Below are 72,089 nucleotides of genomic sequence, written 5' to 3' on the forward strand. Positions count from 1 at the left end.
AATAATAAACATCATTAGACAAAAAGTGCGTTTCTAACTTAATTTTGAATTTCGTAGCGTCCGGCAATCCCTGGTGTCACTAGATAAAGAATTACAAAGACGAGGTAATGAGGAGGATGAATATAATAATGTTCTGTGATGAGGGATAGAAACAAATGCTTGATTCTGATTCCGTACTGTTGTGAGAAACTGAAAACGCGCTGCTAAGTAAGTAGAAGTAGAGGTATGCAAGATTTTAAATACCAATGTCAGTGAATGTATGATTCTTCGTTCCTTCAGGCGAACCCATGATAGAAGCTCGAGGGATGGTACTACATGATGAAATTTACGCGTATTGCAGATGAATCTTACATGAGGACGCTGCAATCTCTCAGCTACTTTATGGATTACATTTGTCAGTAAGGAATCGCAAGGACTAATGGTCGTTCACAAAATTCTTACATATTTTTAGCGCTAGGAAACAGATGGCGAGGAACACTTCATCTGCATAGTCCCTGGCATTAAGCTGTGATGACGTACACAAATGTAGAAACCGATAAATAATTAAAGAAGTCGAAACGCACAGTTTCCCTAAAGCCAAATAAATTCTATCGTTTGCGAGCAAAATGATTATTACCGCAATTATATTTTTGAAATAAGTGACAGGTGCTATAAGTTGATTTCTTAAGGAGCCGGTCTCTAAAACACTGAGTAGAGGAATAGAAAGAAAAGACGTAGTCTGTTAACTTATGGTATCCTATTTTTGCATGATGACGCACATCCTCACATCGCACAACTTCCTTGTATAGTGGTGCATTTTCGATAACCCACCGTACAGTATCGATGTGACATCCAACCTAGATATTTGTATAAATGCTCTTCAAACAGTTTCTATGAACATATTCGCAGAGATTCTGAAAGAGACAACTTGAAAGCAGTGTTGAAGAATTGGTATATTAATTTATGGCGAGTTTGTTTGATGAAAAATTCAGATTATACCATGCTACGACAATAATTTTAATGATTTTTACATATAGTATTGTAAGTAAAATTTAAATGTATAATAAACCATTGATAGTACTTCTTGTTTTTATTGCTGTATCCTATGTCACTGTTTCAATTATTTGCTAATATCGATGGTGTTTAGGTAAAAGGGCTTAACCCTCATTTAAAAAAATTGACTTTTTTGTTGTAATTAGTGTAAATTACTTAAAATTTAGTTACAAAATGTAACGATATGTTTTTGACAATTATGTTTACATTTCTTCATATAAGATAACTAATGATAATATGTTAAAATTTAATTTTTGTTGTTTCTGAATTTCTATTTTTGTCGGATAAGCCCTTTTACCTAAACATCATATAATATGGCTGGCCTTGTTATGTTTGCCCGGGCCACAGCGAAATATCTATAAAAATGAAATCAATACCGGTGCCTGTTTTTAAATTTCGGACATGTGACACTCTTAACTCAGTTCCGTTCTTTCGAGCAAATTAAACAACCTTGTAGAGAACTTGTGGAACTATTAAATAAATATATTTTATTAACTTCTGGTTCTAGAGCATAGACTGCTGAAATTTCACGAAGTCTTCAGGGTCGTGTATGAGAATTAGAAAACGATCAATAATTTTTTCTGGGTTTAAATATTAAAATTGGGGAAAAAATAAAGTTCTCCAAATATAATATGAGTTTTAGTACAGCCGATCACGTCCGATTACAACAATTCTTTTACCATTTAATACAGCATCATTTAGATTGTTAGATCCTTGTTTTAAAGTTTGCGCGTTCTTGCACATTTATCAGTAGGCCTAATTGATTTTTTTGTCAGTGGTGGAGCATACGGTAACGCGGTGGAATATTTTTGGCTTAACATCAGAAAAGAATCGTAGAATAAGAAAGCTTTTAATGACTGTGAGTGTTTTACGCCTGCAAAATTATTCAAATGACATCGAACATCAGGTTAGAAATACATTGGACACATTTTTATCTAATCTTAATAGTCCACACCTGTGAAGTAACGGTCAGCGCGTCTGGCCGCGAAACCAGGTGGCCCGGGTTCGAATCCCGGTCGGGACAAGTTACCTGGTTGAGGTTTTTCCGGGGTTTTCCCTCAACCCAATACGAGCAAATGCTGGGTAACTTTCGGTGTTGGACCCCGGACTCATTTCACCGGCATTATCACCTTCATATCATTCAGACGCTAAATAACCTGAGATGTTGATACAGCGCCGTAAAATAATCATTACTCATATAACTCTAATCTTAATAAACGCACAGTGGAACATAATGTAAATCACTAGCTCTGGAGAAAATTAATAACTTCTTTGCATTGTAACCGATTGTTATGAAACTTTGTACATGCCTTACAAGTGGCACATATGTTTTGTGTACAAACTCTGATTACGTTTGCACAAGAAAAACTACCCCTTTGTAATGGGTGCATTTAAACAGAATTAATAACTTATCTAACAGATTTTTATGAAATATTGTACGGAAGTTACAAGTAGCATACATTTTTTGTGCACAAACTATATTTACGGTTCCATAAAACGAATTACCCCTTCATGGAGGGTGCATTTGAACAAAATTAATAACTTCTCCCCTATCTAACAGATTTTTATAAAGCTTCATTCCAGAAGTTTCAGGTAGAATATATTTCTTGTCTAAAAAGTCTGATTATGTTTCTATAAGAGGAACTGCCCCTTTATAGTGGTGCATTTAGACAAAATTAATAACTTCTCTTCTATATAATATATTTTTATGAAACTCTGTACAACAATTAGGCCTACAGGTAGCATACAGATGTAATCAGAGTTTGTACACAATAATTATATGCTATCTGTAACTCTTGTACGAAGTTTCATAAAAACCTGTTATGTAGGAGAGAAGTTGTTAATTTTGTGTAGGCTAAATGCACCCCTTATAAAGGAGTACTTCCTTTTATGGAACCGTAAATATAGTTTGTATACAAAAAATATATGCTACCTGTAACTTCCGTACAATATTTCATAAAACCTGAAAAATATATTAGAAAAGAGAGAATTTATTTTTGTCTAAAACCACCCTTAAAAAGGGGTAGTTCCTCTTACATAAACGTAATCAGAGTTTGTACATTCAAAATATGTATTACCTTTAAGGACCGTACAAAGTTTCATAACAATCGTTAGAATGCAGAGAAGTTATTAATTTTGTCCAGCTAGATTTGCGTCATTGCACACTGTGCGTCGCAGGGACAGCGCAGTAAACTGTCTTTGTTTCACCCCCTCCCTTCCATCCAACTCTCCTACAACTCCGTTACACAAGCTGTATCAGTTATCTGCTTAGATTTAGATTGCTTCTTTCTCTGACTATACGTTAAACGACTGTTCCGAAACGTGTGTTTAAGAAAGAATGGGAGGAATAGTATTTGTTGTGTACATGGTGACAACGTAGACGCCTCTTGTGTTCTAAAATTCTAATAATAATAATAATAATAATAATAATAATAATAATAATAATAATAATAATAATAATAATAATAATAATAATAATGATTTATTTTAGCTTAGACATTTATACATAAATCAAACATCGAGAGACATTACGACACATGCCGTAATGATTATCACGAAATCATAGGTAAGCATGAACATATCCAATGCAATTGTAAACGGAAATATATACAGTAGAAAATAAGGGTAAAAATAATTTTCATTTCGTAGGGCTGGAGCGGCGAAGCAATTAAAACATAAAAAAAACTAAATTCAAACAATAGTTCCGGTACTAAAATATGATGAAACAAGATATAAGTCAAAGGGAACTACATGCAAGTTATGTTATTGCTCTGGAAATCGTAAAATCATTAGAGTACTAAAATGAAGGCAACTTCATTAGAACATGTCTGAATAAAGTTGCTAACATAATTTGTCCCGAATAATCTGATGGTTTTAATAGTATGAAATTATCCACACGGAGAATATAAAGAAGGATAAGGGATACTAAAACACTAGCTGAACGAGAAATAAAATAAAAGATGCATCAAACTGTGGTCTAATCTCTCACTTTAGATCAGGGCCGGGCATGAGAGCGGCTCAGTCTAGACGGCCAGAGCTGCTCTCGCTCCGCAAGGCACTTCAATTCCAAGCCAGACCAGAACGTTCACGCAGTGGCGGACTCACATTACAGCTACCTTCCCTGCATTAATGTAACAAGAGCCACGGTTGTTCTATTCATTCAGTCTGTCAGTACATAATAGTTTATAAGAATATTACATCAATTCATTGTACATTACAGAATTTATAACACTCTTATTAATTTAATGAAATAAACTTCGCTCTATGCACACACACAAATCATTAGGCTTATTTACATAACCCATACGCACATACTGCAATCTCCCCACCACGGTTCTACGAGACAGGCGTATGGCTTCCAATTCCCCTACTTACTGTGGACAAAGTTCATCTGCAAATATAATTAAACATCGCTTGATGAATTCACCTTCGTTGAATGTTTTCAATTCCTTTGCAATTTCGTGGCAAATTTTGTAGCTAATTCTCATAGCCGATTCACTAAGTGCATTATTGTCATCCTGTTAATACATAATATATAATATAATATAATGTATGGTATGATATGGTGTGATATATATGATATGATATGATATGATATGATATGATATGATATGATATGATATGATATGATATGATATGATATGATATATGATATGATGTGATGTGATATGATATGATATGATATGATATGATATGATATGATATGATATGATATGATATGATATGATATGATATGATATGATATGATATGACCATAAATTAATACAACTTAAAAAACAGGTTTCTCAGGTACATTATATTAGAGTATCTATTCGATATTTATATTACAATATAAGTTATTATAGTACATTTAGTACTATATAATTTTAAATTATACAAGTATTATGATATATCATAGTATAGTATATTACAGTTCATGATATATAATATGTTATAGGCTATGATATATCATGAACTGTAATGTACTATACTATGATATATCATAATACTTGTATAATTTAAAATTATATATTACTAAATGTATAATAACTTATAATAAGATGTAAATATCAAATGGATACTCTAATATAATGTACCTGAGAAACATTTTCTTTAAGTTGTATTAATTTATGGCGTTCATTACCAACATATTTGTCATATTCAGTAGCATGTTGTAAAGAATAATGTCGTTGGATATTGAACTTCTTAATCAGTTGGAGTGTTTTATGCCAAATTAAACACTTTGCTAATCCACTGCTCTCTACCAAAAAGAACTCCTCCTCCCATGATACATTAAAAGCATTGGGAGTAGCGGGCCGCTTTAGTGTATGAGCGGAAGCTCCGTCTTCAAAGTTCGTCTCATACTGCAGAGTCACCACAGCACCGACACTGAATGACGTACAGTATGCTTACGTCACAGCGCTCGCAAGATGCGCTCTTTAAAGCACACAGCGCTCATTTCTCAGAATCACGTAATGTGCCCAGCTCTGCTTTAGATGGAAACACAATACAGTACAGTTCATTAGTCCTATCTTAGGTTGCCTGCCGCTACCCTACATAGCTGCTATGTTTGGCTCTACAATCAATATATTTCCGAACAATTGTTTTCTGGATGAAAATTTGTAACATCTAAACAAAAATATCGTGACTAGGAGATGAAAATTTACGAGTTGTATTAATAGTGGCAAATTGTGAAGTATTTCAGTAGGTTATTGTGGCACAGTAAAAATTAAAGTGAAATAAAATATAATTTGTTCATCTATAAATCATTATGTTCCACGCCGTGACGTCGTGATCTAAGGCATCCTGCCTAGGACTCGCGTTACGGAATGCGCGCTGGTTCGAGTCCTCATGTAGCGCCACGGATTATTATAAATCATTATTGTGTAGTCTACGTCAGATGATTGTGTTGAGAGTCCGCCACTGGGATCCGAACAGAATGCTCTATACCTCTCTATTGAATATTACCTCATATGTGTTGCGGCTTGCGTCCAGTGATGTCATAGTGAGCACACATTTACCGATGACTGCTCTAGACCAACCGACCGAGGACAACAAGATGGAAACAAGAGGTAGTCCCGACTCGTTGGAGACATTTACATTTCAATACACGATTAAATCGATTAAAAATCAGTATCTTTCACTGACATTAACTCACATGCCACGAGTTCCTGAATGAAACACTTAATGTAGACTCAATATAAAGATAAACAAACAAATATCACGTGAAATCACTAAAGATTTTTCTATTTTCTTCCCACACTTGCATCACACACAATGATAAGCTCTGATATACAATTACGACAACTGTAGATAAATCTCTGCTGCAACTTATAGGCCTACTTGATAATTGGTACTTGACTGTTAAGTATAAGTAGGTCAATTTACGTCGTCATTTTCATGAATGTCGACATTAAGCACAATATAGAAAGCTCAGAAACAGGAACAGAAATCAGTTCACGAAATTAACAACGTTAAGATGATCCAGACTCTAGTACTAGCCGTTTTGGTCGCTTCAGCAGCACAAGGTAAATCTTCAAGCAAACAGAAATTACTCATATTGTTAGAAAACTACTAAGTAAAAATCATACCTCTTTCTGTATTGTTCGTTACTAAAATCATACACTGCACTTTGCACGTAGGCAGTACTGTACAGAATTCATCTAGCAGCATGCAGAGGAACACTTGTGTATCTCAAAGTCTTATTCTAGCTGTCTGTGATATAGACGATACTAATATTGTATTAGCCTTATCTCTTAGTCGCACAGTTTTGTAACACTAAAATATATTCACTGGGCTCTTTATAAATAGTTCTATCTTTCTTAAATACACCAGCGATACTAAACTATTAGACCTAACACCTCTTTCAATAGTCTAATCTCTGATTTATAATAATGTATTTAAATGCATATCTATACGCTGAAATAGTCGAAGTTAAAATAAATTTCTGGGCAGTTTAACTGACAACTCGTGTAACATTCTCACACACTAAAATCAAACTGAACCCCAACCTTGTCATGCATCTTAAACTTGATTAACTGTCACAAAAATACAGAGACTGTAATACATGCATACAATAAGATCTCAAACAAGTTTGATATTTTCTCTTGCCTCGTGCCAGAAATGAGCAATGAAGGAAAGAGAGAAACAAATAAATAATACTGATAGAAAAGTATAAATGGGAAATCGCGTTACGTTTCATGAGGGGAGATTCTACTGAAAATCATGAAAATTTTCCAAAATAATTTTATTGATTATTTCATTTCTTTAGAATGTATATTTTTTCACCCCAAATGGATTTAGATCAAATCTGATTACAAATAAGTTTAATTTTTTTTAAGTTAAGGATGGAGAGCTGTCGAAATTGTTTTTTCACTTAAGAATTCTTTTTTACAAATTTCTGATTAAAAATCTAGTAACTTTTGTTCTAAAGTTGGCTCCTTGAAGTTACTAAATAAATGTAGAATTTAGTAAGTATGTATTACATAATTATTCATTTCACTTTCAAATCCATTTTTCCGTAAGTTCATTTTTCTTGATTCAAAACCAAATTTTTACCTCAAATATTAATCAATCTAGATGAAATTTTTACTGAAAGTATTTATGAGGTAGTTGCACATTTCTATGCGTTTGCGTTTTAAGAAATGTTGCTAGTTTATTATATTAATTTTTTTAATGAATTATAGAAAAAATAATGTTTTGAAAAATTCATAAAAATTAAATTTATTTAACGACGTTCACAACTGCCAAGGTTATATCAGCTTCACCGGTTTGCCGGAATTTTGTGCCACAGGAGTTCTTTTACATGCCAGTAAATCTACTGACATGAGCCTGTCGCATTTAAGCACACTTAAATGCCATCGACCTGGGTCGGGATCGAACCTGCTATCTCGAGCACAGAAGGCCAGCGCTATATCGACTATACTACCTAGGCCGACTAAAAATTCATAATTTTTTTAACGAAGAAATGAGACATTTCATAAAATGAATACATAGAAATGTTTCTCTACGTCTTGTGAATGTAACCAGAAAAGGGAGCACAAAAATTGAGATCTACGAGTACTACTAAAAAGATAGGTTAGAAAATATTTCTAAACATAAACATAAAAAAGTGAAAAATAAAAAGCTAAAAAACATTTGGAAGTTCAAAATTTGGATTTTGTTAGTCCTTTACACAGTGATTTTGCTCTCAAATTTTGGTTGAGAAAAGATGATTAGGAAAAACGTTGTCATTTTTAGTGGAGAGTCCCCTTAATAATAATAATAATAATAATAATAATAATAATAATAATAATAATAATAATAATAATAATAATAATAATAATAAATGTACATTTGAGATAATGCGAAAAAAGATGTATTATACAATTCACAATAAATAATGTTGAACATGAAATAAATAACACTATTAAAGGAAGAAAAATCAGGTTATGTAATCATAGCATTGTTACGTTTATAGTTGAAGTGTGCAGCCGAACATCGGGACAAGCGCCAACTTGAGAAAAATTAGAATTTTCAGTGTAATATCAAGATTGAGGCCTGTTCTATCGTGACTCATGGTCCGTTTTGCCAAATAGCGTGAGAGGCTCGATTTAGTTGAAAGGTCCGTGTTGTTTTTGTAGTGGAAGAATGGGATACGTGTCAACAAAAACACTGTCGCGCCTCTTATTAGTCTCCTTTTTCTCCTGAGTCCGACAAGTTTGTTTATGCTTTCTTATTTTTTATTCGTCATTCCTGTTCCGTGTCTGTGCCTAGGTATATCGCGTACCGCGAAACGAAAGAGGCTTCATTCTGTAAATTGCCTCAACTGTGCACAGCATTCATAGGCCTACCTGTCTAAAAATAAAACTTAATGTTTTACTAATTTATTTATGGTTACTGAGTAGTGCAAGCAATGTAAAAAGCTCTTTTTCTTTAGTATCTGCTGATTTTTCTAAGGACTATTTTTTAAACGTCATACTACTTTTGACCAACAAAACGGTACGAAAGGAAGTGTTTTCACCAATCATAGCTGCTTATCGCTACAATTGTATCACTTCCCAAGCATTTGTTTTTTTTAATCACTTCCCTAGCATTTGTTTTTATCATTGCCCCACCATTTGTTGCTTTGCCAACATTTCAAACTACAAATTCTTTACGCTACTATAAAATATGGTTTGCGATCGTCATTTGTTTCCCGCATAGATACTCGACTGAAAATGGTTGTTCCATTCAAACGTTAATGAAATAGAATTTTAGTAAGTCAGTATCTATTTTACTGTATTAGAGTACTTTATTTCTTCTCATCTTCATATACATTCTTCTGTTTTTATCACCTTCCTACCATTTGTTTCTGTGTTTGCCAAAATTTCAAACTGAAAATTCTTTACGATACTATAAAACATTATTTGCGATCGTCATTTGTTTACAGCACAGATAGTAAATTGAAAATTACGCGTCTGTTCAAAGGTTTTGGTGAAGGTAACATTAGTGAAATAGAATTTCAGTGAGTCAATTAATATTTTATTGTATTAGAGTACTTCATTTTTTGTAATCGTGTAATACTTACTTACAAATGGCTTTTAAGGAACTCGCAGGTTCATTGCCGCCCTCACATAAGCCCGCCATCGGTCCCTATCCTGTGCAAGATTAATCCAATCTCTATCGTCATATCTCATCTCCCTCAAATCCATTTTAATATTATCCTCCCATCTACATCTCGGCCTCCCCAAAGGTCTTTTTCCCTCCGGCCTCCCAACTTATTGACGATCGTTGTGGTCGGAATGTTTTTCGATTTACTAGAAAATAGCAAATATTTGTGTTGCTTATGTACACATCATGAACTCTGTTCGAAGAAAATTAGCATTGAATTCTCCAGGTGCTAAAGTTCTTAATCTTCATACTTTGCATAACCTTGTTAGATAATTTAGAGATAATGGAAGTGTACAAGAAAAAAGCGATAACACTTCACTCATTCTAAAATATGTATTATCTTAAAATAATTATTGATAAACGAACTTCATATTTATTCTTCCACGTTACAAACAGGCCTATGCATTTCTCTCTGCAGGAGGTGCTGTGAAACGATTCCCAATTTCGAGAGAGCCTCGTATTATCAATGGCACACCCGCTAAACAAGGAGAATTTCCAAGTCAGGTGAGAATATAAATTTCAAAACGCAATATTTAATATAACAATTAACACAAATTATGTTGTGGTTAATGGTCAAATCCATCCTGACAGATGCGCTACCCGAGACATGTTGGCGGCATATTCAGACTTGGATTTAATTGCATGTTTCTCCACGTTTTCTTCACTGGTGAACTAATAAATTATTTGATGTGAATAAATGGTGAAACCATGGAAGAGGGAACGCAAATATTTCGAGAAAACCTGACTGAATTCTGTACTTGTTCATCTAAAATTTTATTCGTCCTCGAAGGCATTACAATCCTAGTTTTCATAGTATTAACAGCAATAGCAGTAGTGTTTGTATGTGTAGGGCTGGGCACATTACGTGTTTCTGAGAAATGAGCGCAGTGTGCTTTAAAGAGCTGTTCTTCCGAGCTCTGTGACGTATGCATACTGTACGTCATTCAATGTCGGTGCAGTGGTGACTCTGCAGTATAATGGCGAACTTTGAAGACGGAGCTTCCGCTCATACACTAAAGCGGCCCGATACTACCATTGCTTTTAATGTATCATGGGAGAAGAAGTTATTTTTGGTAGAGAGCAGTAGATTAGCAAAATGTTTAATTTGTCATAAAACACTCCAACTGATTAAGAAGAGTATCTATTTGATATTTATAGTGCATTATAAGTTATTATACATTTAGTAATATATAATTTTAAATTATACAAGTATTAAGTTACATCATAGTATAGTATATTACAGTTTATGATATATCATATCATATCATATCATATCATATCATATCATATCATATCATATCATATCATATCATATCATATCATATCATATCATATCATATCATATCATATCATATCATATCTAAAGCGCGGACCTCGTTGCCTTTTCATTGCCTGCTGCCGCGATACAAGTTGTCTGCACAGGGGCTATACCGAGAGTCTGACGTCACGTCACATCACTCGTGATGGGTACGGCGTCTCGACGCATTCTCAGTACGTACAGCAGTCGGTCGGGCACCTGTAGACCGTGCAGAGTTGTAAACAAGAGTGCCAGTAATGTCAGACGTAAAGAAACAGAAGTTGTTACAATATGTGGAGGAATTTGGCCGTGAGTATTTCACTATATAAGGAGTAAATATATTTTGCAAAGTACGCCATATACAGTTTAAAGGCCACAGAAAAATTTTCATTCAGAAGCACTGTAAGTCTAAACAACATAAAAAAGTATAACGCTGTTTGGCAGACATGATACACCATCGAGTTCAAATTTATATAAGCCTACTCAGAGAGAGTTTTGTAACGACCTCTGCAATATGATGGTAAGTTGCAATATTCCGTTACACAAGTTACAAAATGCTACTTTCAAATCATTTCTGTAGAAATATACTGGGCGAAACGTTCCATGCGAGTTAACTCTACGCAAAGGATATTTATCCCCGTGCTATGATCATGTCATCAACGGCATTAGGAAATCTGTCGCAAATAATAAAATATGGGTTTCTATAGACGAAACGGCAGATGTGGAAGGAAGGTCTATTGGCAATGTTATTGTTGGAATATTGTCTCCGGACAAACCTTCACAAAAATACTTGTTAACAACCGAGGTGCTTACTGCAGTAAACAGTTCCACAATTGATACTCTCTTTGAGACTGCTACGAATCTGTTGTGGCCTGCTGGAATACAAAGAGAAAATGTCCTTTTTGTGACCGATGCTGCAGCATACATGTTAAAAGCAGCACGCCAAATCCGGACTAGATATCCAAACCTGCTACATTTAACTTGCTTGGCCCATGGTCTGCATAGGGTAGCTGAAGAAATTAGGTCGTTATTCCCTGATATTGACAGCTTAATCTCCAACGGAAAGAAAATCTTTTTGAAGTCCCCGTCTCGAAAACAGAAATTCAAAGGTTTCATACCAGGAATTTCTTTGCCACCACAGCCCATTTTAACTCGGTGGGGAACTTGGTTGAAGGAGGCATTGCACTATTGTGAACACTACAAGGAAGTCCGTGGTGTAATACAAACATTTGATGATGAAGCGAGTACGTCAATAAAGGTTGCAAAGTCGTTGTTTTCGGAAGCACTCTATGAAGATCTGTTGTACATAAAAATGTTTACAAAGATGTTCCCACAACAATAAAACAACTAGAATCGTCAACCCTCGAAATGTCCAGTGGCCTCCAACTCGTAGAGCATTAGTACCAAAGTCTGTGTGAAGCAAAAAACACATCCAAGTTAGGAACCGGTTAAGACGAAATTTGGGACAGTGTTGAAAAAGAACTGTGGATTTTCAGCAATGTGTGAAATAAGAGATATTTTGTCGGTTAATGGCGAGCCCTCAGATGATACGTGTGACTGCTCATATTTTCGTTTCGCACCACTCACGTCTTGCGATGTGGAACACACATTTTCTCAGTTCAAAATGTTTCTAAGTGATAGGCGAAGAGGTTTTTCTTTCGACACTTTACGGAAATGTATTGTTCTTTATTGTAATGGAACTGTGGACGCATCAATAGGTGAATCATAAATGAAAACTGTTGTACAGTATTGAATTCTATTATTAATATAATGTTATTAAAGTTCTAGGGATGTGTTGCAATGCATTTATTTACAACAACGCTGTCATGTAAAGAAGGTGCAACTTTGTCCTTCACCACACTGAACCTGTACAACTGAGGGAACGTCCGTATCTTCCCCTCCCATCACACATCAAGCTAGGCATACACCACACTATCCAAGCGCAGGTAACTTATGAGCGCGGGCAACGAAGACCGTGCTTTAATCATATCATATCATATATCATATCATATCATATCATATATCATATCATATATCATTATATAGTTACATATTATATTATATTATATTATTTTGTTGTAATCTTTTATTACATATGTTTATATTATTAACACCCTACCATTATGTCTGATTGTAATCCTTTATGTTTATATTATTAATAGCCTACCATTATGTAATTGTTAAAGCACTGTGCGTATGGGTTATGTAAATAAGCCTAATGTTTTGTGTGTGTGCATAGAGCGAAGTTTATTTCATTAAATTAATAATAATGTTATAAAGTCTGTACTGTACAATTGATTGATGTAATATCCTTATAAACTATTATGTACAGAGAGACTGAATGAATAGAACAACTGTGGTTCTTGTTATATTAATTCAGGGAAGGTAGCTGCGTGAGCGTTCTGCTCCGGCTTGCCTTGCGGAGCGAGAACAGTTCTGGCCGACTAAATGGAGCCGCTCTCATGCCCGGCCCTGGGCTAATGCCTACCCACTTCACTTCCGTGATTCGGGTTCCGCATACTGCGGATAGATGGCAGAACTGTGATCCATTTTCTCTACCATTTTCAAGTTGCACTTCAGTTCCGTGGGCCACGTTATTCATGATGTGTATCTGTGAAGCGTTATGTCGTGTACTAGGCTGAGTATATGTGTAAGTGTTCGTGTAAGTGTAGTGTAGGGAATGGTGAGGATGATGGTGAGGCACGTAGCCTACTCCTGTCGAATAACACCAAGGGGATCGCCAGACTTAACGTCTCTGTCCGAATATCAACAGTGACATATGCTTTCTGTTCATATGCACTGAGAGAGAGATTTGGGGTTTAACCCAAGCATATTGGTGCACACTGCACAACTTAGTGACTACAAGTTATGCACCGCCATCTCTCCTAGTCTCGAGGTAGAAATTTTACATGAAAATTTCTTGCCCCGCTTGGAGGCAGTCTGGTTACCACAGAGCTAACAAGCCGGACGAAGTAGCAATGTTAATAACAGTAATACCACAGTCTAGTATATTACAGTCACGAAGCTTGAGTTGTGAGGGTACTAGGAACAACAGACTGTGCAGGTATTATTTCGCATTGTCTGTAATGAGGCGATAGTAGCGATCCTAGTGGTTAGCAACTATATATGGATGCATATTTACTACGTATTGAGCTTCGTGACTGTATATACTAGACTGTGGTTAATTACTAGTTATAGTGCATTTTGGACTACCTCTGTGGTGTAGGGGGCAGCATGCTGTTCTCTTACGCAGAGGGCCTGTGTTCGATTCCCGATCGGACTGAATTTCCAACTTGAGGTTTTTCAGGGTTTTTCGTTTGCCTTCAACCGTAAGCATTTTCCAAGAAATTCGGGCCACAACATCCCTGAATATCACCGGCTTCATTCATCACCAAAATCATGTTCATAACAAATCAGTAATATATCTACAGACGCCAATTAGATCACAACAATAGAACCAGTCTCAAAAAAAGATTTACTCGCGTTATGACCAGAGGTCTTAAAGCGAGTATATATAACAACAAAAATAGTGCATTTTATTTAAAAACAATTTTAACTACGGATGTTATTAGGCATCGAAATACACACCTCACAAAAAGTTTGAAATATTGTGAGATTAGGCAGTTCGTGTGGTAGAAGATAATATATCGTGCTTATGTGATCAATGGAGTGGAAACTATATTATGTAAGAAAGCAATAGCGTTTGTTTACAATACATAAGAAGGCAATGACTATGGCCTGAGGTAGAATCAAGAATGAACGACAATTGACGTGAAGATAGAGATGTGTACATAGTTACAGTAGTTAGAGCTTCAGAATACTCTGAAACACTTCGAAAAGGTACAGTGATGCCAATGATGTGGATAGATAGAGGACAAGCCGCCCTAAAGTGACAACGCCACGTCAGGACCATATATGATGACTTTTACTGCTCGAGATCAGAGAAATAACCTGTTGAAGGCATTTGATGTCAGTGTACCCATGCGAAATGCAAGAAATAGTCTTCATAGTGGCCAACTATGGTCATATAGGCCGATATGATGTGTTCCACTCAGTCATCAACATCGAGTGGCGAGGAAAGGATGGTCAGTTTAACATTTGAATTGAGAAATGGGGGAATGGCATAATGTGATGATTGCAGGCGAAATCAGGATATTACTTAGACCATATACACGACAGCAAACAGTGTGGAGACGTAAAGGACGAGGTGAGAAATACCACATTATTCAAGAAGTCCATACATTTTGATTTGTTGTTGTAATATTTTGATCTGGAATGATAAATGTACTTTGTACAATTTTAATGCCCATTGAGGGGTAGATAGTATTATGGGAACGATACTAGTAAGGAAAATGAAATTCTTAGGTCATATTATGGAGAAAGAGAATAGTGCCTTTGAAAAGAAGTGTTTGAAGTTTCTTCGGAACACGAATTTGAAATCCAATTGGCTAGAAGATTTAAAGAACAAGGTGAGTACATTAGGTCTAAGATGGTTATGGGAAGATATTTGGGTATTGAATTAAAATGTAATTTGTAAAATCGTAAAACAGAGGTGTAATGAAACTACGAGACAAGAATTATACCAAAATCTCAACGAATTAAGAACATTAAGTAACTATAAGAACATTAAAACGTCATGGGAACAACAATATGCCAGAATAAATAATAGGAAAGTGAGGATGGCCTTAGGTTGGTGGTGACTAGGAATATGGAAATTTAAAAACAGGAGGGGTATCATAGAGAAGGATATCTGCCCCCTTTGCGGCATGGGAGAAGACGCGTTTCATATATTACTAGAATGTTAAGAAAGAGACAATACAAGGAAAAAGTGGATAAATATTAATAGATATGTAGCATATAAGAAAATATTATGTAGTATAACTAGTATAAGTGCGTTAAATAAATTGGGAAAATGTTTAATGATAGTGAAGATGAAATGGGAAGACAAAGTTAAAAGTAATGATATATGATAGATGAATAAATGTATCATATCATATCATATCATATCATATCATATCATATCATATCATATCATATCAATCATATCATATCATATCATATCATATCATATCATATCATATCATATCATATCATATCATATCATATATCATATCATATCATATCATATCATATCATATCATATCATATCATATCATATCATATCATATCATATCATATCATAATGCCCATTGAAGGGAGACTGAATAGCCAAAGGTACATTTCTAAGAATATCCTGTCATTTAACAACCATTTGCATAACAATATGGCGCTGGATTTGTTTATGTCGACGACAATGCTCGGCCTTATCGTGGAGAATCTGTAAAGGACTTCGTATCCACACCTGTGGAGTAACGGTTAGTGCATCTGGCCGCGAAATCAGGTGGCAGGGTTCAATGATTCCCGGTCGGGACAAATTACCTGCTTGAGGTTGTTTCTGGGGTTTTTCCTCAATCCAATATGAGCAAATGCTGGGTAACTATCGGTACTGGACCCCGGACTCATTTCACCGGCATTATCACCTTCATCGCATTCAGAAGCTAAATAACCTAAGATGTTGATAAAGCGTCGCAAAATGGCCTACTAAAAAAAGACTTCGTGAGAGACGATGATATCAGCAATATGAATCGGTCAGTTAGGTCACCAGACATGGATTGCATTGTGCATGAATGCGACATTTTGAAAACGGAGGTTTTTAATCCTTCACAACAAATAGTTAGGGACTTCTTAAGACTTACCCACATGGAATAGAATCTTCTGTCCGATGATGATATCAAAGCACTGTTCACAAGCATGGCACAACGTGTTAGGAACCTGTGCAGTGCTAATGGACGTCATACGCGGTACTAACGTACAATTGAAAAGAAAAGCCTTCATCAATGAGACACATCAACAATTTAATATTGTTATTCTTTGTTGTTTATTAGTTTGTGATATTGAAAAAATAATTGGTTTGAAACATTAGGTACATTTTCATGTTATATAGCACTATGATAAACTCAAGTTGGTAGGTTACTCATAAATTCCATGCTTTATTTTATATATTCCAAATTTTTTGAAGTGTGTATAATGTCTGCGAGAAATTACCTACAAATTTTTCTTGGATATCTTTCTAGAAGATAGGTTTCTTCTATATTCAGTAAATCAACAACATGGGCCTCTCAGCTTACTTGTCTCCCGGAGAAAAACCTGCTAAGCCTGTTGCCCTCGTCCAAATTTTACCTGCGAATCGTGGATTCATCTGCTAGACCTTAGACCATCGGGGACGTCGGTCTTCATCGTGGAAAGCTTTTAGTCGCAAGAGATATAACAACTCCCACATCAAACGAAAAGTTCTGGAGCAAAATTAAATCTCATTCTCTTTAATGCCAATTATGTAGATTGTGTATTTATTTTCAGCTGTCTTTGCAAGTCTTCGACGAGCATTATTGTGGTGCGTCTGTCCTCAACGATCAGTGGGCTTTGACAGCAGCTCACTGCGTCGAAGGGTAAGTAAATGAACTTGGTGTACATTTATACAACTTCTAAGGAGACTGCGGCGCACAGTACCGAAACGCATTAAGTTACGAACGGACTGACCAATGTGTTGTGTAGATGGAGGGGAATGGGAGATTGAGAGTGCAGTTACTCCTTGCCTCAACATGTAAACATTCAGTCACAGTAGGACAAAAAATAAATATTCACGATTACAAATGTAATATATACAGTGCATTCTAGTACAAAAAATAATTGCCTAACATTACGTGTTTCAATTTACATTATACTGTACAAGTTTTAACAATATAAAATAATGATTTGTGTGTGAGCAGAAAAGAAAAAAATATACAATTCTTACATAAAATACATTTCTTCGCAATTTAATGCATTGAATTACAAGGTACATTCGCAACGTATCAAAAGAACAGTATCTCCTACTTACACTCGAAACAACTTTTTTCAAGAAACGCTTTGAAATATTACTGAAAGAGATGTTGGCATATACCAACAAGATACACAAATCTCCATGAAATTTTTGTTCATATTTTATGTCTGATTTTGATAATTATTGAAAGCCAATTTTGACTGTGTAACTAAACATTTTCCATGTACCTTTTGCTATTACACTGCATCTGAAAGAATCGAGTTCTACCTGTCCTTGAACTTTTTTAATGATTTCCAAAATTCAGTGCTTTTTTCCTCTAACAAAATATTCCTTTCCTAACTTCTCCATAAGTTCGTTTTGAAGGGAACGCTTGGTGCTCTTAATTTCCGACATGTTCCTCAGTAGTGTGAATTATAAAACAGCGAAAATAACACTAACAAAAATATGTATGTATAAATAATCAAATAAATAAATGAAAATAAATAAAATATACTTGTTTACTCGCAGAATCTCAAGTTTGTGTGGTGATTGCAAGAACTCGCGTCAAGCATAATTAGAAAGGGGGGTAATGCAATAGGCTAATTTGTCAGAAAATACGAAAAACTAGTGCAGTTAACTCAAAACGGTGATTTTACTACAAATGTCAAGGCAGATAAATTCCAGTTTGACTCCAAACGAGCAGTTTATCACATTTCCTGCAAAATTTTGCACTGAAACACACCTTAATCCCATACATCATAATTTAGAAAAACTGCAGTTTGATTCAAGGCAACTCAAGTATGCTAACTAAATACACACGAATTGATATGAATTGAATTCAGAAGTAATAAATAATAATAACAATAGCAATAATAGTAATAAAAGCATAAAAAACTGAATTCCAGAAGAAAAGAGATCAAAAAGGTACGATCGTAGTTTCAATGGCCCCAATAATGTGAAAACATATTATAAATCAATGATATTATAAATAAGCGACATTCCAAGGAAGGACCTCAATCTTGGCTGAAATGCGTGCGTGCGCTGAAGCTCATAGTAAGAACCTTATGGTGGGGGTTGGCTGGCTGGCTTTACGAGGGCTGCACCCGGGACGGATCTGTACAATTAGAAACGCTTTGGCTCATTGTGCACCCTATACAGAGTATTAAAAAAGTATCCAATATTTTAGGAGGTGCTAGTATGCATAAAAAGAAGAAAATAATGTCTAATAAACATGGGTCCTACAACACATACTTTCTGAGATCTGAACACTTGTTCATAGGAGTTGCTCTATGTGACGTCCATTCATGGCAATGCATTCCTCTGCCCTTCGGCATAAGGAATCACGCACTGTTTGAAATTGACCTGGTTGTTCTTCATAACCAAAAGTCTAGGGGTTTTAGGTTTGGGGAACGAGCAGGCCAAGGTGTGGGGCCTCCCCAGTCAATCCAGCTGTCCAGAAGTGTCAGCATCAAGTGTTCACGCTCACTGCGGAAAAAAATGTCCTGGTGTGTCATCATGCATGAACCACATCTGTAATATTTGCTGACATGGCACGTCATACTCCAGCAAGGTAGCCAATACGTTAATAAGAAAGTCCTGATAACGAGTCCCAGTTAATTTCTGTGCTAACACGTATGCCCCTTAATCTATCGCCAAGAACGCCTGCCCATACGCTGATTAAGACTCGGTACTGATGCCTTGTTTCTTCAACTGCATGGGAATTTTCATCAGCCCACACATACTGATTACGAAATTTCACAACACCATTTCTGCTGAACCCCGCTCATATCCGCAACCAAACTTTTGTTTTCTGTATTCCTTACGAAGTATCATTATTTCATGCCAACTACGGTATGATTATCTGGTAGCCTGCTGTATTGTAGACCAGAAAAATGCATTGCCATAAATGCACGTCACATTGAGCACCTCCTATGAACAAGTGTTCAGATCTCAGAAATTATGTGCTATAGGACCCATGTTTATTAGGCCTAGACATTTTTTTCTTATTGGATACTTTTTTTAACACTCTGTATATGCGATGATTGCCTAAGTCGGACAGGTGACCTGGGTTGTATTCGTGAATCTGACGCTGACATGTGGGCAATCATCCTCCGTTCCTGAAAGGTCTCGTTTCGTGGACGACTAGCCTCGTAAGTCCCAGGGGCCCGTAGTCCCAAGCCCTGTGTATAGCTTTGGAATTCCCTACCGAGTAATGTCAGGGACTGTCAGACATCAAACCAAATTAAGAATAAACTAACGAGATATTTTTCTAACAATTCTTGTTAACAATAATAGCTGTTTCAAGTTTCTCAATGTTTAATTGTTATATATATATATATATATATATATATATATATATATATATATCACAGATAAATATCTAAATTATCTCATTATTATTATTATTATTACTATTATTATTATTATTATTATTATTTTTACTATTATTATTATTATTATTATTATTATTATTATTATTATTATTATTATTATTATTATTATAACTATTTCTTACCCATGTTTATTATTGTCACACTAACATTAGTTATCCAATTTTCATTATTTACTTTCATGTTGTTTTATGATCTAGATACTAATGTAATAAGTAATAACTATGTAAGCAAATGTATTTAATTAGAATTAGAGTCTGGCTGGGCGGAAGAGAAGGCCTACTGGCCTTAGCTCTGCCACATTAAATAAATAAATTATTATTATTATTATTATTATTATTATTATTATTATTATTATTATTATTATTATTATTATCATCAGCATCGAAAACCCGTACCATCCCGAAGTCTTCGCTCCAGCTTATTTTTACTACTGTAGATGATAGATGAAATAAGAGGGAAGTGGAGAGTGTCGGTGGATGTTAGAGGAAAACAGAAGTACCTCGAAAGAAACCCTTTGCAACGTCTGCTTTGCTCGCCATAAATTCCATCATGACCTGGCTAGGGATTGAGGGAAAACCTAGCAACCTAGCACTTGAGCCAGAAACGCGGCATGGAGGGAGTTAGTTTGCTATCTAGCTACAAGTAGAAGGTAGAAAGGGAGGGGAAACTTCCCAGTACACTTTCTTCTTCGCCTCGCACTCAATTTGGTTTCACGAGATAACGAATTATGGTATTGTTGTAAATAAAAAAAAACTAATATAATTTATAAATTACACCATTTTATGGTTAAAGTGTACATCATACTGTATATGTAATAATTTTTTCACAAATTCGAAAGGAATAGATTTTCTTACGTGTTACTTCCTTCTGATTATATTTTCCTGTTTAAAAATTCGGCATACAAAAGTTGTAGGTAACTGAAACTTATTTGTAGGCCTAACTTATAATAAGATTTTAAATAAATTACTTAATTTATCTAGAGAATTTTGAATTCATTTTATGTGTATTCCAATAAGTCATATAACGATAATACGAAAATGTGAAGTCTTGAGTGTTCAGTCTTTGTCTTATTTATTGTAGCAAAATATCAAAAAGGTTATTTTTGCTAATACATACTAGTGAACGTTTTGGCCCTTATTATGGGCATCATCAGACTAATAAGTAGATATCTATGTAAAAGTAAGTATATTCATGTAAAACATATTGCAATAAACAAATTTGAAATTTAAAACAACCATCAGTAAAAATAAATGATTAAAAATAATTGAAGGTTACATACAAAATTTATTAGAAATTATGCATATTTAATAAAAAACGTTTTTTTATTCAATACGGTATGCATAATTTCTAATAAATTTTATATGGTTACATACAAAACTTTTTTTTATTAAGTATGTATAATTTCTAATAAATTTTATATGTAACCTTTAAGTATTTTTAATCATTTATTTTTATTACGCTTTTTTATTAAATATTCATAATTTCTAACAAATTTTGTATGTAACTTTTAATTATTTTTAATCATTTATTTTTATTGATGGTTGTTTTAAATTTCAAATTTGTTTATTGCATTATGTTTAACATGGATTTACTTACTTTTACATAGATATCTACTTATTAAAGTGATGATGCCCATAATAAGGGCCAAACGTTCACTAATGTATATTAGCGAAAATAACCTTTTTGATATTTTGCTACAATAAATAAGTCAAAGAGTTCACATTTTCGTATTTTCATCTAGAAAATCAAAACTCGAGTGGGATTTAATTGACTGTTACACGATTAGAAGATATAAATACTCTAATATAATAAAATATGAATTGCCTTCTTGAAATTCTATTTCATTGATGTTAGCTTCACCAAAACGTTTGAACGGAGCCGTCATTTTAAGTTGACTATCTATGCACAGTATAAAAAGAATCAGGAGGGACAACTCTTGTCGGCACCTTTGATGTTGTTGGTACTAAAATCAAGCTCAGTAAGGTCTAGTGCTCAATGAATCCAACTATGTCGCTAGTATTGGCAGAGCTAACAGCTGATTTTAGCGATCAGCTCTTCAGACCACATTCAGACATGTCAAACTTTCAGATGAAACTTTGTATTAACTGTTGTATACTCCTTTGTCCTGTAGTGATATTTGTCTCTTATAATGTACCTAGGCCTAATTATTTATTAGGTAAGTCTAATGAAAATTAGCTTTTTCTTTTCAAATTATATATAAAATACCAGTGCTCATGATTGAAATAAATATACTATTAGCGAAGTGCTTACCGTTTTATTCTGTATCTTCATATCTATTGCATTTCGTCTTGGATCACAATGTCTTGTAAAATACATACACCAGGGAAACATTTAATAAATAAACAAGAATTCGGGGTAACCTGTTACAATTAAAAATGTGTATTCACTGTGTATCTGATGCAGACTACTAAATATAGAACTAACTACCTAGGTGTACAAAGACGGCCTAATAATTATTTACCTCAACTTTCATCACATAACTACGTACGTACTCGTAATCCTTAAACCATTATGGAGTGCTGCACTTGGTGCCAATGCTTAACTAGCAACAATTAAATCCCGGTAACTTCTTTCACTTTTCCTTTGCTCTAATAGGCTACGTTTGAATAATTACAATATTCTTACCTCCTTCCATTTTCGTAAAAGATATATTGCAGTAACACACTTGAATTAACAAATTCTTACCTTCTTCCATTCTCGTAAAGGATTTTTTTGCAGTCAGTAATACAAATTCTTAACTCCTTCCTAGTTAGACACAAGAGTCCTACACCAAATTCTAATTACGTCTTATAACTCTATAAGAGTCGAACTCAGGAAATAATTCCCTTACAAAGTTGAAACAATGGGTTATTACTATAGGCAAGAATCATTATGTATGTAAATGTTGACATTTTTTAACTCTTTCGTACGCATACTAATTACTTATATTTATACAAGCCTCGAACCCAGGAAATAATACACTCACGGAGTTCAAACTACGGCATGTTACTATACGGGCAAAGGTCATTGCATATATCAATTTTTCTATCTTTTCAATCACTCTTTCATAGCTAGATCCAAGAGCTAGCTATACACCAACATAATCTGGTAATTATTATGTAGCCGAGGTTATGTTTTCTTTCACTTATTTAGAGACATTCTATTCAACCGATATAGTTACAAATTTTAATGTATATGTTAATTCCAATTTGGAAATCAAAATAAATATCAATATACAAAATATTACTGTCAATAATAGGAATAATCATGTAAGCCTAATTATAACGTTATTGGTATAAAATAATATTCATCACTAATATAATGTTATTAGCTACTCAATAAAATTTTATTATATCCATTGTCAATGTCGTAACTTCATCGAAACGAATATCATGATCTATGTAGCTAATGGTTCAATATTATGTTACCAAAATAGCATCTACCAGTGACTTTAAAATTAGCGTCAATTATTGAGCATTTTCATAATGTTTATATACGGAAGTTATTATTATTATTATTATTATTATTATTATTATTATTATTATTATTATGTTGCCATTCCTTTGCCTCATGTCTTTCAAATTGTTAAAAGGTGAGTAATAAATGTTTTCAGTTAATATTAAATTATGCCAGCCCTGTCGTAGATGGAGAACCATCTGGTGGAGGTTCCAGATATTAGACCCAGTTTCGTGATATGAGCATTCATAATTCGTTCCCACGAAATGGGCTGCTAATTGTCCCTACTGATTCTTCATATACTTTGGTCTATGCTGTAAATAAATGACGATCGCAAAGCATGTTTTACAGTACCGTAAAGAATTTTCAGTTTGAAATGTTGGCAAACAAAGAAAGAAATCGTAGGAAGGTGATAAAAACAGGAGAAAGTATATAAAGATTAGAAGAAATAAAGTACTCTAATACAATAAAATAGATATTAATTGACTAACTAAAATTCTATTTCACTAATGTTACCTTCACCAAAATGTTTAAACGGAGCCGCCATTTTCAGAAGACTATCTACTCGGGAAACAAATTACGATCGCAAAACATATTTTATAGTACCGTAAAAAATTTGCAGTTTGAAATGATGGCAAACAAAGAAACAAATGCTGGGGTAGTGATAAAAACAAACAAATGCTATGGAAGCGATAAAATTAAACAAATGCTAGGGAAACGATAAAATTGTACTATAAGCAGCCATGATTGGTTGAAAGACGTCCTTTCGTACCGTTTTATTGGTCAAAAGTAGTATGACGTAGTAAAAGAAGTGTAATAGTCACTGTAAATTTCCATGTCTTGTCCTCTGTTACTCTTGATTATTTCAAAGTCCATGTTTATAAAATCTTAACACGTTAAAATACACACTTAACTAGATCTTTAAAAGAAAATGTATGTAAAATAAATTCGCTAAATGCTTTTGGGCCTACATTGAAGCTACGTTAATTCAATAACCACTACACAGAAACCAAATACGCTATTATACACTACTACTAAAACAAAACAAAGGCACTCAGATAGGCTACAGGAGAGTATACCGTACAGCGTTGCCAAACAAGCATGTTGATTCCTGAACGTGCCTACATTAAAAAACGTAAGAAGTGCAAAGAAATTAAAGTTACGTCCTAAAGGTAAAATACGACAAAATGAACTGCAGCGAGAAAAATTTACGCATCAGCACATCAGCACATTTAGCGATACGTGGTGTGAAAGATTAACTCATTTTTTTACGGTAAAGGCATGTCGTGATAACTTATTGCGCATGTGCATAAATGCATTGTTGTCGAGAAAATAATATATTATCAGGGGCGGCTTTCGAAGGGGGGCTTCGGAGCTGCAGAACCTCCAGACATTTGTGGTTCTTGTCTCTTTTTATGTTGTGAAATACATTTATTATACAGTCTCTACTTAGCGGCTCGAATTTTGAAAAAAAAAAAAATCGCTTTCATTGACATGCACGCAATCGTTAGTGAAGTCACTTCCTCCCCTGGTGCTGCCAGAGCGAACCAGAGACAAGGACTATATGATGAAGCCACTTCCTCCCCTGGAGCTGCAAGTCTCGTCTCGGAAGCTTTGCGCGTTAGTTTTACCCCTCCCCTGCTAGCTCCTTGCCATGAATCCAGAATTTCCAGGCGCTGCAAAACTTGCAGCAGTTTATCAGTAGCGCGCTGTTTTACTGTGGCGGCTCGCAACCTCAAAAGTTGGTGAAGCTCTTTTATTAAGGGACATGATGTACGACTTACCTATTTTTTGTAGATTAAGTTGATTCGTCTGTCTCTACGGAAGGAGAATTGTCACCGATGTCGTCATGAAATGGCTACTTCTCAATCAGATCATGTAGCAACTCCTTGTGAATGGAGATGCAAGCCAATGATGTTAATCTCCCTTGTGCCATTGAATTGCGAAGATTTGTCTTTATGCGGTTGAGTGCACAAAAAAAAAAAACACAAAACCTTCGCTCCACTGCAACGCAAGAGCCTATAGGCTTCTTCAATACGTCTTTGTTTTCTCTTACAAGTTTTAGCTCTTGTACCAGGGGAAATGTTCTGGTACTCATGATCTGCATAGAGAAGCTCTAGTTCTGTTTTCAACGACTTACTTTGAACAAATTTGGGAAAGTCTTTTGTAGAGCGGCAAGAGCATTAGAAGGAAAAATATTAGAATACTGAATAAATTTTAAAGTATTGGCAAAAGAGCAAAACTGAAGCTGTTCAATATCTTGATATCTAGTGTTAACTTGCATAAATATGACGACAAGTAACTTATTTAAAAAATAATTGTTTATACTTCTGAAAAAGTTCACCTTCTGACAGCTTAACATATTTCTGCCCTGAAAATTCAGCCTTTTCTTTAGCCTTTTCAAAAAACTGACAAAAACTTAATCTATTTTCACAAAATCCATCCGAGTTCCATGCCGATTTTTTTATTCCAACTAACTAACAGGACCAACAAAACAATTTTTCCAAATAAGAACTACCGCACAGCCACTGATCTTCACTGTACCACGCACTTTTGAAATGTTTGGTGTAAGATATTGCACCTTTCCTTTTCAACTTCTTTGCCGATATACTAGTAACAAGTGTTGGTTTTCCCGCTAACAATTTTTTCATTCTAGTCGGTTATTTAACGACGCTGTATCAACTGCGAGGTTATTTAGCGTCGATGAGATTGGTGATAGCGAGATAGTATTTGGCGAGATGAGGCCGAGGATTTGCCACAGATTACCTGACTTTCACCTTAAAGTTGGGGAAAACCTCGAAAAAACGTAACCAGGTAATCAGATCAAGCGGGGATCGAGCCCGCGCCTGAGCGCAACTTCAGACCGGCAGGCAAGCGCCTCGACTGAGCCATGCCGGTGGTTTCCCCGCTCTTCCATCACTTTCAGTTCATCGCGAAAATGGTGTCTGTAACACGTTACACACTATATCGTTTATAGGATACATTCCCCGTTGTTAATAAAAAATATTTGAGTCACCACTTTTAAAAATAATTATGAAACTATCACTAAAAATATATAACTGCTTAGTTAACTTAATCTTCTAATATATCGTTTTAGCAACAACACGTAACACAGTCACTCTATGCACTCGTCTCACAAACTGAAATGAAGAGGTGCAAAGAAGTGTGAACACTCGTTGTATTCGCGTGCCGTTATTTTTCTTTCAAAAGAGTGAAGCCAGGAAGCGATAAGGGTGCTTGCAGCTACAAAGGAAATGTTTTGTCAGCTATTCACGTACCCTCGAAGACAGACTCTATAGAAATCTTGTAAGGGTTTGTTGCCATGGTTACCCGTAAACAAATCCGCAAATTGTGAAGCTCTACCTCGGAAAGAGGGAAATAGCTGCAATCTTCACCCTTCACCACTCTCCCTACGCCAACAGGTAGTGACAAGTTACTCTACAATAGGACTAGTGTTCCATAATGCAGAATACCTAAGTGCAGAACATATCACAAAGCAGAACGTAAAAGACAAAAATTAAGTGAAATTAAATAAAATATTAAAGTATTTGTAAATAAGTGAAGTTGCGCCGCTTCACGAGCTTCACCAGAAAAACCAACCCTGCTGTTTTAAATACATTTTCTTTAACGTTGTGAGTATAACAAGTGCAACAATGTTTAATTCTATACTATATTTACAGTCTATTAAGTTCAGTACCTTAACAATTCAGGAGAAATGTGAAATTGTGCCCATCAGTTGAATCTCATAATGGAAAGAGCCGCTAAACGAAATAGCCTACAAAGCTCGCATATATTTTTGCTAATGTATCCAATATCCCTGCTTTCTTCTCTCGATCTCCACACAGTCTATGTTAAATTAATGTGTTTGAAAGATAATTCTATCAGCTGGAGCAACAAGATGGAGTTTTAAATAAGAACAGTAAATGTCGTTCATGAGAAGAAGAAGTCATTGCTAGACTGTTTTTAAACCATAATGGAATCCGAAACATCTACCAACATCACAGTAAATGAGGCAAGCGCCCTGGTGCGTACTCTTGATGATCCTGAATTCAATTTCTGGCTCAGTTTTTTTTCCCCCATTTATTGATTTATCATGTAGATATATTATACAACCAACTACAACATCGCCAATTAGATATTTCTAAGGTTCAAATCTGCATATAAAAAATTAAATTATGGTTTATTTAACGACACTCGTAACTGCAGAGGTTATATCAGAGTCGCCGATGTGGCGGAATTTTGCCCGCAGGATTCTTTTAAATGCCAGTAAATCTACTGACATGAGCTTGTCTCATTTAAACACACTTAAATGCCATCGACCTGGGCCGGGATCGAACCTGCAACGGACTATGCTACGAAGGCCGACTCTGCATATCAAGTTTTGTTAATGCCATACAGACAATACGGAACAGTGCACAGTTGAGCAGCGAGATCTGTGAAAATGAAAACCCTAAAAAGTGTCGTAAGGTCGAAGGGATTCAGACAAGGGTTGCGGCAGCCAAGGAAGTGTGTGACCTCATTATCACACAAGCTAACACCCGATTCCACTTCATAGATCATCTGACATCTTCTCTTCTGTGTCAAGAAAAATTTGAGTGCAAAAAAGCTCATTTCCTGAAAATGACCTAAATGTATATGTGAAGCTTTTCTCAATGCTCGATAAAGACAAACTAAAAACGGAACTCACTGTGTTGTATCAGAAACAGGAATTCAGAAATATATCTGACGCAGTCAATCTCTTGCAGTTTCTTCAGTCTGAGAACTTGCAGGCCTCATTTTCAGAAGTTGTGAAACTTCTACGCATAGCTATCACCATAACAATGACAATTTCCGAACCAGAACGTTACTTTTCGTGTTTGAAAAGAGTGAAATCCTATCTTAGAAATACGATGAGAGAAGAGAGACTGACCGCATTAGCTTTGTTTTCCATTGTAAAGACTATGTTAAACGACATATCGGCTTTAATAAGATGATGATTCAAAAGTTTGCAACCAATAAGACAAGGCGCATGTAACTAATCTTTAAATAAAGTAAGTTGCTTGTTTTATTTTTGTATGCAGCCCCCCTTAATTCAATACCCACGAGCCGCCACTGTATATTATGCTGCATTTGTGTCCATGTGGATTTATCAGCAAATGGATCTGTATCATTCAAACTTTAATTTATAAAAGTAAAATTTTGTTAACGTATTTATTACAGTCAGTTTTTTTAATTAAAACCTCACTTGCAAAACCAAATTCTGGCTGTGCCATGTCTAATGGTTATTTATTTACCAATACGGAGTGTATCATGCGACTTAATAACATAGAAAAATTCATTCATAAATATATTTTAAGTGGTTAAAATTTTATGAAGGAAGATTATCTATCCTACAGTTTGACACCAGATGAAATACATAGCAGAGTCTACATAAATATTCGTGTATTATGATTTTGCGGTCAAATAAATTAGGAGTATTAGAACTAATTTCCTATTATTTCTTTATAGAAAGTAAGAACATTTCAAGTAATTGGCAGTCAAGCAACAGAAGCTACAGAAATAATCAATAAATAAATTCAAAAGATGTAGAAAGTGAACAGACATGTACAGTTTTCCTGGAAAAGAATGAGACGATTGAATATTCCTAAGTCTCAGATGTAAGACATTGCGCATGATCGGAGACCAGGGCACTGATACACAACATAACGAATATTGAGTTATTTCAATTCAGGCTATTTGGTTTGTTACAAGCATCGTTTCAAAATTCACTTCAAAAACTGCAAAAAAATGATAATATTACGTAAATAAAAGATATATATATATATATATATATATATATATACATGAATCATGTAGTTAAATCGACAATGGACTTTCATGACTAGATCGACACTCCGCACAGAAAGGAAAACTTTCGTGTCGTTTCAATATCTCAGATGCTAAGACTTCTGCTTGTTGTGTAGAAGAGAGCGAGTTCGATTCTTAGTTCAACATGAACGATTTTTTTTGTATAATTAACGTTGAAATAGCTAAGTAACGTTGAAATAGAGTTTTACGAAGTCCTCAGATTAAGTGTTAATGATCACAGACAATATAAAATTACAAGTTATAATATTATAAACGTTAATCTAATGAATGCATTTATCTACACACATATACAATGTAAATGCATATATATTAATAACTAACAATTAAAATGAAATTAAAAAATATTCCTAAGCAACACAGACAAACTTTTACAAAGGTTTAGAGTCCTTAGGCTATGTCATTTGCTGAGTAATTATTACAATACTTTATTAGTAGCTTTCCCATATGTGCAAGAAATGCACTCGCACAAAACAGTTTTTGTTAAAAGTGTGGCTTTGGATTATTTCATTCTCACCCCTTCAGTTTATTTTAACTATTTTATCTACGTGTTTGCAATAGTGTTTAATTTAATATGCATTCAATTTCATTCATGTTGTGATTGAATGAAAAAGCACTGTTGCATTTATTGACTAATTACATATATTAATAATTATTAAATGCATCTGTTAAGTAACCAATTACAGTATATTTTGCAAAATCTTGAATGTTTAAGTTGTCAATAATATTTCTGTACTATATACTATAAGACGTTGAAAGAATTTGTAATAGATTTGGGATCCTCTACTTTATAATCACTGATTTTAATGAAAAAAAAATATTTTCTTTCTTAGGATATCTACAAGTTTAACTTTAATAATATTCCGAATAGCTTTAATTGCATTATCTGAATTTTGTACTTTTGTATTCAAATGAATTCTATTTCCCTCTTTCATAATTTTTGACAAATTACACTGTACTTCTTGTAGTATTTAAGAACATGAGGATCATTACATTGCAACTCATTACATATTCATTCTTCTTTTTAATAAATGAGATTTTTAAGTCCCTGCGTTATCTACATTTTTTTACTTTTGAATTTTTCACAACATTGATTGGAGAACATCCACTGAAGTGATTCTGAAATTAAGTGAAAAATACAATACATTTACTCTTAATATCAGTAGGCCTAGTACCAGTTTCATATACGTTTTTCCAAGATTCATTTTGTAGACATAAATGTAATTAATAATCACTAGATACAGCATTTACGACTCTTTTTTAGTTTTTAAATTAATATTTTGAAATTGTTCAGTGATATTGGAAACACTTAGGATTTGTTTATTATGTTCAGACAAGCCATTGATTATAGATTCTGTCGAATAGAAATTCGGTCAAATTCTGTGTACAAAACATTTATCAATGGCTGTGTTACTTAAGCTTGTATGCTGGTGGGAAAATTACTCTAAGACTAAGGTTTCCAGTTTCAAAGAGTGAATTTAATTTACTTTTACGGAAAAGTTCCGAGAGATAATCTATGTTTATGTCACTACAGATCACAAATTCCAAATGTGATTTCTACAGTCTTTTCTTTACAAATTCAATGATGGCTATAAATATTAATAATTAATGTAATAAATATGAATGATTGTAGTTAGAAGTCTGAGTTACATTATAAAAAGGAAGAAGTTACATTCCTCGGCAAGATTCGAACTTTCGATGTTAAGTTTTGTCGTCCAACGCTTAAGTACGGACCTATTGAATGCTTGTGTTAATAACTCACAATTTAGCCGTAGCAATGTGGTGTCATAACTTGGGGTTTGTTTACTTAATGTAATTAGATTTAATTTGATTAGTTTCGAAACAATTGGACTTCCTGTTATATAATGTTATTTAAATATTTAAGTTAGAGTTGATTTATTAACTCTTACTCTGCAAGATGTCCCTTATTTCAATAATTCTATATCACGTTAAATAGTCATTGTCTACACTAAAATATTATCATCATCTCCCATTTCTCATCGTAATGGCGAACCGATGTGACATGAGACAGCGAGTTATAGCTCTAGTTGAGGCTGGATATGGGGCTAGATCTGCTAGCTGTTTGGTTGGTGTTCCTGGAAGTACAGCCGCGAAGTGGGTTCATCGTTACCAAAATTCAGGGGAGGTCGAAAATCGCCCTATTCCTGGGCGTCCGCGGATTTCTTCATTGGAAGAGGATGCTCTCTTATTCGAGACAGTTCGACAGGACCCCTTTCGGACTGCTAACGAAATCAGAGCAGCATCTAACTTTCCCGGTTCTTCACAGACTGTGATCAGCAGGTTGAGGATCCGCGGCATTAGGAGCCGGAGGGCTGCGCAAATGGAAATATTGGGGGAAGCACAAGCTGTCGACCGTCTTGCCTTCGCTACCAATCGAGTGGATTTCGATTGGAGAAATGTAATTTTCTCCGACGAAACAACCATCTCGAGTGATTACGAAGGTCCTGTCCGTGTGTATCGTGAGAATGGTCTCCGACATGATGAACGCTATGTGCACCGACGTGAAAGATCGGGGCACTTTAGCACATCGTGTTGGGGATGGATGTCTTACGATTGACCTGGCGTTATAGAACCCATCGATGAAAAAGGAAGGAATAGCCACCTATGCCCACCGACGCCCTCAAAATCGAGACGAATTGTGGAATCAAGTTGTTGACACCTGGGAAGATCTCGCCGGGGATCAGAACTTATTCCACAATCTCGTGACATCAATGCCGGATTGACTTAGGGCTATAATAGAACCTGATGAGATGTGGACAAGATTTTAAGTTAACAGGTTTTTTTTTTGTTTCTTATGATTTTTGTTTGAGGAAGAATACTTTTAACTTCCAAGTAAGATTTATTTATTTTTTTGATGAGGTTCAGCTCACTTGTAAGACCCAGAAATTGGGCGTAAATTATTCCATATTTTACGACAAATTAGACAGTCGAGGAACTCTGAAGAAATTACTTACACCTCAATAAAAAAAAATTTACCTCGGATCGAACACGAGACGTTTCGGTCATACAGTGGAACCGACACGCTACTATATGAGCTACCGAGACAAGACAGTTACAGCAGCAGTCCAGAATGTAGATCCCATAGCAGGCATTTGCCATTCGGTACAGAGAAGCAATGATATTTTGTGACTCGAGCTATATTGTGAAATCGTGGCCTTAAATGGTTATCTTCTTCGTGATCCTTATTCTGGTTCTTGTCCTTGTGGTCCTTGTAACAATTCTTGTTATATTTGTCATGATACTTATTGTTACATCGATATCGAGTGAACCGCGCTGTAGAACTTTAACTTCCGATGACCCAGAGTTATCTCATTCCTTTTAAGGGTAACTGTACATACGATGAAAGAGTAATGGTACGGAGAAAAATTCATCTTATGATGACGCAGACTATCTGCATGGAAATATCATATGTACTTCGGTACATTAAATAATATATACAGAGTGTTTAAAAAATACGGGGCATAATTTCAGGTATGTATTTCCCACATGTAGACAATCAAAATAGTTCATTACAACATATGTTCGGAAACGCTTTATTTCCGAGTTATGGCCTTCACAACATTGAAATTCACCGGAAAGTTTTTCTTTCCGCAGGTTGTTGCCGTCAAAGGAGACATTAAGAGGGCACTCTGACAGTTCATGCCGAGGCGAAGGTTACATTCAGTGTTGTGTAGGCGTTAGACTGTGCGACATGTATTCAAATCAAGAGCTGGCAGAGATACACTTCATGTACGGTAAGGCGGACGGCAATGCTGCGCTGGCTCGTCGTTTGTACCAGGAGAGGTACCCACAGCGACAATGTCCAGATCGGAAGACATTTGTACGTCTCCATTACCGTCTGTGCGAGTATGGAAAATTTAACTCTCCTGGTTTGGGAAGGGGACGACCAAGATCTACAACTCCAGAAGTACAGGAGGAGATTCTGGAGGCTGTGAACATGACTCCTTCTATCAGCACACGAAGGGTAGCGTTGCAAGTCAATGTTTCACATACGACTATCTGGAGACTGTTGAAAGAGTATCAATTGTATCCTTATCATTTGCATCGTGTACAGGTCCTGTCACCAGCAGATTATCCTGCACGAGTTAGGTTCTGTCAGTGGTTCTTGCAGCAGTGTGGTGTAAATCCGAACTTTCCTGCCTTAGTATTATTTACAGATGAAGCACAGTTCACACGAGATGGCATAACAAATTTCCACAATCAGCATGTATGGGCGTATGAAAACCCACGTGCAACTGTTCCATCTCATCACCAGGTGCGGTTCTCCCTCAACATGTGGGCCGGTATCATTTGTGATCGATTAGTTGGATCCCATGTACTTGTAAACAGACTTACGGGGCAGGCGTACACAAACTTCCTGGAAAACACCATACCTCATGTTTTAGAAGACACTCCACTGATCAATCGTCAACACATTCACTTCTTGCATGATGGCGCTCCTGCACACTTCAGTCGTACGGCTCGCCGGTACTTGGATCGAAGGTTTCCTGATCGATGGATAGGTAGAGGTGGCCCAATTGCTTGGCCTCCACGCTCACCTGATCTGAACCCTCTCGATTTGTACTTGTGGGGCCATTTAAGATCATTGGTTTATTCGTCTCCGGTGCCTGATTTGGAATCCCTTCGGAATCGAATTGTGGCATGTTCTGAGGACATACGCAATACTCCTGGAGTTTGGGATCGTGTTCGCAGGTCAATGAGACATCGATGTGAGTTCTGTATTCAAGCAGTAGGTGGACATTTTGAACGTCTTCTGTAATGACAACGACCTGCGGAAAGAAAAACATTCCGGTGAATTTCAATGTTATGAAGGCCATAATTCGGAAATGAAGCATTTCCGGACACATGTTGCAATGAACTATTTTGATTGTCTACATGTGGGAAATACATACCTGAAATTATGCCCCGTATTTTTTAAACATTCTGTATAACTGTACATAGTTGTAACATACCAAAAGATTATCGCATACACATCACTTCAAACTTCATAGTTCTGACACTAAAATAGAAATTTAAAAAATTTGACACTCTTCAAATATCCATCTTGCCACATTGTGATATAATCTACTTATAACTATATAGAGAGCTTCGGTACTTACGTCTGTATTGCATTAGGCGAGTGTCATTGTATAACAATAAAAATTAATACCAAGACTATTACGTTCTACATTGTTGTGCTGGTAACCAACTTCCAGAAAAAATGTATTCAGACAAAATGAAGAGATATAACAGTGTATAAACGAGCCAATGTATTTATCAAAAGCTTTGGAAACTAGGTATTAATTCCAAATTATACATCGAAAGAAAATGTAGAAAGATTCTCTACTATTAATATTAAGGTGAAGTAAAATTTCTTTGTAATAATGTGCATTGGGTGTTCATCGTTTGAAGTAAGAAAACGAAAAAATAACTGAAGTATATCTATATATTTTAAGTAGGCCTAGGTATGTATTTATTAAACTTGAAGAATCAGAATTTATACAAAAAATTAAGTCAGTAAGAAGAATAAGCCAAATAAGAATAGGAATAACTAATGATCATGAATAAATAAATCTAGTATTTATTTTGGACGTGATCAATTTTACAAACCCAGGTTAGTTCCCGAAGATCTAATCTTACTTGCTGGAACCGTTGACTTGAAGACAGGAGGAACAGCCCACCAGGTCGTGGAAATCATCATGCATGAAGGTTACACACCCGAGGACTCTTGGATGAATGACATAGCCGTTGTCAGAGTAAGTTACCAAACTTCATCTGCTTCCATATCATATATATATATATATATATATATATATATATATATATATATATATATATTTATTTATTTATTTACTCTGGTGGAGTTAAGGCCATCAGGCCTTCTCTTCCACACCACCAGAAATACAACTACAAGAATAATGATACATCACTGCAATTAATCTTCAGTAATAACGAGTGACAGTATGAATATGAGATAAAAAGAACTGACCATACAAATACAAATTGAAAATAATAAAAATTAGTCTAAACTTTACGTCGTTTGTAGCGTAGGAAAATGTCTAACAACTCGTTTAATTAAGTGGAATACCTCAAGTTTATTAGTTCTCCTGTTGTTCTTTATTGTGGTAAACATTCCCTGTTTGCTGAAGAATATAATATCATTTGTCAATTCCGAACGCAAATTAAAATTGTTATTAAAATTTTTTAACGTTTCATTAGAGAATTGCAAGCACCAGTGCTATTCTGTTACAGGTCTCGAACTCATTCCCCATCGATGGAGTGAATGTGGAGCCTATATCTCTGCCGGCACAAGGACAGAACCCTGCTGACGGCAGTACAGCTACTTTCATCGGTTGGGGCTATAATGAGGTAATTCGGGTATTCAAGCATTCAACTAAATTATTTGTGATAAAGACGAAAGATACGGTATCTGACGATATAAACAATGTAGCGCATGATTGGGACATTGGTAGCCTGTTATGAAGTTATTAACATAAATGATTCTGAAAATGTGGGCGTGGATGGACTCTATAAGATGAACGTTTCAATAAAGTCGAGACCATATGATTTGATAGTTTGTAAATGTAATAGACGTGGATAATTTCTACGATGAGCATTTGAGTAGGCCTAATGTAGAAATCACATATGATAGTTTCAAGATATTTAACCTGATACGACATTTCTTTGGCTTTTACACCGTGTCACAGGTGCATAAACATGAATGTTTTTGAAAACTATGTAACCTATCGGTTCTATCGTAAGGAAGGGAAAATCTATTTGTTGAATAATTCTCAAACAACAAAGATTAAAATATTACGAGCGTAAAATATGTGGAGTAATGTATAATTCTACAATTAACCGTTTTCTTTTCTAGTATATGAAAATATAATTTTCTCAGTAAATTATTCATGACTACTCTACGGTCCTATTTGACGACCCTTTTAATTCACGGAGATATTAAAAGACGATAAGATGATAGCGATAAAAGAACAACTGTGGAAATAGAATGAGAATTAAAACCAAAGTACTCGAAGAAAACCTGCTTCACAACCACCTACCACTAAAAGCCCTCATTAAGCAACTGAACTACTTACTGTTCCTGAAGTCTGTTAAGTAAACAATAACGATTGTGTATCTTATACACTTTGTAGGTTGAAAAAGATTCTTGTGACCAATAAACATACTCCTCTGTGTTTCAGAACAGCGTTCTTCCAACAATCCTAAGCAAGATAGACATCGCCATTGTAAACCAGGGAGCGTGTAGCAGTGCGTATGCGTCTCAGGGTCAAAATATCTACGATGGGAATATATGTGCTGAAGCTCCTCAAGGAAACAAAGGAGCTTGCACAGTAAGTGTGTCCAAAAATGTTACGACATAGTTAATATTGTAAGAATTAAGTATTCAAAGTATTGATGATACCCCGTTACACGTTCTTCATTTTGTATCTAACTGGCACTTAGCGCTGCAAGGGCATATTTTCCAATTTTTAGAGATATATTAACCTGTGTTATTTATTATTTTGCAATATAAACTTTCCTTACATTATTTATAAAAAGAAAAAGATTAATTTTGTATGTATTATATTATCCAACTACAACTACAGTGACATTTTAAGCTATCAAGAAAGACAGCAGGTGTGCGGCGTGCCGTTATTCTACTCGCGAAACATTCCACAGACTTTTTGGTAATAAAACACTACTAGATAATTTCTTTATTACATAATTATGTAAGTTATTATTTTGTTTTCCTTAAAAATTATTTTTAGTTTTATTGTCATAATTTGTTAGTATTTATTTCACCGAATTAATTGCTTTCTAACTAAATTTGTTATTTTTTTATCGTCTCAACAAAACACAGATTATCTTGTTTAGGAATTCAATGAAATCTTAAGTCAAGTTCATTTCAAGTTCAGATAAGCAATTATGTCACTCTGAACCGAGAAACAAGATTATCATATGCCAACAATCAGTCGAGTGTAGCCATGCCATGTACGATTCGCGTTAAAATAGCAATTCTGTACAATATTCTGTTGAAAACTGTTTCTTTGAGGATAAAAATATAATACATGAAATTTTCTGATACTGCCGTTCTCAACAGGACTACCATATATGCAAAAGTAAATAAAATAAAATCCAGAGAGTGTAGTTTAGATAAGAAAACCAAACGGCGACATCAAGCACCAAATTAGTTGAAGTTGGAAATCGTTGTTGCGAGCCACGTTTTGCGAATTTTACCATAGGAAAAATTAAGAACATAAATTTTTAAAGTACAATCCATATACTGTACCTAGAAGAAATTAAAGGCAATACTTAAAAAGTAATTAAGAAAACAAGTGCTTTGAGTTAAATCCACACACTTCAACATTAATTAAAGAAAATATTAGAAGAAAAAGTAAGAAAAAGGATATTTTTAAAAACAAGACTAAGAGAAACTAAGAGAATAAAGTGTTTTAAAATATATTTCACAAAGTGTGTAGGAACTTAAAGGAGGAAAAAGAGAACTAAGTGTTCTAAATATTTTCCTCAAACTGTGCAGGATCACAAATACTACAGGCTATTAGAAGAAAAATTAAGAGGACAAAGCGTTCTAAATATTTCACTCTCAAACTGTGCAGGATCTTAAAATTAATGGGAAAAAACTTAAGAGAAAAATGTATTTAAATACAACCCACACATTGTACAGGAACTTAGAGAATATATTAGAAGAAAAATTAAGAGAATAATTTGTTTTAAATATATTCGTCAAACTGTAAAGGAGCGAGAAAAAATGTATAAAATATTTTCCTCAAACTGCACAAATTTAAAGACATTTAGAATGTAGAGGCACTTAACAGACAATATTAGGAAGCAAACTAAGCGAAAAAAAATTTTGTACACGCTTTGCACACTTGAGAGAAACTTAAAAATAATATTGAAGCATATCTCTATTAAAGAACAAAGTTTTTAAATACACTGCCGAGCAAAAAAAAAAAAAAAAAAAAAAAAAAAAAAAAAAAAAAAAAAAAAAAAAAAAAAAAAAAAACCGCAACACTCGAATAAATTTGAAATATCAAATTATAATACAAATTATAACATTACTGTGTGCTTCTATGGACTTGTTTGTCTAAGGCAAGTATTAATTCATGTTTTTGGAATGAAAGTATACTCATTGGGTGGTTTGTGACACCTTCTTTGCCCCTTCCAGTCCCTTTCTGTATATTTATTGCTGTGCCATTAAAATTTACAACCATAAACACAAGCAGCCAAAACAAATTTACAACACTGTTGTTTTCCTCTTATGCTTATAATGGAAATCTGTGATATTGAACTCAGTTTTAAACAATATTTAAGAGAGTTAAGATGCCGTTAAGCCCCGAGAATGCCACTAGAGCAGTCGTGTTGGTAGAGGATGACCACAGGTTTCGTTACATGACTCAGGTGTTGCATACATGGCCCCGTAGCTCTTGAAGAGTATCTGGAGCATGGTGACGGACATTCCTTCCTAAAATTCCCCACAGATGATCATTTGGATTAAGATCCGGACTGAGTGATGGCCATTGCATGAGTTGGATCCCTACTTCATTGAGGTATTGGAGGACATATCGCTCCACACGAGAACGTGTATTGTCCTGCAAGAATACGAAATTGTCACCAATAAATTATGCAAAAGGAAGAACATGTTGCCCAAGGATTTCTTCAATGTAGCGTTGGGCAGTGAGAGACCCACCCTCCACAAAGACAAGGTCCATTCATAGAGTAAAACTGATGCCTGCCCAAACTATCACTGAACCTCTATGAAATGCTGTCCTTGATGTAAATTTGCATGGGGAATACCTTTCTCCAGTCCTCCTCCACATCCTTTCTCTTCCATCTGGGGATCTGAGGCACATTCGGGACTCATCTGAGAACAAAACTGTTCTCCACTGTTCCTCAGCCCATTCCTGATCTTCCTTTGTAAACTGTAAGCGAGTTTGATGATATTATCTGAGCCAGGAGCAGGTCTTCTGGAGATCAGGCCAACATTATGTAACCTCCTCCTTCTCACAGTCCACTCAGTGACATTCACACCTCGCACTTTTTCTAGTCGATTTCTGGCTTAGTCCGTAGCGGTGCAGCACTTGAAGGCGCAAGAACTGATCATCTATTACAAGAAGTTGATCTTTTCGAGAATATGAACGAAGTTCCCTGTACCTCTGCACTGTACGTGAAACCGTCGACGGAATTGTATGCAACACCTGAGCCACAGAACGTAAGATGCTGCCATCATCTACCAACGCCACTGCTCTAGCAGCTTTCATGGATTTTAACGGCATCTTAACTCTCTTAAACGTTGTTTAAAACTGAGTTCAATATCACAGAATACCATTATAAGCAAAAAAAGAAAACAAAAATGTTGTAAATTTGTTTTAGCTGCTTGTGTATAGGATTGTAAATTTTAATGTCACAGCAATAAACATAGACTAAGGTACAGGAAGTGGCAAAGATGGGGTCACAAACCACAAATTGGGTAAACTTTTCTTCCCAAAACATGAATTAACACTTGCCTAACCAAACAGGTCCATTGAAGCACACAGTAATGTTATAATTTGTATTATGGTTTGATATTTCAAATTTATTCAAGTGTTGCTTTTTTTTTTTTTTTTGCCTGGCAGTGTAGAATCCCCTTACTACAAAGGAACAAAGGAAATATTAGAGGAGAAATTTCTTTCAAAAGCCCTCAAAAACGTCTTCTTGTGAATTCTGAGTGACTAGCGCCAATTAAATGTCACCTACCTTTAGATGACAGCTGAGAACATTTCCAGCAACGAATATAAAACAGGTTAATGCTATTGTTGATGTACCAAAACTTTCCTGCATTTCCACCGAGAATTGAAGGGTGCATTTCCAAAGTGACGTTTCTCCACGAAATCACAATGTTCACCAAACAGCAATTTAAAATAGCACTTGTAAAATGCAAAATGGACACTACATTTTTGGCACATGACTTCTGTCACTTATTGCAAATCTATTAACGGAAGTGAAAAAAATGACACACTCATGGGATTTGTGTAACTGGAAACACATGCCTTGGATTTAAGTAATTTTGAAATTAAACATTTTCTTTATATTTTCCTTAAATAGTTTCTATTTATTCTTTACATAATTAAACGTTTTGTGGCTATAAGTAAATAATTTCTATAATAGTTTGTATATGCACCATTTGAGCAGTCAAAATTGTGTAGAAAAATGGTTTTAATACTCTAATGATCTCTCATGATCTTTTCTTGGATTCTTCTGTTTACCACCCTTTGTTTCTTCTCTTGTGTATCCATTCTTGAAGTAAAATACAGCAAGTCTCTATATCCGTTTTGAATCAATTTGCCGAATGCTACGCATTGTTTCACTTTTACTTTTATATAAATTATTCCCGCCACTTGATTGCACATAATAGGTTATGGTAAACAGACGATTTGTTTCTTCACCTTGGCCTCTATGTCTTGCTGTTTGTTTGCACTAAAATAGAATTTGTGACGAAATTGTCATGTTCCACTTTACTCTTGAAAGAATAAAACGGGGAATGGAATCGCCTGATGTCTTGTACATTTAATTTTGTAGCTTGGAATTGTCCATTGCTATGTTGGCTGGCGACCATCACTTAGGCATCTTTGAGCCAGTTCTTTATTTCTTTTTTTTCCATTCTGATGTATTCATAGTCTTTTTCCTCGTATATTTTGAAGATAATGTTGATATTATTACATATAAGCACACAATCGCAATCACACAAAGCAGACTAATAACAAGGATCCTCCATGATTACATCACGTAATCACGTGACTATATGAAGCGTTTCTACTGAGCCAGTAGAAATGCGACTCCTTGGAAATAAAAACAACATGGAAATACGTCGCATTAGAAATAAGATAAATGTTATATTGCTTTCCAAACCGAGATTAACAGCGTTTTAGAAATATTTTCTGTTTAGTACGTTCAAGGAAGGCCCTCTCAATGTATTGCTATGCTAAACTCAAAAAAGAAATAAATAAATAAAATAAAAATTGAAGATACGTCACTTTGAAAATACATCCTTCAATTACTTTGACAGCTTTAAGAATAGAGTGAATGTCGTTGTAGTCAGAAGGACTGCTTGCAGGCTGTGGCGTAGCTAAAAATGTCTCTATATTTTGTATATTCCAGTTACACCGTCTATTTCATCGATTTCTACTGTCTTCACCATTCATCTTATCCTTTCACGTTTACTAAGTATCTCTATACACCACATTTACCATTAATCTAGAATATTTTCACCGTTCTCTACACTTACATCTATTTCAGACATCCATTTATTCATTGATGTATTCATATCGATATGCCTATTTAGTTATAATCACTTAAATAGTGCCTTACCTATCTACCTCTCTACTTTCCCAAGTATCTGCCTATACAGAACTCATTTACCTTGTATATTCATTCGAAGTTTGTGAGATAATTAAATGAATATTAACTGGAACAGTATGTTTTAGTTGTTATTTAACGACGCTGTATCAACTACTCGGTTATTTGGCTTCGAATAGATTGGTGATAACGAGATGGTATTTGGCGAGATGGGACCGATGATTCACCATAGATTATCTGACATTCGCCTTACGGTTGGGGAAACCTCGGAAAAACTCAACCAGGTAATAAGCCCAAGCGGGAATAGAACCCACGCCCGAGCGCAACTTCGGATCGACAGGCAAGCTCCTCAGATCAGCTAAACTGGTGGCTGAAAAGGATGTTAGTGGTCTATTTGAAAGCGTTGGAAAAAAGATCATTCCACGTATGTGAGATAATGAAATGAATAATAACTATAAGAAAATGTTGGTGACCTATTTGGGAATGTTGTAAAAGCCGAAGGAAGCAGCAGAGTGGGTTTCGGGATGAGCTTTATGTTAATTTCCTAGTATTTCGCTTTATATGATGTAGGGTTTAAACGATGCAAACTGCCAAAAAATACTGGTAGTAGAGCATACATAACTAAAGAAAAGAAGTGAAATATTTTTTATATGACAAATTTTCGCAGGGAAAAATATGTTTTGTGAGTCTAACTTTTTGAAAAGAGAATAGATACCTGCAGTCATTATTTACTTTGCCTCGAATTAGTCGTTTCTTAATCTCTTGTATATTTGTATGTGTTGAGCGCAAGGACATTGGCAATGACATTCACGTTCAGTTGAAATGTAAGCAAGTAATGAGATTACCATCAATTTTAAAAACATGGTGTTTTACAAATTTGAAATAAAATTATAAGAAATAATTAACTTTCACTAGATATTTTGTTAGTAGACCGATATGTTCGGTCTATATCATTTTGGCATATTTTCGCATCCATTACACCCAGTAGACCTGTATCTTATGTTTATATTAGGCATTGAGTGAAAGTAAGTTACTGATTTTTATCTTTGCTAATGTTATTGAAACGTTACCATGCCTGTCAGTGTATTCGCGGTGTGTGATTCAGTAAGAGATAGGCATTTTTGAAGATCATAAAGTCCTAGCATAAAACACAGAATGCATGCCGGTATTATCTTAAATGAAAGAGCGCCAACAAAATGTCCCGTAATTTCTACTTTGCTTCAAATTCAGCTTTGCTGTCGGATGTACAATTGACATCTTGCCCAAATTAAGAAAGGAGATGCTAAAATTGTCTTCATTGGTCAAAAGGAAGATAGAGGGTACTTTTGAGGTTTTCCAACATTACATATAGCAGACTATTCCATGGAAGAACTTCTTACAATGTCTGAGAGCACAATTATGAAGAGGAATATGCGACTCCCTCGATCCCCCGACATAACATCCAGTGACTTTTGTACCTCAGGAACTTTACCTTTCTAAAGCATGGTATAGCCCATAGAAATTACCTATATAGCTGTAAGAACTGAAAAATAGCATCCGAAGAAACAAACTCTCAACGCAAACTCAGCGGGTGATACGTAATTTCTTAGGCCTAACAAAATGCCAAAAAATTTCACGAACATGAGGGCAGAATTTCACAATAATAATTTGAATAATTAAATTTAATTTTAATTGCTTATATTTAATAACATTTTACATTAACAGATTTATAGATTTGGTATCAAATTCAAATTTAAGTGATAATCCATATTAAGTTATATATAATAACCTGAAAATATATTAAAGGCAGGAATAAATATTTTAAATATTAATTATGTACCTGTTTTAGATCCAATTCTCGAGTTCCTAATTCACGATTTTTGTGATTACCTTCTATGCTGGGAATAGAATGAAACAAATAATGAAACAAAAAGAAACGATTGACAGCTTACTGTAGCGGAGCTCATGTGCATGTCTCATATATACGATCCTGCTTAGATATTTATTTTTCCAGGTAAAACATTATTGATATTGATATTTATTTGTCAGTCAGTCTATAGGCCTAGTTATGGTAGACCTTTACGCTAAAACATTATATTAACATTTCCAGTCTTACGACTACCAATTACTGTATATAGCCTACATCCTTTCCACGTACAGTTTAAGAACTGCTAACTTTTTATATAAGCCTAGTTACCTTATTTAATTTTACTGGAAACCCACTTTCACATAGATACTCGGTGCACTTATTATAAATATTAGCGATTTCATTATAAAAAGACGTCCAGATATATAACATGATTGATATTATTTAATAGCCCATGTACAGTCCTTAAATAACACATGTATTTATCCATGTTTCATTATCCATTGCAGTAATTTAATATACAAGTAATCATGCAACTTCATCAAAGCCACCGCTGTGGCTCAGTCGGTTAAGGCACTTCCCTGCCGGTCTGAAGTTGCGCTCGGGCGCGGGTTCGATACCCTCTTGGGCTAATTACCTGGTTGAGTTTTTTTTCCGAGGTTTTCCCCAACCGTAAGCTGAACGCCAGGTAATCTATGGCGAATCCTCGGCCTCATTTCGCCAAATACCATCTCACTATCACCAATCTCATCGACGCTAAATAACCTCTCAGTTGATACAGCGTCGTTAAATAACCAATTAAAAAGAATACATCGATATATACATTCGCGAAATTAGTTATTATATAAAATCAATAATATTATTTAATCCAAATTTAGTCGTGAGTAATGTGTGATGATCTCCAAAAAAGTAAGGAGTAATATCTTAGTTATTGCAAACTATTTAAAAAAAAAAATCATATTCGCTATTTAAAATTTTTTATAAGGAGGCAATCTGAAAAGACAGAATTATTTTAAATTTAATAATAATGCAGGCATCTACAAATATTCCACGACTACAATTCATAATTAGTTACTCATAACATTGTTTCATAAATATAAATTGCCGTAACTCAGTCGGCTAAAGCGCTTGCCTGCCGATCCAGAGTTGTGCTCGGTCGCGGATTCGATCCCTGTTTGGGCTGAAGTTTTCCCCTACCGTAAGGCGAATATCAGTTAATCTATGGCGAATCCTCGGCCTCATGTCATCAAATACCATCTCGATATCATCAATCCCATCGACGCTAAATAACCCAGTAGGTGATACAGCATCGATAAATAACCAAGTAAAAAAATTGTGCAGTCAAGTATACAAAGTTACTATTAATTATTTTTGTATCTCACATAGTTTCAGTACAGTATGTCCTCTAACTAATGGAATTTCGAAAACTCCTTGCGAAGTATAGCAAAGTGTCCTGTAGTTTACTGGCTGTAGTTGTCGGGATATGACTCAGGTTAAAAGTGGTAGGCCTATATTATCTTAGGTGCATGATAATTATTTCTAAGGAATACGTATAAATGATGACTTATTTAGATTCTGAATTGATTTACAATAAATTGTGATTTTAAGGGCGACGACGGCGGACCCTTGTTTGTGGAAGGGACTTCGGTGGGACTGATGTCATGGATGAATGCCTGTAACGACCCCGGTTACCCGACTGTGTTCACTCGAGTGTCCTATTATAGAGATTGGATCAAGAAGCATACAGGAGTGTAATGTTCATTTGATATACTCGTATGTGAGCTGATGGACTCTCTGGAACTAACCCACCACTCTACATGACAGCATCTGGTCGTCATAGAAATACTGCTGGCGCCTTCCTCAGAAAAGTGCACTCGTCTATCTAGCATAACATCTCATAAGGTACTTACTGCAATAAACTGTAAATATAAATACTATCCATGTATGAAACATTATAATGTAGACCTAAATAAATAATAGAATCTTTTTCTTAAGTTTCTTTGGAGACATACGTATAAAATCCTGATGGAGACTGCTAGGTCTGGACTCGAATTCCTTTTCAGGCATGTTTTATATTTTAAATGTGACGTCCTGAATACCAGCGTAGTACTGACCCACGTCACCGCTACATCTAGTGCGGAAGCTCGAAAATGACAGAGTAGGCAAGAGAAAATGGCAAAATACGTTTAAAAAGAAGTAATAAAAAACTACGGTGTCTTGTTTTTGCAGTTCATATATTCTCCCCACAAAATAAGTTAATGAATATGTTTTTCCGTGACCAGCCTCATGGTCTAGTGGTCAGAGCTTCTGGCTACAGTTCATGAGTTGTCTGGTTCGATTCCTGATTAGAGCTCACAAATTTGTCCCTAAAAATAATTATTTCAGTGCTCTTTCATGGTCTGGAAGTTAGGATAAGTTTAGATTTAAGGTCTCTCCTGGCACCACATAATAATACAGTCATCCAATCATATCGTCGGAACAACGTAACTCCGTCCCAATGTCAGGAAAGGATTACACACAAGTTATGTGACATAACTTATAAGCTACTGCCAGGAGAGAGGACTATCAATGTCGAAAGACGACTTGCTGGCATTGGAGTTGTTTTTTTTTGGCAGTATAGCTTTGGTTTTTGTATATAAACTTATTTTTTACATCCTGAGGAACAAACCTCTTCCGTTTACCATAGTTACTGTAGCTACTTAGTAGGTTTATTATTTCCAAGTGACGAGCGACAACTGTAATGTACAGTATGTGATTTTTAGAGTCCTGCATTGGGTTACTTTGAGTAAAAGTTAGATGTACAATTGTCAAAAAAAAAAAAAAAAAAAAAAGTGGCCGCACTCGTGAACAGCGAAAATTTTCTAAGTCCACTTCGGCTCATGGTGATGTTACACGATGCATGTCCTTGTAGAAGCAGTTCCGGAACTATGGAATTATTTCATATCTGTGTCTTGTAGACCAGCGGTAGGGTGCTCGCATAATGATTGAAAGATTGGGAGTTCGGGCCTTGTTCAAGTTTTCATTTTATTTTTTAATCGTTCTTTAGCGATATAAATAATATTCAAATTATAATTTGTATTCTGTTACCGTTCTTTCGCGTTATAAATAATATTCAAGTTAGCATTAATATTCTGTTATCGTTCTTTCGCGATATAAAAACTCGAATTTATATAAGAAATTATTGTAATATAAATATCCATTTTGCTTTGTAAAATAGGTAATTTTATTTAAATACATAATTATATATTATATAATATCTTATATTAGTTAAACAAACCGATATTTATCATTTATATTATGTTATCGTTCTTTAGTGATCCTGTATAAATAATATTGAAGTTATTTATATTCTGTTATCGTTGTTAGCGATATAAATAATATTCAAATTATGATTTATATTCTGTTATCGTTCTTTAGCGACATATATAACATAAATTTAATATTAGGTTTGGAACAATACAGTTGCATAATACTGGTGTTAGGTTTTTTTCTTTTTACATTATTACATTATATTATCTTCAAAAAACACAATAAAATGAAAAGGAGTGACGAGGAATTGAACCTGAGACGTTTACATAAAAATTCCGACGTTCTTCCGACTGAACTACGAGGGCACAAGTAAAGAAACATTTGCGGAAAAATTGGCCCAATTCCCCTCCAAGATTTTCTGATGATTTGTAGAAGTTCGTCCAGGATGCGGGGGACAAAGGCTAATTGGGATTTCCCGGTATCTGATCGGGTCAAAAATCTTGACAGAACTAATATTTAACCCTTGCGGTGAATTTCGGTGAAGTCAGGAGGGCCTAATATTTGTCGAATCCACTCTCTTCACCGCCACGCTTGGGCCTCCTAGAATCTCTTAAGATTCGAAAGAGACAGTGGTGCGGAAAGCAACGGGAAGTTAACGCATTTATCCTTCCCAAGAAAAACTGCAAACATGAGCAAAGGAAGCTTCTAACAGAAAAAGAAGCATCTTCTGCGACCTCTGGAAAAAGAACTAAGGGACAGACTAGTGAAGTGTTTTGTGTGGCACTGTATGGGGAAGAAACATGGAACTTACGATGAAATGAAGAGAAACATATAGAAGCATTTGAAATGTGGATGCGGAGAAGAACGGTGCGTGTGAAGTGGACAGACAGAATAAGAAATAAAATTGTGTTTGAAAAAGTGAGTGAAGAAAGAATGATGCTGAAACTGATTAGAAAGAGAAAAAGGAATTGGTTGGGTCTCTGGTTGAAAAGAATAATAGACGACATTAGGATATGTAGTATTAGTAGTAGTAGTAGTATTTATTTATTTAACCTGCAGAAAATAGGAAAGATTGGAGATTGCTGGGTTTGCAATGAAAGACCTGCCCATGGACAGAACACTTATGTATGTATGTTCAGAATGCCTGGAATATCGTGTCTAAGAACAGTCGCTATTTGCAAAGACTAGTCAATTCCATGCCCACTCGACTGCAAGATGACCGAGATAAGAGGAAGATAGACTAAATATTGAATTGTGGCTTTTTGTTTTCTTTTTTGAACGCTTAATTGTTTGACTGTTTTAAGGGCGACGCCAGTAAATTTGTTTTGTTTATGCCACGAACGATATTTTTATTGAGAATAAAATCTTTTTTCTTTCCATTTGCAGCCACAATATCATAATGATAAAGTCATGGCATAATATATTAATGAACCTGATGTTAATTATTAAAATAATCGTAAAAGAGAAAGAAGCCATTATGTATAGTTTGTCTCTCTAAAAAAACAGAACAAAAAAGAACATTAAAAGCACGAGATTGTAGTCGAACGCAGGACGTCATGAATAAGAGGCTATCGAATAACACACAGAATACTTCAATTATAACTGTAGATATCAGGCAACGTGGTCCAACAACATGTAACATCGCCTGTCTCCGAATTGTAGCGAAGATACCCGAAGGGAACTTTGTTTCAAGAGAGCGGCCACTTTTTCTTTTGACAGCTGTACATGGATCATAGCCTACTAAGGAGACCTCTGACTCGTCTCCCCTCTCCGTTTCGTATGTTTTCATCTGCTTATTCCTATAGACTAGTGGTCGTCAGCATTCGCTGAAATGGGCAACGGATAAGCAGTGTATTGAAATATGCACTGTAGTGCACAAGAGAGAGAGAGAAAGCATATCCGCCAGCAGCCACGGATGCACGATAGTGCAGTCTCTTATCAGCGGGTAAGAGAAGAGACACTAGCCCGAGAGTGCACTGTGCTGATGACCGCTGCTATAGGCACTGAACAATTAGCACGTACAAAATATACTGTCACGCAAATTTAACAACAAACAAAACATTTATTTAAAGCTATCTTATGTACACGACAAAAGATTATTCTCACAATAAGTAAAACGCATCTAAATTTTAGAATGGGCCTACTTTTTTGTTTTACAATATTTTTTAATAAAAAAACTATAAGCCAATGCTCATTATTTTTCTCTTATTTCCAGAGTTTTTGATTACTTTAAATTCAACAATTTTTAAATAAATATATTTTGTCAAAGTGAAATGGGTTTAGAAGTAATTCATATATTATTGAAAGGAAAGGATTGAAATTCGAATATTCAAAATTGAAATTAATTAATATTGGATCATATACCGGTAAAATACATTTCGATCCTGATATTTCAACTTCTGTACATTTAGATATGTTTGTAGGTTTTTTCTCAATGTGCTACCGTTTCTAATGCCAGTTTATATAAATCAATTATGTATAAGTTAGGCCTACTTGTTTTACACTTTTACACATGAACGTTGTAACTAGACACAGCCTATGTATGTACACATAAATAAATAAATAAATAAATAAATAAATAAATAAATAAATAAAAATTTAAATAAATAAATAAATAAATAAGTAAGTAAGTAAATACATACATAATACCTAGGTACAGTAGAGCTTTGGTTAACTGTTAGTCACGCGACCGGAGTCTTGGCGGATAATCGAAAAGAGAGTTAAGCGAGAAAGGGGAAATTTTTCACAAAAAATAACTTTTTTTTTTCAAATTGTATGTATGTTAAATCAACTACGTTTTTTTTAAATCACACCGCGTGCTTTTTGGCTGCCGTGTCTCGTACTCTTCGATGCAGTAATAGCAGTAGTATCTGCTTCAGTCTGCTCTTCAAACCAGTCAAGGCAATTGAAAAGCATGGATTCTGCTTCAGCATGGGTGATGATTTTTGTAGGTTCTCCGGCCTCCTGTTCACTTTCATCATTTCTTCAGGATCATTTTGGTGCAACACTTGCTGAATGAGTTCGTCGTCACTTATGAAGTCAAAACCTGTGTCAAGTTTGTCCATGTTCATCCATTCAGCCACATCTTCAATTTCAATGTTTTCTCCCGCGGGTAGAGCCTCACAAAGGTGTAGAATGGTGTCATTGTCGATGTTGGCATTGTCTAAACCTACATCTGTTGCTATGTAGCTAAACTAACGCCACTTCCCAATAAAAAATGCTGTAAAAGATTATAAAAAATTTTGGGGACATTGGCGACCGACCGACCGGCCTGACGGTTAAGCGAGAAATAAGGGAATCGGGAGACGGATAATCGAGGTTGCACTGTACAATGAATCACAGTAAAAAAAAAAAAACAAAATTATTTACACTAACTACTTGCTCCACGAGTCTCTACACATTACGAGTGACTGTAAACATTTTACTCGTAAGTGTTCGAAATGAAAATTTTCTTCTTCTTTCCTAGTAAAGTGCTCGCTATCAAATCCTCCTATTAGATCACTAATATCCAAGCGTCTAGCTTTGTTTTGTTTTGGCATGACCTAAAGTGTGCACGCCACGCTACACTCCATACAGATCTACACGGCTTCGGATTGTTCGGAGACTCTAAGTAACCAAAAGCAGGATTCTTGTGATTTGGCTTGGCTGGCCGGGGGGTGGACACGGGACAGATCTATGTGCGAAAAGTCCATATACCCCTGTCACCAGTAGAGATTTAACATTATTTGACTTACGATGAAAAAGTAGTGGAACGGAGAAAAATTCTCTCCGTCACCGGGGTTTTAACCCGGGTTTTCAGCTCTACGTGCTGATACTTTATCCACTAAGTCACACCGGATTCCCATCCCGGTGTCGGATAAAGCATCAGCACGTTGAGCTGAAAACCCGGGTTCAAATCTCGGTCCCGGAGAGAATTTTTCTTCGTTCCACTACTCTTTCATCGTACGATGAAGCAGAATATCTGCATGGAAACATCATATGTACTTCGGTACATTAAATAATATTATTTGACTTGTCTATAATGGATCCGAAACATCTGTATGTACACTCGGCTTAATGGACAGCTGGAGAATGTAAACAGTACCGCAAGGTCACATGAGCTTTACCTCCCTGCGAAGTTGACCCGTAGGGGGAGGGAAGGCAGCGACGTGTTTACATTCTCCAGCTATTCACAGAGCTGTCTGTACGCCTCCGTGATCTCTGCACAGGCGGATTCATCTCTAGGACCGTTCGCTCATTTTCCGTAGTATTTGTGGAGTCACAGTTGTGCAGACATTGCGCATAGTATTCTTCAATTCAACGTTTTAAACGTAGTGCCTTTTGCAGACATCCTGCTTTATGATTTCCTGAAGAGAATTGTCTGGCGTGGTGAGGTATGGATTTCGTGGTGGCCAAGATAAAGGAAAGTTCTCGGATACACGATCAATCCGCCTGTTTGGAAACAGTTCATTAAGGCGCAATCGGACACTCATGGCGAAATGACCTGGTGAGTTGTCTTGTTGAAGTTACACAGTGTCAGATAGGCTATGTCGTTCGTCTGGAGTTCAGGAAGCAACCATTCGTTAATTATAGGCAGATAAGTTGTTTAATTCACCGGGCGATTGCAAAATTCATTCCAAGCAGATGATATTCAATTACCCCCACCGAAATCACAACGTAAGCTACATCAAAATAAATATTCTGATCCTTTTAACTTCTATAAATGTAATAGCACACTCATCGTTATGAAGAACTTTACTTTAGCGTTTGCTGAATTACGCATTTAAACTGAAGGTTTCACTGAATAATAAAAAATCAATTTCACGGATATAAAACAGCTGCAACAAGAGAAAAGAAAAACATTTCAGACTACAGAATATGCCAAAAACAACAATGTGAAACAGAATACAGGCTGATCAAAATCACAATACCATACAGTTCGGAATAGACCTAAGAGGAATCAGAGATAGGTATTAAGAATCACTATCAAAAGTAATGGAAGAGCATTGTTTGGGGAGCAAAAATGAACATGACAAATTAGAAGAAAGCACAGAACTGAATTAAAACAAGTCTTGCGATTAACGAATATTAGCCCATAGAAACTGAAACAATATTTCAACTTTTACAGCAATAAGGAATATATAGAACCTTCGCAGGAAATAGGTTTCGCTTAGGTAAATGCAGTCGGCCTTTTACTGATTAGGTCGAACATGATTACAGGGGAAATAGTGTGAAGACTATAATTTGATGTGGATCGAGCGTGGAAAAATTTTGTGTTGTGTGTAGTATAAACATCTACCATAAGCTGAAGGGACGTCAAGGTTGAACATTAATGTATATCTGACTTCCATTCACTGTAGTTCAGTTCGTGACAATGCACTACATAATATTAGGACAGCGAATGTTAATTTATTGTACGTATATTACGAGAAATGGTACAAAGTATTGTGCTAATTTTAGTAAGACAAAGTAAGTATTGGCAATTTTTAGTAAACTCGAAAATATTGCACGACTTGGAAATGATACATATTTAATATTCATGTTCACATTCATATTCTATATTTACCTGAAGGTACAATACTAGACGAGATCTCGTCAATGTAATAATATAAAATACAATGTGTCAGTATTAAATGGATTAAAAACTAAAAAAATTATAAAATTCAACTAAAATAGTACATTATTTTCAAAAAATCCATTCATATTGTGAAAAGGATTATTTTGTAGTCATCTCTTAGTCTGAATTTTGAATTGTCTTTCATTTTGTGCCTTCATATTTGTAGGTATCTTATTATACACTTTTATTGCAGTAATTACACAACTAGATTATGTTTTTTGCCACCTGACAAATGATACGTTTAGTTGATCAGTATTTCTATTTCATAGTGACTCAGATCTTCTATAATCGTATAATTAGTGATATTCTCTTTTACATGCATTAGAAGTTCAAAAATATATCAATTGTATACTGTCATAGGCCTAATCTTTTAATTTTTGAACTGTTACATAGAGGAGGATATAATTTAATAACAAAACTGCAAATTCGGAACAAATGACATGAAGAATGGGAAAAATACTTATCATTTTGAAATAAATTACTATGGAAAAATGAAATTAAATATTTGAGGACGTAACCATGTTTCATAAAACAGTCTTACTATGATCAGACACGTCGATTTTCATAAAATCATAAATGGAAACAGCTATAACTATGGACTATTTATATAAAACAGAACAATAAAAAATTCAAATTATGACTTAAACTTTTGAAAAATTTAGTTATTGATGCTGGAATGTGGCATAAAAAGGAATAAGAAATGTATCTTCTTCTGAAATCAAACTATAGCAATGTCACACTTTCTGATTAATAATGAAAGCTTAGTTTCTATTCTTAATCCTAAAATGATCGAACACTTAATTCAGTATATCACAAGATGCAAAACGAAATTTTATTATCCGAAAAGACAAATTGAAGCATCTATAATCTAAATGATATTGTACTGGCAGCTGGGGTTATCTTGCGTACCGGGAGTTACTTTGAGCCAATCTGTGAAGTTTGGGCCTATTATTATTATTATTATTATTATTATTATTATTATTATTATTATTATTATTATTGCCTAAGTTAGCCTTAAATTACAATCCTAGAGGCAAGCGTGAGGTGGGAAGACCCTGGAAGAGATGGACACCCTGCTGAGACATCGCCGGAACAGGCCGAAATGGCCTAATCCATGACGTTGATGATGATGATGATGATGATTATTATTATTATTATTACCTTTTTTACATTTAGGCCTATTGACGTTAGTGATTATACTGTACGTTAGACTAACTTATTCCAAAAACCCATACATTATATGCCAAACAATGAACTCAATCGCAACACAATGAACACGACCAATACATCTGCACTCCGCCGAACTGGGCTGTTGACTTTTGGCGGGATTCCCGGTCACACCTTCCCACAACATTCGTAACCATAAGTGTGCGGTTTGGAGCTCCATCGGTCGCTGGATGTCATGGTAAGTAGAACGCCATGTGAAATAATATAATATTGTTTCTCCCAGCAAGGTTATCATGACTTTCATTGCAGATGAGACAATTTTCTTTGTGGAACATTTAGTGACAAAGGAAGCTACAGAAAATGTTTATACCAAATCAACAGTAGAAAACATCTTTAGAAAAAGGAATCTGGAAGTAAGAAAAATAATTTATCTACATTAACCCCTGACATTACCCAAAGAATGATAAAGCTGGTACAGTATGAGGTATTGAGGTAGAATTTCAAATAAAATTAACAACTTTTTCAAAAGCCAGAACATCAAAAAGCCACAAAGAAAAATAATAAACTAGTGTAATTACCAACTCACTTAATAACTCTGATAAATTCTCCGAAAGTGAAAGATAAAAATTAAACTGCAAAAACCGCCGCATAAAATATGTACGAGAAGAAATTTTCGCACCCGATATAATGAAAGTATTTCTGCAAAATGGATTTATTAACTGAATTTTAAAAATAAATGAAAATATATATTTAAAGATTCTAAATACATTGCACTTACCTGCCAAAATAGTAAATTAGTAATAATCATAAAACAAATATCCAACTTTAAGTATAATCGTATTAAATAAAAATTTGCCCTCCATCTCACTAAAACAGGCCATGAACTCACAAACATTAATGATGCCTTAACTGTAATACAAACTTTAAATTATTCTTCTAAAATAGAAACCACCGAAGAGTACTTCATTGCAAAAGAATTTAATCTAGGAACCTCACTCCTCAACGAACAAGTCCCACTGTACACAATCCTTTGTTTAATTTATTTCAATTCATCAAAATTTACAAGCCTCCGTAATCAATTCTTTCAAAACCACAACCACTAATCATTTCACTCAACCCTTCCCACATGATGTAACGTCTTCGTATACACTGTATAAGCTTGCTGTGTCCATCAGTCCGGCCGCATCATACAACGATATAACTACACAGCTTCCAACACTATGCGTACAAAAGAAAACTTTTGGAAAAGCATTAATCACTGGTTATAGACTAGTTAAATACAATAGTAATTCCTTTCCGTTTGATTATTTTCATTTGAATATTTGCAGTTACATTCGGCCTGGTTGATTTACACAACTTGTAACGACCTTTCTTAAGAAAGAATGTGTTATTAATTTTAGTAAACAAGACTGAACAAATGTGCCACGAAAAGAAACTGCTAAAAACAATACCTTATTAAACAACACATTAATGGAAGCTATTTCTTCCTGTTGTATTGTTGCATTTTAAAAAAAACTTAATAATTAGTAGAAATTATTTTAAATATTAACTATTTTAGATGTAACTGATTTTAACCTTGACAATGTTTATACTCTAAGCCTGTAATGTGTTCATACATTGTAACATTCATGCCTAAATGATCTGAAGATGACAAACATTTTCCGAAAACATTCATCTATGTAACATCGTCATACACATTATGCTAATTTAGTGAATAAATTTCACTTTGCATTTGATAAGTTAAGCTATTTTAGACGGCAAATACACAATATATAATTTCTGTATCTCACCTTATCGGAACTAATAATATGCTTGTAAAACTTATACTCATATGTTCCACGTGCTGTTTTCTTCATTTTCTTAGATTCTTGCAAAGGACACTATGATGTACCCATTTCTCTAACTGATCCCGTATCCTTTATGCTCCTTCTACGTAACAAATAATAAGTAATAGGGTAATGCACAAACCTTGTCAATATATCTGCATATTGAATAATCACACTATCCCTCAAACCCAGATTCTTGTACTCTCCTGAGACACTAGTTGCAGCTACTTGGTATGGATCCATCCACAATATGTATTCATTTTTAGTAGCCCCTGTCCATATTTTATATCCACACCTTAGAGTCTTTCATCCGTGTTTCCCCAAATAAGGTAAGCACCATTTCTTCATCTACAGAATGATTTTCCTCATGGGGAGCATATTCCTGAAAGCGTTTGTTCAGATGATCAAATAAGAGCCATACCTTAGCAAAATTATCAGCTGCATCAATATCATCATCAGGGAAAGGATTTATATGTAAATACATATTTACTTATAAAGCTAATATAATTTATATTTTGCATTATCTTTATGTTTCACAATGTGTAGGGTTGAAAAATCCTACTTTTATTTTCCATATTTTTCCATATTTTAGAGTTTAGTACATATTTTCGTTAATTTCCATATATTTTCCATATTTCATATAAAACAGTCCATATTATATTAGGTTTAACAATAAAACAAAACAAAATTCCATTAACTTTTAAAAATACATTTCAACAATAGAGATTTAAACACATGTTCAGTAATCCCTTTAACATCAGAGTTATTTGAAAATTAGCAGTCCTATCAACAATGGGAAAGTAAGTTACAAAACTGTATTAATTTAATTTAAAATTTTTAACAGACTTCAGTTGTGCAGCTCAACAGTTAAATGCCAGTCAGAGTACACATAGGTTCAGTTTTGTAAATCATACTATAAAGACGGTAAATATGCCAAAAGTACGTCATTCAGTCAATTTAAAATCAAAACTAACAAGTTACATTTCAGAATTTAAAGAAGATGGTTTATCAACTGACAATAAAATATTATTTTGTAATTTGTGTCAGTGTGCAGTATCATCTACACAAAAGTTCCTGGTGCAACAACACATTACAACTAGTAAACATCAGGCCAACAAACAACTAAATTCCAAGCAGAGACAATTGTTTTTAACACAACCAACAACATCGAATGTAAGATCTGAGTTTAACATCGACCTGTGCCGTTCTCTCATCTCTGCTGATATTCCTCTCTACAAACTAAAGAATAAGGTCTTCAGGGAATTCCTTGAAAAATATACTCAACATACAATCCCGGATGAGTCAACACTTAGGAAGACGTATGCTCCATCCATCTACGATGAGACAATACAGAAGATAAGAGATGAAATTAAAGATAGTTCAATTTGGGTTTCCATTGATGAGACTCCCGACAAAGAAGGTAGACTTGTTGGTAATGTAGTTATCGGTTTGTTAAGTGAACAATATTCTGAACGAATTCTTTTACATTGTGATGTTCTAGAAAAGTGCAATAACAAAACTATAGTTAAACTGTTCAACGAAGCTATGGGTATCCTGTGGCCAAAGGGTATTATGTACGATAATGTGTTATTCTTTATTAGCGATGCTGCCCCTTATATGGTCAAAGCTGGACAAGCATTATCTGTTGTATATCCTAAATTGACTCATTTTACTTGTGTGGCGCATGCATTTCATCGTGTGGCAGAAGTGGTCAGAGACAATTTCCCTAAAGTAGATTTGTTGATTTCATCAGTGAAAAAAGTATTTCTCAAAGCTCCCAGTAGAGTTAACGTGTTGAAAGAAATGTACCCTGAAATTCCATTGCCACCAAAGCCAATTTTAACTAGATGGGGTACATGGCTAGAAGCAGTTGAATATTATGCCGAACATATAGACTCTATTAACAATGTTCTCCTTGCATTGGACTCTGAAGATGCAGTCTCAATTGATACTGCGAAAACAGTTACCTGTGACATAAGTGTGAAGAATGACTTAGCTCACATTCAGCATACATTTTCATGCATCATAAAAACGCTCAAAAGTCTCCAAAATAGGCACCTTTCACTATCTGAAAGTTTTGAAATTATAAATAGTACTGTGGAACAACTGAATCGTGGTAGAGGTAAAGTTGCAGATGCAGTAAGAGCTAAGGTGGACACTGTACTTTCAAAAAACCCTGGATATGAAGAACTACAAAAGGTTGTTGCTGTGATGAGTGGTGAATCAACAGTGAAGATTAACTTGGACTTATCCCCAGCAGACATTGTGAAATTGAATTATGTACCAGTTACTTCTTGTGACGTCGAACGCTCTTTTAGTCAGTATAAATCTATCCTCAGAGACAATAGAAGAAGATTCACTTTTCAGCACTTGAAAGAAATGTTTGTAACCTATTGTTATGGTAACAGACAATAAAAATTGTGTTTTGTTGAAACTACATTGGAAGATAAGGTACGTCCATTATATTTTTTGTTTAGTTTGATTAAAATGTACCAATATTTAACGTACATAGTCATTTTTTTTATAATTTTAAGTCCATATTTAATTCCATATTTTGGTAAAAATCCATATTTAATTCCATATTTTGGTAAAAATAACTACATATATATTTACATATTTCATATATTTTTAGTCCATATAAATCCGTTCCCTGATCATCATCATTGCATGTGCGGAAATTAGCCATTATACATTTAATCTATCGCGAGACATTGCATTCGCAACTAGGGGGTTATGGGTATTCAGGCTGTTTTCAAAATACATTTGGCACCTAGCACTAAGTAACAGCATTGAGATAAATATTTTCATTTCACTATTGGTAACATCACCAATAAAATTCTTCTTTGCTGCATATTGGTTAGTAAATTTAACCAGCATATCAATGATATCATCAAGGAATTTAAAAAACCATTGTGACGGAGAAAAGTTTGTTGAGGTCCGAGTTTAGTGGGGAAAAGATCAGTATTTCCCTGCTGTATGTCACCTTCTTTCCAATTGAAATTATTCTTTCTCTTTATCTATATGTCGCTTACTAAATCATTAGTATTTCTACTGTCATTCTCACCATCGCTTTTACTATGTTCATCATCACCATTATGAACTTCGTCACCATAATCATCCATTCCCTCTCCTTCTGTGTTGAGGGTTATTTCCGTCTCAGCTCGCGACGGACTACTAGGCTTATTGTCAATTGTTCTTTTCATCAACAGAATCCTCATCAGTTACGTTACCACATTTGTTGGATTTGTTGGTGGTAAAATGGTGATGGAAATGTCATTGCACTTAGGTACAGCAACTTGGCCGTCTTGAATCATTTGTATGGCTTCATTTAGTGGAAAAACTGCTATAATAAAATGAGTATTATTAGTACCAAATGTTCCCTCTTATTACTAACGTACTACATGAAGTACGCCTAACCCTAAGTTATAAATTGAATCTAATTATGTAGTGTTATGTACGAAGTACATCATACGAGTATGCCCTATCAATATCAAAATTCATTAAACCTATAGCACAGGGATGTCGAACAGCGCTCTCAAACTGTGAAACGAATAATACTGTTTCCTACCGTAGATGAGTTGAAACGACAGTCAGTCAGCTCGCTGTAGCAGTGTTCTGTACGCAGTGTATTTATCAACTCTGGCGGCTGGTATGGATATGGAACGACGATTCAATAGTGAGTGGACAGATAAATATTTATTTATCTTAAAGGATGGAAAGGCACATTGCTTAATATGTAGAAAAGAACTTGGATACATTAGCCATCATAATAGCCTATTAAAAGGAATTTTAATTCTACACGTCATGCTGAAGCTTATGGACCAGAAAAATTATCCGGTTTCACTCGTGAAAAGGCTGTAGAAGAATTGAAATCAAGATTGAGTTCAGAAAACCTTCCATCATCATCGGTTGTTAATAAAACGAGCTTGGTTCGTGCTAGCTACAAAATTTGTGAAATTATTGCAACGGCTTCAAAGCTATTTACTAACGGATAATTTGTGCAAGGCTGTCTCACAGCTGTTGCAAAAGGGATATGTCCGGAATACGTTAATGATTTTAAATCTATATGTTTGTCTCGTAATATTGTTGCAGAGCGCGTATCATAAATGGGAAATAACTTGGAGGAACAACTGATGGCAAGAATGAAAACTTTCACTTATTACTCACTATAGCTCTTGATGAAAGTACCCACAGGAAAGATACGGCGCGGCTAGCTACAGTATATTCATAAAGAGTGTCGATTCAGATTTCAATGTTCATGGGGATCTTGTAGATGTCATTTCACTAAAGGATCGAACTCGAGGCGGAGATATTTTTGAATCTGTAACAAAAACTATGAAAAAATTTCAAGTCACGCTAAAAGTAATTAATTTTATACATCAAAACAGTTTACGTTTCTGAATTTGAAGTTGCACTGCTACAACACATACACACAAAATTGATATTTTAAACATGATATTAACAACATTAGGCCTACTATTATGATTTATTTCCGTCACTAACGAACAACATTCATGGAATGATCCAGTAGATAAAGCATTATTATTATTATTATTATTATTATTATTATTATTATTATTATTATTATTATTATCATCATCATCATCATCATCATCATCATAATTCATCCTCATGTAGGTTACATTCTTTGTTTATCACCAGGGAAAGGATTTATATGTAAATACATATTTACTTATAAAGCTAATATAATTTATATTTTGCATTATCTTTATGTTTCACAATGTGTAGGGTTGAAAAATCCTACTTTTATTTTCCATATTTTTCCATATTTTAGAGTTTAGTACATATTTTCGTTAATTTCCATATATTTTCCATATTTCATAGAAAACAGTCCATATTATATTAGGTTTAACAATAAAACAAAACAAAATTCCATTAACTTTTAAAAATACATTTCAACAATAGAGATTTAAACACATGTTCAGTAATCCCTTTAACATCAGAGTTATTTGAAAATTAGCAGTCCTATCAACAATGGGAAAGTAAGTTACAAAACTGTATTAATTTAATTTAAAATTTTTAACAGACTTCAGTTGTGCAGCTCAACAGTTAAATGCCAGTCAGAGTACACATAGGTTCAGTTTTGTAAATCATACTATAAAGACGGTAAATATGCCAAAAGTACGTCATTCAGTCAATTTAAAATCAAAACTAACAAGTTACATTTCAGAATTTAAAGAAGATGGTTTATCAACTGACAATAAAATATTATTTTGTAATTTGTGTCAGTGTGCAGTATCATCTACACAAAAGTTCCTGGTGCAACAACACATTACAACTAGTAAACATCAGGCCAACAAACAACTAAATTCCAAGCAGAGACAATTGTTTTTAACACAACCAACAACATCGAATGTAAGATCTGAGTTTAACATCGACCTGTGGCGTTCTCTCATCTCTGCTGATATTCCTCTCTACAAACTAAAGAATAAGGTCTTCAGGGAATTCCTTGAAAAATATACTCAACATACAATCCCGGATGAGTCAACACTTAGGAAGACGTATGCTCCATCCATCTACGATGAGACAATACAGAAGATAAGAGATGAAATTAAAGATAGTTCAATTTGGGTTTCCATTGATGAGACTCCCGACAAAGAAGGTAGACTTGTTGGTAATGTAGTTATCGGTTTGTTAAGTGAACAATATTCTGAACGAATTCTTTTACATTGTGATGTTCTAGAAAAGTGCAATAACAAAACTATAGTTAAACTGTTCAACGAAGCTATGGGTATCCTGTGGCCAAAGGGTATTATGTACGATAATGTGTTATTCTTTATTAGCGATGCTGCCCCTTATATGGTCAAAGCTGGACAAGCATTATCTGTTGTATATCCTAAATTGACTCATTTTACTTGTGTGGCGCATGCATTTCATCGTGTGGCAGAAGTGGTCAGAGACAATTTCCCTAAAGTAGATTTGTTGATTTCATCAGTGAAAAAAGTATTTCTCAAAGCTCCCAGTAGAGTTAACGTGTTGAAAGAAATGTACCCTGAAATTCCATTGCCACCAAAGCCAATTTTAACTAGATGGGGTACATGGCTAGAAGCAGTTGAATATTATGCCGAACATATGGACTCTATTAACAATGTTCTCCTTGCATTGGACTCTGAAGATGCAGTCTCAATTGATACTGCGAAAACAGTTACCTGTGACATAAGTGTGAAGAATGACTTAGCTCACATTCAGCATACATTTTCATGCATCATAAAAACGCTCAAAAGTCTCCAAAATAGGCACCTTTCACTATCTGAAAGTTTTGAAATTATAAATAGTACTGTGGAACAACTGAATCGTGGTAGAGGTAAAGTTGCAGATGCAGTAAGAGCTAAGGTGGACACTGTACTTTCAAAAAACCCTGGATATGAAGAACTACAAAAGGTTGTTGCTGTGATGAGTGGTGAATCAACAGTGAAGATTAACTTGGACTTATCCCCAGCAGACATTGTGAAATTGAATTATGTACCAGTTACTTCTTGTGACGTCGAACGCTCTTTTAGTCAGTATAAATCTATCCTCAGAGACAATAGAAGAAGATTCACTTTTCAGCACTTGAAAGAAATGTTTGTAACCTATTGTTATGGTAACAGACAATAAAAATTGTGTTTTGTTGAAACTACATTGGAAGATAAGGTACGTCCATTATATTTTTTGTTTAGTTTGATTAAAATGTACCAATATTTAACGTACATAGTCATTTTTTTATAATTTTAAGTCCATATTTAATTCCATATTTTGGTAAAAATCCATATTTAATTCCATATTTTGGTAAAAATAACTACATATATATTTACATATTTCATATATTTTTAGTCCATATAAATCCGTTCCCTGTTTATCACAGTTCATCAAGTGCAAATCTAAACTGAGTTTCTAATCAATTGGTAAGATGTATAAAAGTTATCAAAGTACCAGCCGCCGCAGTTTCGCTTTTGTTTACGGTCATTCGGCCGGACTGCCTGCTACCTGTGTTCACAGCTCGAGAGCGCTGTTCGACATCCTTGCTATAGCATGTGATATATACTGACTTCGAGAACAACACGTTCTGCTCCGTAACCATGACTCACACACATATGTTCACAACAATGACTATGACAGACTGAATATTTCTTTCTTTCTTTCTCTCAGTTTAACCTCTCCCTTCTAGGTGCATTTACACGACCTACGCCACACGACCTGTCGGGAGAGGAATTACTCTATGGCTCACATACATACTTTTTTGACCACACAAGGACATGGAGGTCCTCCCCGGATGAGGAATCAGCTCAATGCCAGGGCCACCTCCGATACAACACAAACATTTAAGACATTGCACATCATTCACTCACACATATGAAAGGATTAAGGGAAGGATCGCCGTCCATGGCCGGACTTTCAAGAGGTACAATCTCGACATTTGCCTGGAAATAACTGAGGAAACCATGAAAAACCTCAGTTAGGATTGCCGGCCCCTGGGATCGAACCCCGGACCTCCCGAATGCGAGGCCAGCCCTCTACCACTCCGCTAGCCCGCTCGGTGACAGACTGAATATAACAATAAAAATTGAAGGCAATTTACAACACCTAAGGATTATGGTATCATGGTTGCAACTCTGAAAATCTTACACAACAAAATTAAAAAAAAAAAATAATAATAATAACGTCCGGTGTCCTATATATAGGACGTAAGTCTTATCTGGGTGCATTTTTATATACTGTATAAGCAAATTAAAAATTTTATTGCACTTAAAATTACTCACTATGTTTAAACAATGAATTACCGGTAATTAATTTAATCAGTTTAATGGCAGACTATTTATCCTGTATGTGTTTTTTTATTTTGTCAATTATCAGACTGTGCCGATCGTTTTTCTACACCCTGTTTTTCTTCTCTAGTTTTCTTTTATTGATTATTTTTCTGTTGATCCCTTGTGATATTTTTTCTCTTCTATGTAGTTTCTTTCTTTTCTCGCAGATGATGCTTTCTTTTGGTTCTTACTTTATCCGTTAGGTTCTCTGTTTTATTTATGTTATATACCGCAGTGATGAGACGATATTAGCTCTCACTCACAGTAGAAGAGCTCGACCTTGACAACGTAGACATCAGGGATATACATGCACATGCATCGAATAAAGACAGATTATTACAATAATTTGCGTTACTAAATTTCTGGCTATGTAATAATTATTTAATATATACATGCACATATATAAACAAAGCGCAAAGGAAAGAAGTTTTAAGAACAAAATGAGAAGAGAGAAAGTTAATTGTTTGTAAATCTTTTTCTTGTTAAATGCAGTTGTTTATTCTGTAAATACTTCACTTCATTAGTTAGGAGGATCTAATAGGGTCTACCTGCTTGACGTATGTGATCTGTAAGTACTTTTGAGCATTTGTTTAAAAAATAATGACAATATGATTGAAATAAAGTATATTGATTGTGTGATTGTGAAAATATAGTCCAAACTCTCCAATCATGATTATGTAATGAGTTTTCTTACAGTGATTTGTGAGATGCACATAACGCGGAAAAGCAAATTAATTAAACTATGCCATTGAAGAGCCATCGTAATTTTTGGGGTCAATCATTTACGAGGATACATATGAATTTTAAAACTTCCACAATTTCCATAAAAATTTGTGAAATTTAAACTACATAAAAAGATCTAAAATACTATCATTTGTACAACATTTGGTGCTATTAGGTCTACTAGTTTTTAAATTATACTTTTTAAAATATATTTTATATTGACGTCATTAAAAAGGCTCCTTGCGTCAAAGTTTTAAATATTTTTAGTTCATATTTGCTAAAAAAAAATCTTGAAAATAGTTATGGGAATAAAAATGAATTAGCTTTTCGAGCTCAGTCTAAATAGAGAGACATAATAAATTTTTAACTTCATAAATTTACCATTACAGCATATTTGATCTAAGTGCTATATGAATATTCCCCCAAGGAGCACTATTAATATTTCTTACAAATTCTAATTAAATTTTATTTACCAACATTTAATTGACCTCTTTGAGAAGTTTCAGACCAATATGACAATAACTGTTGTGCAATGAGCTTTTTTATGCAATAAACTACTTAAATGTTAAACAGCATTAAAATGATAAAAGAAGAAACATATCTCTCAACCCACGCACTGTATGTTTGGCCACAGTTGATATGGTTAGATTATTTAAAATAGTCTCAAATGTAAAAACGATATCCACACCTGTGGAGTAACGGGTAGCGCGTCTGGCCGCGCAACCAGGTGGCCCGGGTTCGATTCCCGATCGGGACAAGTTATTTGGTTGAGAGTTTTTCCGGGGTTTTCCCTCAACTCAATATGAGCAAATGCTGGGTAACTTTCGGTGCTGGACCCCGGACTCATTTCACCGGCATTATCACCTTCATCTCATTCAGACGCTAAATAACCTAAGATGTTGATAAAGCGTCGCAAAATAACCTACTACTACTACTAAAACAATCATAAAAAAAATTGTTAATTTTCATAATTTTTCAGCATTATTTCACCACAGTGTCTCCTTAAATAGTAGTTTCACTTGTGATGTCTTGTCCAAAGACATATATAGTATCTTGTCTGAAATCAATTTCTTTCTTCTCCAGAATAATGTCTATATCCGTGTTTGTGTTGTGTTTCTTACCGACGTTTGACAATTTTCTACAATATATATATAAACTTATTAAACACTGTACTTCACCGCCATGTTCATTATATAAAAACTGAACTTTCTACTTATCATTAAAACCTTTATTGTAATCTCGCTTGCGATCTGTCATAGTCAGAAACGTTATACGTTCTGTACACCCTTTCTTACTGCTACAATAGCAGTAGAAAAGCGCCGCGCTTATGGAGAGAGCTTAAAAAGCTCGCGCTCCGAAGTACTAGTAAGCATCGCATCCCTGATATACCGGAAGACGAGAGTACCGCTGAGTACGAGAGTTCGTCTCTCATTAGTGCGTTCATATTGTTAACCGTTTTCGGGTGACACGTTTCGCCCTGTCGTAGAGTCGAAATTTTACCAGCCTAGAGGCAACATCGTAGTCGAGAATCCACCAGCCTGGAGACAACATCATGAGACGGCTGAGAGCGTCGATCGCGGACGATCTGGCGTGTTCGTATTCCTGCCTGCGGAGAAGGCAGATGAGTAGTCGCTGGTGAAGAGAGAAATTTTGTACCGTGTCCGGTATGTGAGCGGGTCTCGGCCGGCATAGCCTGAATGGAAATCGTGTTTCATTTTGTCCTGTTTGAGTAGCAGGCGAACGAGATTTGATACTGGTGGGGTTAATTTTGATTTCCATTTCTATATGGAGATCACTCTCTGTCGCTGAGTTAAAAGTAGATAGATGGATTTAGAGCGTAATATTATTCATACAGATTTTTATATTATCATAATTTTCTCTAAAATCCAATGCACGGGTCTTCTGACCGTACGTGCTTTATACCTAAAACAAGTCCTACTTTGTAGGTTTCACCCCGCCCCACCTATGATTATATCTACTAGTCTCTAAAAGAACACATATATTAAAATGAAAATGGCACAACAAAACATATTATATAATATATCCTAACCTAAAACAGACATAAAAGTGTATAGTTAGGTAGATACTGTTATCCCTTCCTCAGTTCGTGTCACAAACTTCAACAGCTGAAGTTCTAATCTTTCTCGCCTTCACGAGGAACAAGCCAGTCTTTTGTTTGTTTTCTCTATTCCCCATGAGGTCAAGACATGCAAGCGAACTCCTATTCTGACTTAGCATCGAGGGTGATAGATATTTTCTCCGTACATGTTCCAATTCGATATACTGTAATAAAATATGTTTATAGGAGTCCTTTTCTCTGCAAAGCGGACAAAGGCGCTCTCCTTCTTCGTTGAGAATTTTATTACTCTTTCATGCCCCCAATCTTAGCCACGCTAAACCTGCTCTGCTGTCTTTGTTACAAGAATTTATGTAGTCACACCTCCCCCAGTTAAGCATGAGATCTGATTGTAAATGTAGTGAGGACTTTTCCGAACATTGGAGCTCAATCTCTTGCCTCTCGATATCAATTAAACGCATCTTCACATTACGCCATACATTGCTTCTGTTATTCTCTCCTTTCTCCCACACTCATCGCATTCCTATATGATGCAGCCCCCTCTGCGGTTTATAAACCCACCCCTTTTCACAACCCTCTCTTTGTTGAACTTTGTAGCAAATCATGTTTTATACGTCTCGCCATTTTGTGAGCCTGCTTTTTTTTATACAGGGTGATTCACGATGACTTACCGTCCTTTACGGAGCTTATTTCTGAAGATATTTTAATTTAAAGTTGTTTGTAAAACACTATTTTCTTAAGTTTGAAGGTAAAAGAATAATACAAATAGAGAATTAACCATTCAGAAGTATCATTTCTTTAATTTACAAGTATTATGAAGCTAAAAATGTGCTGTGAACTCCTTAGTTGCTTCGTACAGATATCTTTTTCTATTTTTGACTAGAAAATTACATTATTCTTACGCACTTATCACAACAATTATTACAAATCACACCATTTCCACCGACTTAATTATTTGCAGTTTAAAATTTGCATCCTAATTTACAGTCTTGGAGAGTTTACAACACGTTTTGAAAAATGTCGCCGTCCGCTTGAGTACACTTGGCCGCAGAACGGCACTTGTCGCTCTACGTAACTGCATACGGCATTATATGCATATCTTTGATTTCCGTAGCGCTCGCGCTGGCTGTTGACTGCACGCTGACCAAAATCACGAGTTCCCAGTAATGCGTTCCAATAACGAAACGTAACTCTGTAAATATTGAGAATAGGGCCCATGTTTATATGACATTTTTTGCTCAGAATGTCTTCGGAAATAAGCTCCGTAAAGGACTGTAAATTCTCGTGAATCACCCTGTATGTCCATAAATGGTAATCTATTAGTCACGGTGGATGTTCATTTTGCAAGTGCAGGATGTTGTGAGTTATTGTAAACTGCTCCGAGTGTTTCAGCCTAGTTCAGGACGATCTTTCTTTTTTTTTTTTCCTACTAAGTCAGTGTTATCTGATGACTTATAATGTAAAGCATCCAGTGGGAGTTAATGTAATTATTCTACCATTATTATTATATGAAAGTTTGCTGTCCTTTTAAGTATTATATGTAAAATGGATTCAGTTATTGTATAGCAATCGAGAGGGAGTGATTTTCCAACCCCCCCCCCCTTTTGGGTCCTCTGTTTTATGGCAGTTGGTTTTCTGGAATACTTAAATGATTTATTTTGTTTTCAACCCTTGTGTGGGCCTGGTATAGAATCATAGTCTTATGCCTGGTTCTTATCCCACTGTTGGGAAATGTATCGTAACGCATGAGTGCGTGTGTGTGTGTGTATATGTGTGTGTGTGTGTGTGTGTGTCATTTATGATTTTAGTCCTTTAACTGTTACCTATATTAATAAGTTGTTATTGTGTTATGTGTGTGTCATTTATGATTTTAGTCCTGTAACTGTTACCTATATTAATAAGTTGTTATTGTTGAGGCAAATGGTAACTGCATTTTATTTCCCTACTATCCAACAAGGTATTCCGATCGTTATCCAAGCTTTAGGGACTTTCATTTGAGGAGTGGAATTCCGTTACGCCACGAAACAACACATTAACTTTCCTTGAAATAAAGCACAAAAAGGTAATTTTTATTGTATCAAGTGTTAATTATTATGTTTAGACAATTAATTAATTAATTTAGTCTCATCATCTGCTGCAGTAGAAAGAACAACAAGCTAATTTTAAAAATATAAATAGTTACTCTTCAACCTACAACATTTTACCCATAGATAAAGAAAATTTTCCAACTAATTCACCCTTTCATAGCATAAATACCCACAGAAAGAATGATTTTCATACTCCATCATCAAATTTATCATGCTATCAAAGGAAAGTATGTTACATGGCGATAAAAATTTTCAATAGTCTTCCTGAAGACATAAAGAATCGTAACCGAAACTCTGCATTATTTAAGGTAAAAATAAAAATTACATTTCACAGTATTGTGTATATATTTAATACTACTAAATGGTAAACATAATATAATATGTTATTGTTATTAAGGTATTAATTCTGCACTTCTTTCATATTTGCGTTTTTATATGTCAAACGTAAGAATTGAACATGTTCTTTATTCTATGCTATAAAGCAAATTTAAGAATATTATTGAACGGATAAATCTATCCATCCATCCATCTACCTACCTACCTATCTACATTATTATTATTATTATTATTATTATTATTATTATTATTATTATTATTACTATTATTATTATTATTATTGTATATCATGGAAAATAATATTGATAAGTTCTGTTTATACGGGTGAATCGAAGTTAAATTTAAAGTGTTGTTCGCACTATGTGGACAAAAGCAGGTTGCGGATAGAGGAGACGGCCTCCAGATATGGAGGGTAACTGCGAATATATTGAATAAGCAGTCGTGGACAGCCAATAAAGGATGGTCCTCCAGCTTGGGAGTTGGGAGAAGGGCTAACAACCCATTACCTTAAAAAACAGCTTAGCCTCGGAATAGGACTGGTTCTCCGGCACGACCACAGCAAAGGAATAAATAGATTATGCCATTAGGAAAGTTCAGGATAACAGAGAGGGTTTGGAATTGAACGGGTTACATCAGCTTCTTGTCTATGCGGATGACGTGAATATGTTAGGAGAAAATCCACAAACGATTAGGGAAAACACGGAAATTCTACTTGAAGCAAGTAAAGCGATAGGTTTGGAAGTAAATCCCGAAAAGAATAAGTATATGATTATGTCTCGTGTCCAGAATATTGTACGAAATGGAACTGTAAAAATTGAAGACATCCTACGAAGAGGTGAAAAAATTCAAATATCTTGGAGCAACAATAACATATATAAATGACAATCGGGAGGAAATTAAACGCAGAATAAATATGGGAAATGCCTGCTATTATTCGGTTGAGAAGGTTTTGTCATCTAGTCTGGTGTCAAAAAATCTGAAAGTTAGAATTTATAAAACAATAAAATTATACTACCGGTTGTTCTGTATGGTTGTGAAACTTGAACTCTCACTATGAGAGAGGAACATAGGTTAAGAGTGTTTGAGAATACGGTTCTTAGGAAAATATTTGGGGCTAACAGGGATGAAGTTACAGGAGAATGGAGAAAGTTACACAACGCAGAACTGCACACATTGTATTCTTCACCTGACATAATTAGGAACAATAAATCCAGATGTTTGAGATGGGCAGGACATGTAGCACGTATGGGCGAATCCATAAATGCATATACAATGTTAGTTAGGAGGCCGGAGGAAAAAAAAAACCTTTAGGAAGGCCGAGACGTAGATGGGAGGATAATATTAAAATGGATTTGAGAGAGGTGGGATATGATGATAGAGACTGGATTAATCTTGATCAGGATAGGGACCCATGGCGGGCTTATGTGAGGGCGGCAATGAACCTCCGGGTTCCTTAAAAGCCATAAGTAAGTAAGTAATAAGATTAATAAGATTGTAATAATAAAACATTTTCATTTACCAACCTTCTTTAAAAGCAAAATCTATTCAGAGATGATGAATAAGTAATATGGTTTTCATGGTGCAATGGTAGAAGGGGAGGCTGGAGAAACGATATCTAGAATATACTCGGAGTTTAACAATTTTCTTTTAGTGAAAATATGTAAGCTGCTTGGTTCTTATATACGTAGTTGAGCTTAAATATGTTATATAGATTAACATTTGAAAAGGTTACTTTGACGATTTTTTAATTCGTAAACATTACCATTGACCCTAAGACCTTTATAAAGAATCTTTAGAACAGACATAAGAAAGGATATGACGCCATTAATCCTGGAGAGAGTTTTGACATTATTTAATAACTAGCCGTAACCGTGTCCTCCGCTGCACCCGTTAGAAATAAATATAAAGTAATTACTTAATTAAAATAGGGCATTTGATCCAGGGAACATTCGTGTTTGATAGAAGGATAAATCGTTTAATATGTTACTTAATTTAAATTGCATCCAAATAATTAAAATGCGATCATTTTGGTCCAGAGACCACTCATTGGTGCAATGACAATTCCTTTAACATGTTTCTAATTTTTATTACATGTAACCATAGTTTAATGAATATTGACATCATTTAGATTTAATGTGTATACTTTATTTTACTTGTTATAGGTTTCCATTGAATTATGGTAATAACTTAATTTTAACCCTTGTTTTCTACGTATTCAGTAAATGGCGTTTGGCCCACTATGATTCTGAACCCTTCAATTACTTAAATTATATTATATAATATTACATTACATATATTATATTATATTATATTATATTATATTATATTATATTATATTATATTATATTATATTATATTATATTATATTATATTATATTATATCAGAAGTTACTGTAATAACATTATAGCATTATGTCCATCTAGAGAAACTACACTTTCCAATGGTGAAATAATAATTAATTATACAAATCGGTTAATTTAGCTTCCGATATTACTTCATACAAACACAGAAACATTCTGTGTAGGCTATCTTTCATAGCTTTCGATTGTTGCTATCCAAGGCCCCTTATAGACGAAGTCTTTTTTTTTATTTCATTATACGGCCTTAGATGACAGTTATTTTAATTTTAAAACTCATTTATCCCATTAAATATCAGTCCTATCAAAATTTTTCAAGGAATAAAACTTATCGCAAATTATTTTTTAAAGAAACTTTTGTTATGTAATATTTTTCACAGAAATCAATAATAAGCGAGATATTTCGATTTATTTAATTCAGGCCCCCTTATAACCACTCCCCCTTTTAAATAATGTATTTTGAATGCCATATAGCCTAAAATCTAAATTACAACGAACATAATTTATATTCCAATTTTCATCGAAATCCGTTCATCCATTATCGCGTGAAAAGGTAACAAACATACAGACAGACAGACATACAAACAAAAATTTCAAAAAAGCGATTTTCGGTTTCAGAATGGTTAATTATATATGTTAGGACCAATTATTTTTGGGAAATCGAAAATTACCAGAAAAATTTCGGCTACAGATTTATTATTAGTATAGATTGAGGGAGAAATAATGTCTGTAGTATCTTCATTGAAGTTAGTATGTGGAAACATGATTTTGAAATACAAATTATAAAGTTTTTTATAACTTTGGCGAAGTACATTAGCTTTTAAAACGTTTAAATTGACGCAATATACTGTCTCAATGTTGAAACCAAAGAAATATATCTATCTATGAGGTTTCCTTCACGCGCTAGAACTATGTTCAGTCTTTATTTATATCAACACTAGACAAGAACTAGGATTTCCTCAATTGCGTTTTTTGTCCTAACAATATAATAATATAATCTGCTTATATCTGCTTCAGATATGGTTATCATATAATCATTTAGAAATAATTTATTACAAACTGAGAGGGAGTGGAAAATATATATGAACGACATGAATTTCCTAAAGGAGCTGATGTTAGAATTATCATTCGCGGGATGTAAGGAAGTTGCCATCAAAGGAAGATCTGTACTTGACAGGTGAGAACAGCGTTTAGT

The 72,089-nt window shown here is 34.8% G+C and overlaps 1 protein-coding gene across 1 annotated transcript; it reads left to right on the plus strand.

Moving 5' to 3' along the window:
• The first annotated feature begins 6,373 nt into the window (after positions 1-6,373).
• LOC138715670 (trypsin-1-like) lies at positions 6,374-45,641 on the plus strand. Its single transcript, XM_069848741.1, has 7 exons — positions 6,374-6,539; positions 10,061-10,146; positions 17,336-17,424; positions 35,085-35,226; positions 35,723-35,839; positions 36,670-36,819; positions 45,276-45,641. The coding sequence occupies exons 1-7, from the start codon at positions 6,491-6,493 to the stop codon at positions 45,420-45,422; spliced, it is 780 nt and encodes a 259-aa protein (XP_069704842.1). The 5' UTR covers positions 6,374-6,490; the 3' UTR covers positions 45,423-45,641.
• The last annotated feature ends 26,448 nt before the right edge of the window (positions 45,642-72,089 follow it).

The sequence above is a fragment of the Periplaneta americana genome, chromosome 15 (genome assembly GCF_040183065.1).
Source record: "Periplaneta americana isolate PAMFEO1 chromosome 15, P.americana_PAMFEO1_priV1, whole genome shotgun sequence".
NCBI classification, from domain to species: Eukaryota; Metazoa; Arthropoda; class Insecta; order Blattodea; family Blattidae; genus Periplaneta; species Periplaneta americana.

Coding starts and splice junctions, on each gene's coding strand:
- LOC138715670 (XM_069848741.1), top strand. CDS start 6,491: ATGATCCAGACTCTAGTACTAGCCGTTTTGGTCGCTTCAGCAGCACAA. Junction 17,425..35,084: donor GCAGCTCACTGCGTCGAAGG/GTAAGTAAATGA, acceptor TTACAAACCCAG/GTTAGTTCCCGAAGATCTAA. Junction 36,820..45,275: donor GAAACAAAGGAGCTTGCACA/GTAAGTGTGTCC, acceptor TGTGATTTTAAG/GGCGACGACGGCGGACCCTT.